We start from the raw sequence: 70,172 nt of genomic DNA on the forward strand, positions 1-70,172 counted from the left end.
GATGGTTCGCATTCTTCTCAAGCCTCAAACAGCCAAGGGACGTCTGCGAAATCATGTGAGTGATTTCTTCCTTCAATTTATAGACATATACGCGCACACATATGAGCTTAGTCTAAAGGTAATTAGGGCCTTGGTGAAGTTCTGTAAATTAGACATGCACCTAATTAGACTATTGTATACCATTGAAATTTGAATGTGGATTGTGAGTGTTTCAAATTATTTCCCTCCGCAAGTATATCTATAACTGCATTTCCTGTGATTTATCTTGTCCTTAAAGAGTGACAACTACTCGCCTCCGAGGTCGGACGAATGGGGCATTGACCCCAGCATTGGTGAACGATGTAATAGGGATTATTGTTATTATTGCATTTGAAACCTTTAGACAAGGTCAAAGCAGTGCTATCAGTGTTTTGTGGTTCGTGATTTCGGTGATAATTCTAGTGGCCTATGGGATTGTTTTCACCCGGAGAGCACTGATTTGGATTGTTGAAAACACCCCAGAAGAGAAACCTGTAAATCAATCATGTAGTTTCCATTCAGTAAGAGTCTCACTCTCGGTCTCATGATGAACTTGAGAGTCACATATGAGCTTATGGTATTTCTAGAATGGCTGAACAAAAGGGTAATTCTCTATGCTCGTGTTTTTTCTCTTCTACATTCTCTTGAAAATGTGCTTACTTTTTGGAAATTGTGAAGGAAAAGAATAAAAAGAATTCAAGTTCGCTAGATATTGGTTGCTAGCAACTTGCTTTCTATATGAACCACTGGATCTTATAGAATAATGCATCCATTCATTTTTGCAGTGTTTCAAAGCTAACAAGGGGGGTACACTGGTAGGCTTTGTTGATTAGGATGTGTGTTTTGGCCTCTTCAAGGTTGTAAAAAGCTTTCAAGGTTGTAAAAAAGCTTTTGTTTTGACTGGGTAGGAGTACAAAATACAGGTTGTGAGGGGTATGGTCCTTGTCTTGTTCGGGGAAGAGATGGGAGAGAAACAAGATCTGCAGCAACATAACCAATTCTTTTCAGGGCTTTTGGAGGAATAAGATCAACAATGTCGTCTGGCCCTTTTTTTTTTTTCCTTCCGGGACTAATAAACCTGTCGGAATTCTTGTCGACAAGGGTCACACTAATGACTCTGCTGCTATGCAATATTACAGTCGGCGCTTCGTTAACAGATATGTTGGCTTCTCATGAGGTGCTTGCCAATGCGGACAGGATGGTCGCTAATCGTGAAGTCTCTCTAACAGTAATAAAGTTTCTTTCATGTAATAATGTTGGAGATAATGTGAGGAGTAGAAACTTGATAAGTGGGTGGTGACATCTTTTTGTGTGAAGAATGTAAGAAACTGGACTGTTGTTTATGTAGAAAATCTTAATTAATTGCATTTTTTAAGTTAAATTTAATTTTGATGAACTAAATATATGGGAATATTATTAATTCATTGCAATAAAGAGTTTAATACAATCAGTCGATAAATTCCATGCAAATTTTAAGATATTTCTATAGAATTCCATGCAAGATAACAAAACTAGAATAAAATTTGAACGAGTAATTAAATTAAATAAAGTTTTTAACACACACTAACACATACCATACTAGAGTATTAAACTTATAGTTTGAAATATTAAACTAAAGTAGTGTAAATAGAAAGCATTGTTGTTAAATATTAAATTCTTTATTCTACATAAAGTCTTTTATGATTCTAATAATTTAACTTTTAAAGATTGCATAATCTTTCAAAGTCTACGAATCAAAGAAATATAAATTGACTTATTTAATTTTTAACGATTGCATAATCTGCTACTCAAAATTCTATAGCTCTAGAATGTGAAAAGCAACTACAATGAAAAATACTCTACTAGAGAGCAAAAAAACTTAATAAAAAAGCAAAAAAATTGAGATAGGTAAAAAAGTAAAAGGATTTTTAGGGATAATTTTTAGCTATGGACAACCCCTAATCCCTATTTATATAGGGAACTAGGGTTGCTAGACTTAATTCTAGCATTTTATATTAAATAATAAAGGTTAAGGAATATTTAAAAAACGTTTAGGAATTTTGATTATCTAGGTATTAAACCTAAGCAAAGAACAGAAGTTTACTTGGTTCTTGTTTCTTGAAGTTCCTTTTCCAAGAATTTCTTATTATCTTCTAGGTTCAAACTCTACGATGATACATATTAAATATTTTTCTTAATTTCCTTTTTGTTGTGCAACGTTCAATTACTTTACCACAGCTCGTTTTATTTGTATCATCCCTACATTTGAAGAATCTAGTTCTTCATACTTTTTAAATTATAATATTTTTTATTAATTTATTATCTTATCAATAAAAGCTTATGTGTTGATTATTTTTTTTATGAATAATTCAAATAGAAAATCTGATCAATATCTTATTCTAATTTTGGTATATTAAATTATAAGTATCCATATTAAATATTAAACTTTAATTTTTTAGATTTAATTTTCAATTTCAACCACCTTGAACAGTGGCGAAATTTCTGTGGTTGCCATGGAATACATGGCAATATGTTGACCGGTAGGCTCGGCAAAAACTCTAAATTCTTTCTTTTATATTTAGATAATGATTAGATTTAGGATTACAGTATGATTGTTTTTTAATTTTTTTTTGTTTTGAAATGTATTAAAATATTTTTATTTTTTTTATTTTTTTTTAACATTGATATATTAAAACAATGCAAAAATATAAAAATATAGTTTGAAATAATAATAATAATAATAAAAAAAAATCTTACACGCACATATAATTCTGTCAGTTCTAACTAAAGAAATAAGAAAAAACAAGAGCATGTTTTATGTTAGCATGATAAGTTGTCCTGTAATATTTTAATGAATGGATGAGATTGGTTTTAGAAATCTAAAGGCATGGTAGACTGAGCTAAGAGAAGATCAGCAAATTGTCAACCCTGACCAAGAACGTAAGCTAGCCACTGCCCCATTTCACGCACGTCCACATCCCTTGAAAAAGAGGAAGTATTTCTCTCTCTTTCTGTGCTTCTATTCTTCATAGCTAGTATTTGCATTTCAGGTAGTCATTATTTGTGATGGTCAGATTTGTCCAATTGTATCATCCCCTCCCTGATCACGCGAGATGGAGACATGCAGAACAATATTCCCGCGATCTTCTTCAAACTACAGAGGAAGTTGATGAGTCCAGTAGTACTACTCCTCATCATGTCTTTATATGTCGAAGAACTCATCCTAGTCACTGCCTGGGCATTTTCCACGGAGAAAACCCTTTGAACTGCTCCTTTAACATCATCTTATTTGATCTTGTTTTGATGATTTTGATTACTACCATGCTCCGTCTTCTTCTCAAGCCTTTAAAACAGCCAAGGATCGTCTCAGAGATTATTGTGAGTAATTTCTGCTTACTTATTTTGATCTGGAAAAATTCACACGGTCATGTATGCAGGTACTTGGTTCAAGTTGCATGTTCCCAGAAATTAGTTGGCCCAAATTAATATAGAATGAATTAGCACTCCTCTTTTCTTAATCATCTTGAGGGGAGCTACCTCTCATTTTCTGTTTAATATTTTGATTTTGATAGTTGATGCATGCATATATGTGTGTGTATGAATGTATTAGTTTGTGATTATTTCAAATTGTTTCCCTACTAAAGTTTTGCAATGCAATGATGATTTTTAAGGCTGCCATATTCGTTGGACCCTCTGTTCTAGGCCAGAGCAAGAAGTTAACCGAGCAGGTGTTACCAGATAATGCCCAGTTTGTGGTGGCGAATCTTGGAGCTATTGGTTTTGCATATTTCCTTTTTGTGACTTCAGTGGAAACGGATTTCAGTGTACTTAGAAAAGTAGGGAAGAAACACGTCTACAGTGCTGTGATAGGAGTCTTTTTTCCAATTACAACAGTGTGTATAGTTGCACACTGTTTTAAATCATCAATTCATGGGAACCTTGCAAAACCTGTTGGGATTGGAAGCGTTGCTTCAAGTGTGTCAGTAACTGTATTTCCTGTGATTTATCTTATACTTAAAGAGTTACGACTACTAAGTTCCGAGGTTGGACGGATGGCAATGGCCACAGCAATGGTAAGTGATGTGATGGGGATTATTCTTGTTTTTGCATTTGTAGCAGTGAAACATGGTCAACATAGTGGTGCCGATGCTTTGTGGTTTATGATTTCTGTGATAGTTCTAATGGCCTTTGCGATTATTGTGATTCGGAGCGTACTGCTCTGGATTGTTGAAAAAACCCCCGAAGGGAAACCTGTAGACCGGTCATATGTGGTTCTCATTTTGTTGGGGGTATTGGTGATGACATTTTTTAGCGACATGTTTGGTCTGGTCTTTCTTCATGCATCGTTGCTGCTGGGGATTGTGATGCCTGATGGGCCTCCGCTAGGGGCAACCATGGTGCAAAGGAGCCGAACAATAGTAATGGAGCTTCTTATGCCATTTACATTTGCAATCTTGGGATTGAATGTGGATGTCTTTGCCATGGCCAATTATGGCTGGTCGAATTTGGAACCGCTATTTGCCATGGTTATTGCAGGGTATCTCTCCAAATTGATTGCAACTTCCGCTGTTGCTCTCTTCTTTGGAGTTCCATTCAAAGAGAGTTTCACTCTCGGTCTCATGATGAACTTGAGAGGTTTATACGAGGTTACAATATTTTTGAAATGGCTGGACGAAGGGGTAAGCTCTCTATGCTCACATATTCTCTTGAAAATGTGATTAATTTTTTGAAATTTTGAAGGGCGAGGGGAAAAGGTTCAAAGTTAATTTCTTAGAAAATGAATATTGAAAGAAACTAGCCAGCGTAACCAAGCTCCTATGTGAATCACTCGACATTGTAGTGTAATCCACCTTTCCTTTTTGATGAACAGACCTGCTTTGATTTTGAGTGCAGTATGCAGGTTTAATTGTAGTTTTAGGGCTATGTTAGTAGCCATCCCCTTGTTAGCTCTATTATCCTCTTATCCATGACTTGTAGCTTCCTTTTTCTAATCTTTTGTCATCTGATAAAATTACGTCGCTCTTCAAGAAAAAATAAATGCCATGAGTAATTTGGGCAGAGGAGGATGAAATGTGATGGGAACTTAGTATAGGTTAGTTGGACTGAAGAGGCCAGCCCTGTACTTGGAAAAAAGCACGTCTTCTTCATTTTCCTTTTCTTTTCCAAGTATATTGTAAGAGACAATTAGAAAACGTTCGTATAATGGCTTTGAAAACATTTCACATTTTGGATTGTTAGGTTTTTACATTTTTTGTTTGCTCGCAGATTTTGGAGACCCCTACCTACACATTGATGCTGCTATTAACAACATTGATGACTGGCACATGTTCAGCTTTGATTTGCTTCATCTACGATCCCACAAAGCAATACATGACAAACAAAAGAAGAACCATACAACACACCCCTCCAGGAACAGAGCTCAGCATATTAGTTGGCATCCACGATGAAGAATGTGTAGCAGGGCTCATTAACCTCCTCGAGACCTCACATCCAACTATGACCAGCCCTTTTGCAGTCTATGCCATCCATCTATTTGAGCTTGTAGGCCGTGCGTTTCCCGTGTTCATAGACCATGATAAACCAGAACGACCACCCAAGTATATAAACTACAAAAAAATTCACAATGCCCTAAAGCTCTATCAAAAACCAAGAAGTGAATATGTCAAGCTACGTTCCTACACTGTTGCGACAGTGAAGCGAACTATGCACCAAGACATTTGCGATTTGGCTTTGACATATAAAGCTACTCTAATCCTCTTACCTTTCTGCAATAAAAGACTTGATAACCTTGCAGGAAGTGAAATTGTCAGGCATGTTTATGGAATGCAATCTATAAACTCTAGAGTCCTAGCCAATTCACCTTGCTCAATTGGAATTCTTGTCGACAAGGGTTACACTCATAACCCTATTGCCATGCAATATTACCATCAGCTCTTCTTTCGCAGATGTGTTGTTCTATTTTTGGGAGGAGCGGATTCTCGAGAGGCACTTGCCTACGCGGACAGGATGGCTACTAATCCTGAAGTTTCTCTCACGGCGATAAGGTTCCTCTCATACAATAATATTGGAGATGATGAGATGGAGAAGAAGCTTGATGACGGGGTGGTGACATGGTTTTGGGTGAAGAATGAAGGGAATAGCAGAGTGGCTTATAGAGAGGTGGTGGTGAGAAATGGAGAAGAAACTCTAGCAGCAATCCAGGCATTGGACAACGATACTAATGAACTTTGGATAGTGGGAAGGAAGCAAGGAATAAACCAGGTGCTCCTTGAGGGATTGTCAAAGTTGAGTGAAAATCCTGAATTGGGAGTGATTGGAGATTATGTTGCATCCACTGATTTTGGTAGCACAGCTTCTGTGTTAGTAGTACATCAGCAAATTATGAGAGGATGAGGGCTGGCTACTGCTGACGTGTTATCAGAGATAGCTTTGGTGGTAGGTTTTCTGAACATCCCTGTGTAAAGACTAATTGAATTTTATTGTTATTTTTTTAAAATACTGGGAATTATATCTTTACCCGATTTGTTGATCAAGTAAATATCAAATGCGATTCAACTGGAATATCACGGGTGCAAATACTGTCTTGTAACGGGTTTTTCCATCAGGTATTTGCCAATTGTAACTTCTGGAGGTTCTTTGCAGCATTAATGCAACGAAGAACTTGAAATCAAATAGCAACTGTTAAGAAATGGAAGCACTAACATGTATCCTCGCCATATAAATTAGTCTTCAGATAAGAACAACGTACATGGAAGCATTATGAAATGCAGTTAAGTTCATTACACACTAAAAATGTAAGATTTTCTATTGACCGATATGCCACGTTAAACAATTCGCGACAAGAGATCTAACTGTTAGAACTTGGAAACTCTCAACCCATAAGTTTCAAATCTTCATCGATGGTGGGCTGGCAGCTTGTTCGATGGATTATGTTTATTCCAGCCCCCAGCTCAGATTCAGAAATGGTCAAATAAGACGATATCACAAGTCTATATGCTTGTCCAGATACTATTTACCATCCAATATTTTTAGTTCTATGACGAGACGGAGAGAACTTCTTCCTTGATGCCAAACAGGACACGATATTACCGGGGAGAAAGAGAAGGCCAGATTGAGATCAAGGCGTATCCTTCGTCTCGCTTGAGCAAACTGCATACATGTTAGAATGATAGTATTTTAGAGAGCATTGATAAACTCCACCCGTTTTTTTATCAAGAAAAGAAAAGAAATGTTGAATAATTGGCTATGTCTTGGTTAATCTGCATATTTAATTCTAAATTAAAAGTGGACTATATAAAAAAATATTTTTTCAATATAAACTCTATAATATAAAATATTAATATATCTAAAAGTCATATTTTATATCGAAAGATTATAAGCTTTATATTTAAAACTCTTTTGTTTTTAGATGAAATATTAACTTTTCTCTTTTTGGTTTTATTGGTTTATACATTTTTTAATTTATTTTATTAAATGTAAACAATAAATTTCTATTAAAAAAATTTAAATATCAAAAAACACATCTACAACATTATCATATTTCTCTCTTGTATTAAAAATCAATTTAAAATCCTACCCTTAAGTAGGGTTACAGCACCAGTCAGAACTAAAAGTCACCGTTAAGACTAACGAACCTTGAGTTTTCTTTTTCTCCAAGAAAAGGATGAAAATACCAGCTTCACAGAATGCTGGCGGAATATTCTGTTATTATTTTTTAAAAACTCAAAATATTGACACCCGTATATATAAAAATTATCAAATCTATATACATAAACAAACAAATAATCATCTGCTCTCTAGCCTAAAACAACTTGTCTGCGCTTCCAAGTTCCAACCAATACTAAATCCAAGTCCCAACAAAACACGCCCTCCTTTATCTCACACCATTAAAATACTGCCACGTGTCCAACCAAATCACCCTAGCCCTACCAAAATAACCAGAGTTAACCCCATATAAAGTCACAAGTTCCACAAAATCATAAACACGCAAAACCCTTTCTCGCCATCTCTCTAGAAGCCTCTCTCGGTCTGTCTAATCGCCGCCTATATCATCATCCATCATGCCTCGCCGAAGCTCTGGAGGTCAGATTTTTACTTATATTTGCTATTTATTTTCTGGGTGTTTATTTCTTGAGTTTGTGTGTTCATTTGTGCAACTTCTTTGCTTTAGATTTTGAGAAAACGTAGGCAAGATTACAAATATAATTCTGTTTCTTTTCTGTTTTTTTTTTTCGTTTTGCGATTAGGGAGGCCGGGTCGTGTTGATTATATTTTTCTAGTCGTTTTTTTCTTAAAAAAAACATTTCGTTTGTGTTTAAGTCTTCTAATTCGTGAAAGTTAATATCCAGCATAGCGTTTGTTCCATTTTATCTGTTTAGATCTTGAAAGATGCCTAATTGGTATGGGTTTCCATGTTTTTGCTGATATAAATAAGTGGGTAGCTTGATTTTCTTGTTTTGTTGTTTAGTTAATATTGAACATCAAAACTTGGGCATTTAGATTCTGGTGTTTTTCAGCTTTTATAATTTTTGGGCTGATTGATTCATTTCTTGAATACCCCTTTCTGATCCTTTTCATTTCACTGTTTGGGATAATCTTCTGAGCCCTTTACGGGTTTCCAATCATTTTGTTTATAGCCGTTTGTTAATCAATTCTGCAACTTGCATGAAATACCGATGACCCAACTTCTTATTTACACATAATCCAATGTTTTGCAGGAAGATCTGCCCGCCCAGCTCCTCGTCCTGCACCAGCACGCAGCCCACCTCCCCAAACAGGTAATGTTTCTCTGCAGAGTCTTGCAGCGTATTTGAAGATCTCAAAACATTTTTTAAATATACTCAAGAACAGATTTAGTTTTCATGCATCACATTTAGTTTTGGATATAGGGTTTGAAATGCAATTTTACGTTGTCATCTTAAATTTGGCGTTGCTTTTTTTAAGCAGAGCTTGGCTTTAATTCATTTATTTTTTTCTTGATGCAGTTAACCATGCTCCTCCACCAGCTCATACTCAGAGTAGTGGTGGTGGATCATTGCTCGGAGGCATTGGCTCAACCATAGCTCAGGGTATGTGAAAAATAGAATGTTGTTGTCTTGGGATTGAAATTGTCACTTTCATGTTGTATCTTGGGCATGCTATATATGATTTGAATCATCATAAGTCTGAATTTTTCTGCTCCTGTTCTCTCTTAATACAGGCATGGCTTTCGGTACTGGAAGTGCAGTGGCACACAGAGCTGTAGATGCTGTGATGGGTCCTCGCACTATTCAACATGAAGCCATGGTCTCTGAGGCTGCTTCTCCCTCAACACCTGCTGCAAGCAGTATGGGTGGTGCTGATGCATGTAATATCCACTCCAAGGCATTCCAAGATGTATGTGAACTTTTCTCATCTGGTTACTTTTTTGCTAAGATTAGCCATCTTAAATTAAGTGATTTTTTTAATGTCTTTTTTCTTATTTCTGGTTGTAAAATTGCTTGGAGAATGCTAGAGAGTGACAGTTTGGCAAATAATTTTCTTCTATACTGTCTTGTTTAATTTGAACTAGTGCTGTGTCCAAATCTCATCCAGAATAGTAAAACAATCTGTTCAGTGGTGTCATTGTGAGAACAAGTTTTTCAAAACATATTTTAGACTCTTCAATATGAGCATGGTAACTTAGAGGCTTTCTCTTGCTAAATACTTGGTTTTTAATTTTGTTTTTCTTTCTGTTCATGCCTGATGCTGCTTGTATTTTTTTTATGTTATACCCAAACTTAGGTTATTAATTGCTCTTGCATTGTTCACTGGTCTTCCTTGTAGTGTGTGAACAACTTTGGAAATGACATCAGCAAGTGCCAGTTCTACATGGACATGCTGGCCGAGTGCAGGAAGAACTCAGGCTCTATGTTGAGTGCCTAAATGTTGCCCCGTTGCTTTGCCATGAAATGGAGTATTGGCTTTGAACTAAATTTCTATTTTGATTTATGTGATGGTGATGAAGCTATAGTCCATCTATGGTACATTTATTAATTTTTGTGGTGAATTACTAGATGCTGAGATTCAAATACTCGACCTTTCCAGGTTATTATTGAAACCTGGTTATCTGTGTTTTGTTCCATCTAGTGCACATTCATCTGATTGAATGCCAATGGTTGGACTTGAATAATTACGATGGACAGTGATTCATTGATGTTATCAGCTTTCCTGATTCTTAATAATTTTGGCATTTCCGAAACATGTTCACTTATTCTGAAATATTAAAATAGTTAATTTGCATGACTTGTGCACGTGTTTTGAGGTATGAAGCTATGTTTTTATGAATAAACCACGACGAGTAATAAGTTTGAAGAATTTTCTCGGAGATAGTATGAATTTGAATCACTATGTTATAGGTGAAAACTCTTCACATCCAATTAAAGAATTTGTTTTACCTAAAGAGGTTGATATAATTTTGGTTGGACAGCAAAAAAGAAAGTGTTGTTGAAATTTACCCCTATTGTTGCAATTTTTACCTTTCCAAAATCTAATGTCTGTGGCACACGCTTGAGAGTTTACATATTAATTAAAAGTCTATAATTAAGAATGTAATAAAATCTCAGATTATAAATTTACGAAGTTACGAAATCTGAATTTTAGAATAAAAATCTCTAGTTTATTGCAAACTAAAATTCCAGGTGTTCATGTGCCTGTTCCTCTCCGCAACTCTTTGCATTCAAGTTACCATTTTCTACTTGATTCTTTTGAATTGCAATGGGAAAGTTTACAGACAGGGAGGAGCTACAGTGTATCTTCTTCCCATAAATCCAACAAGAAAACTGTTGTGCGCAATGCTGTTGAATTTGTCCAATCCCTTGTGATTCTCAGCCTTGGCAAGAGCTTTACCACCAAAAATGCACCGCGTCACTGAACTCTTGCACCGATATAGACTGCACAAGATTGTAGGCATACCGACACCCACCACCCATAAAACCACCAATTTATCATCTGGGCACCCTTTTATCCAATCTAGTTTTACATCGCACCATTGATCTCACAGTCAATGGTGCTCACCGTTGATCAAAGACTATTGTCGTTTTGATTTGTGAGAGAATGACTGAAATTGCTTGCAAGAAGTTTATTGCTGTTGTTAATGAAAGTGTCAGTATTTTTGTTTTTGCATTCAAAAATTATTTTTAATTTTTTTTTTCAAATTAACTTTTTTACATGATTCTGAATTGTGAATCAAAATTCTTAATCAAATAAATATTTAAGGATAAAATTCAAAATAAATAAATAAAACAATACAAAACAAAACAAATAATAATTAAAAAAATATTAGTATTACTTTATATCAAATGTAGCCAAATCTCCCACCTAATTGATAATCGATTGTCGAGTACTAAGCTGAAAAATTAACATCAACCCTATGGGACCAATGCTCAAGACAAGGAATGATGTATAGATAATGTGTGTATTCCATATCCTAATCATCACAAGAACAATATACGAAGATGTGATAACAAATACAAAAGCCACAGCAATCCCTGAAAAAAAAAGACATTTTATAATGTTTGTTATGAAGAATTTCGATTTTGAAAGCAGGACTTAGGATTTGACTCCTCAAAGTTAGCATATATGTAAACTACAATTCCATCACTAGAAAACATAGTTATTAAACCCGGTCTAGGGGTTGACCCGATCAAGAAACCGGGTTTTGGATTTTATGGGTCAACCCGGATCAACTTGGAAATTCACTCATTTTTCTTTCTTTTGAAAGTTGTTGACAACAACTTCAACACCTAAAAATATTAATATTCCCACAACTTTATAATTTACCTTTCCCAGCCAAATGGCTCCAAGAGGCAAAAGCTACGAGGAATGCCCCACATTGCAATTTAATATATTTCCTGGTCAACTAAAATTTTTGAAGGAAAGACACACAAAACCTAAACTTTTCCCTGTCTCTATAAAATAAAACAACAAGCCGCCACTCCCCCTACTTTTAGATTCTCTCCTAAAACCAGCCAATGCTTCCCTTTTTGCTTGGCCAAAATAACTACCATGCGCGACTGACTATAAAAAATTGAAAGATAAAAGACATTCTCTTCCCTTCTTTCTTTACTCTCATTCTAGAAGGCATTCTGTCAAGCAACATGGGATGAAGACCTTGGCCACAACTTCCTTCATCTCTCTCTCAGTCACCCCCTTGGTTTTTTGGCCAAAACTAGAGAGCCCTTCCTTCTTCCCTAGCCGTTTCCGTCTCTTAACCAAACCAGAACCGCCACCCACTGACACAGGAGACTAGCCCGACCAGCCTTTCCTTTGAACAACCTCCAACGGCAGTGTCCCTCACTCTCTTTTCTTCTCTATTGCTGCTAACAACAACTCATTGTAGAGAAGATGATGAAATAAAAAGGGAGGCCGAAGGATAAAAACCACATTTGAAAAGGAAAAAAAAAAACTGGGTCTCGTCCGGGTCATGGATCGATCGGGTTTTATTAGGTTGTTGCACCAGCCGGTCTTTTAACAAACCCGAACCGGGCCAGGTCCCAGGTCGACCGAGTCCCAGGTCCACCCGCCAGGCCGATCCGGGTTTAATAACTATGCTAGAAAGTAATCTTTACCATATGCATTCTCGTCTGTCAAAGTGATTTTGAATCCAAGAGTGACCCTAACACAAGCCAACATAAGAAGGGTGTTGATTTAACCATTTAGTAGGTGACCCGGTGGTAAGAGTTTGGAACCAAGAGGTTTGCTCTCCATGTGATCTCAAGTTCGAGCCCTGTGGTTGTTAATATGATGACTACTTGAAACTTACATGATCATTAACTTTAGAGCCTGTGAAATTAGTCAAAGTATGCGCAAACTGGCCCGGACACCAACGTTAGTAAAAAAAAAGGGGTGTTGATTTAAATTACGAAAGGTATAGCTTAACTGGTTAGGTTTTAAATTTGTTTTATAGAGGTCATCAGTTCGAGTCTCATAAATCTTAGAGCTAATAGAAACTTGTATGGTTGTTAATTTTACGATCCAAATAATTAGTTCAGATATACATAAGCTGACTCGAACATCCACGTTAATAATAAAAAAATAATGATGTTGATTTCTGGCATAAAAACTCGTCCCTCGTATTTTTGCAGATGTGTGCACCACCTTAGCCCGTGGAAAACACCCCAGTGGTACTGGTTAAGCTAGAAATAATGTCTGCTAGAAATTAATGACTGGCTAGAAATAATGTCTGCTAGAAATTAATGACTGGCTAGAAATAATGTCTGCTAGTACTCCCAGAAACAAATGTGGCCTGTATAATGGATCAGTGCCCAGAAAAATCATCAAACAAGCACAAATCAAAACATATCAATGATGATGATGGTGGTGCTGATGATGATGATGATGATGATGTCAAGTTTGTACACTTACTTCGAATTGAGCGATAGAAGGTAGCTGAAACGTCGTCATTGCAGTCGACGATAATGGTTATACACAGTGGACAGCACTTCATCGTGTAGTTATTAATCAGCATGGACTTGACAGGATGCTCTTTGAGACGGTGACTTGGCAAAGGCGACCTGTATTTGGACACTTACATTATCTTCGTCTGGATTTACTAGTGAATGAAAGGGTAATAAACATTAAATATCATTAATACCTTTTTAATTGAATGTAAAAGGAAGACATGATAAATAGGATAAAATTGGATTTTTCAAAAATAAAAATAAAGATGAATAATAAATTAATGTCAAGAAATTATATAGCTATTTCCTCCCCCCTCAATCACTCTCAATTTAAAGGTAAGATTTTAAAGGGAAATAAATTTTCTTTCCAAAATAAAAAGTGTGTTTGGGATACACAGTGTAAGGTGTTTTTAAAAATATTTTTTTTATTTGAAAATATATTAAAATAATTATATATATTTTTTTAAAATTTTGAACACTAATATATTAAAATTATAGAAAACACTTAAAAAATAGTTTTTTTATTTTTTAAGCTAAAAATACTTTTAAAAAATACCAAAAATATCAACAAAAACACTCTCAAACACACCTTTAAAGATACGTTGTAAATTTTAAAATATTTGGAATAATGGAATGAAACAACTATGAGACACCAATTAAAAATTATTAAAAGATTGTGCGGAATGAGATCAATTAAAGTAAGAAATCAGAACATGTAAAAAAAAGAGAGAGAGTTAAAAACCAGATCTTTGTAATGCCACCAAAATGGAAAAAAAAAAAAAAAAAACGTAGAGTGCATTTTCTCGACGGTCTCTTTCCATAAACCATGAACGGCTTCTGTTTTCATGGTTTAAATGTGCGTTCCAATTTTTTAATTTCCATTGACTAAAAAAGAGCTGGATTTGTAAAATAATACCACTGCCTGCCGAGTGACAAACATTTGGCAGTCAGTTTAAGAAAACGAGTAAAAATCAAAGCTTACAAAGAGCCCATGACCCTCAAGATTGAATTAAGAATACTAAAGAATGCTCATGAAAGGTCAAAATTGAAGGCCCCCCTGCATCATCCTCAAAGGCCATGTTAAGAGGGTGATTCGGTTAGCATTTCAATCGGAACTTAAAATTTAAAAAAATTAATTTTGTTTTAAATTAATTTTTTAAATATTTTTTAATTGTTTTGATGTTGATGTTTAAAATAAAAATTAAAAAAATATATCATTTTAATATATTTTAAATATCAAATATTTTAAAAAACAATTACTACTATTTTTTTCCTGTACGCTAACCTAGTCTTCTCTTTGAACGGTGAGGTGCCACCATGACATAAACTCATTTTTTTTATATTCGGGAATAGAAACTAGTGCAAGGCAATAAAAAGTAACGATTGAGAAACTAAGTTTCAACTTTTCTTGCAGAACACTCCTTCCATAAAAAACCACCTGCTTGCATTGTTAGTCATTCCGACCTTGACATTAACTAATTTGACCAAGTACGCAACTTGCGGGTTTGGCATAAATCACAGCAATGCCTAACACGCTTGCCTCGAGGACACAACTAACTAGTCCAAGGCAGGCATGCAAGCTGTGCTTTCCCGTAAATTCCTCACTCCATGCCTAACCAACTTAAACTAAACTTCTTCGAATGTTCCTTCCAAAAATATTTATTATTTACAGGTCAGTCTATTTATTTGTTCTCAATGAAAATAAAAATTATAATCGTAGTCAACCCTTGAGAAAGTTGATGCACAGTTTCTTCCATGCCTCCCTATCTGGTTCGGTTCCCTCCACGTTTGCCTTTATCTTGTCAGCATAGGAGTCCTGATTGATAAATTAATTAGAAAGGGTCAGTCTAAAGGTTTAGAGCTGAGATCAATATTGAAAGTGAAGACGCATACCACTATGAAATCGCGTTGGAGAAGGCGGTTGATCAAGTGGAAGAGAATGTCTTTGGTGTACTCGGGGTGACCTTGGATGCCCATGATGTGGTCCCCACATCGGAACATCTCGACCCCTGTCTTATCAGACCACGCAATCACCTCGGCTCTAGCAGGAAGTTCCTTGACCTGGTATTATTACAAACGGTTGCAAAATATTGGAACGGTATATCCATTAAAACATAAAAATGATTAATTATCCATGGATGGATTGTAAGTTGGTGTTACAAAGTTCATTTTTTAACCGAACAAACCTCGTCTCTGTGACATTCGATCACCGAGAGGACAGCAGGCATTTTCACCGAGGAGGAGAGCTTCGATGGAGCTGAAAAATTGATGGTTCTTATCCCTATATCCCACCCAGAGACGGCGCGTCCAGTCTTCCCCCCCAGAGCACGGCATAGTATCTGATCAAAACCATAAAACGTTCTCTCAGAAGCAATATATAAATTGGGTTATTGGGAACAAAATGTGTACAAAGTTTCAAGCAAATTATTTGCTTTGCCATTTTATAAAGCACCACCCAATAAAACAGCCTTTCATGTGCACTAATATTATGATATGGACTTACATTTAGTTTGTCAACTATGTGCACAGAAAATATACACCTGTCACCCACAATAGCTATCAATCAACAAGTGAATCGAAATTGCCATAGGAAAGCACTACGCCTCAAGAGATAGCCCATCACAAACAGTACTGATCACAGAAAGAACCCAAAAAACAAAATGTCCATAGTTCTCCATTATATATACATATGGGTTTCCATCAAATTTTGTCTACCGACAAATCTTATCTCACAGTCTTGCATTAAGAATGAGACCATTTGGCTTCACATTTGCTTTGTCCACCATAGGGACTCTACAATATATGGATATGACCAGTTTATTTCGCCTCATGGTGATGAGGTTACACAAAATCCACAACATGTGTTCGTGTCCCTTGTATGTGGACGCTAATCCAACAAATATAACTACTTTATGCAATCAACTTTAAAAAAGAAATTTTGCGCACAAGGAGGAAAAAAAAACAGAAGGCAAAAACTGTTGAAATTATATTGTAATGATCGCCAAAAGTTTTCATACATCATAGCGTTACATGTCAATTGTTTTGCACTCTTATAGGCTCAAACCCCAAAAATAACGTAGAGCCAGAAGGATGTTTCTGTCTGGCCACTCTTTTAGCATCCGAAAAATAGTGCATGACACAGACACCGTTTTTTAAATGAAAATTGGTTTTCCATTGTAACTTAGTTTTTTTTTCTCAAGTAAAAACTTTCAGTAAATGAAACTATATATTAAAGCCGAGTAGAACAGGTGCGGAGCCAATTGCACACCATTCCCACACCAGTGGAAAGGATGGCTGAGCGACATGAAGCATAAAAGAATCAGCTGAGATAGCGCTATCATCTAACAACAAGGTCAGAATTAGCGGTGATGGAGCACGCGCACATCAGTTATTTTCAAAGTGAACCACACTGGAAGTGCTACTACGGATTTTTTTCAGCTGCTTGGATTGGATGGATGCCTAATTCACTTTCTACTGCTAGCATAAAATCTGCGCTTTTTTCCAAATTTATTTTATCTCCGAGTCTCGGTACAAATATTTTATTTCATATTTTATTCACTTTGATCGACTTAAAACCTTTTTGACTAGCCTCCACAAACGGAAAACTAAAGATTTAAAACTGGCCACTCTCCCCGAAGCATTCGTATCCAAGCTCAAAATAGATTTTGCCTCTTTCTGTCTAAAAGGATTTTCAAACATCTAAATGCAAATAAAGATTAATCCCGTGATATCTTTTCCTCCAGTATAGGAAGGGAAGATTCGGCCCATCTATTGCCCTTGCTAAGATAAAAACTACTGTTTCGTTAAAAAAGAGAACGGTAATTATTTGAGAAATCAATGCCACTACGACGAAAAAAAAATACTAAAAAAAAACTCAAATACAGTTCAGTTCCATGGGACGACAAGCGTTACAAAGGCATGAAACTATAAGGACGCAAAAAAAATATCATGAATGCGATATTAAAAAAAAGGGGGGGAAACAAAGAACTAAATCAATAATTAAATACCTGGTGGCCGAAGCAAACACCCAGAATTTTTTTCTTTTTCGAATCCAGTTTCTTTAACAGACTCAAAAGCTTGCAGATCCAAACATCATTGCCATGAGCATCATTGCAGCTTCCAGTGATCACAAATCCATCAAAGGTGTCAGTCTCGTCATCTTCAGGGAACTCTCCAGAAGCCACCCTGTAAACATCCCATGCCTCTCCTTCTTCAGCCAACATTCTCACAAACACCCCAAAATACCCTCCGTACATCTTTATCACGTATTCTGAGTCCTCTGCGCATAACAAAACCGCAAACCTCTTGCCACCCATTTGTTTTTTAGCAGCAAAAGAACTCAGTTGTTTTTACACTTGATGTGAAAAAAATGTGACTTCCTCTCTCTAAAAATGAAGGTTTTTAGAGAGAGAGAGGGAGATAGAATAGGAGGAGGGTTTTCTCTAAGAGACAGCCCGAGATAATTAAGGGGATTTTGTTTTCTATGTTTGTTATCGTGAAAATAAAGGATTGTGTGTTTCGTCAGAGAAAACTAGCTTGTATATAACAAGAATGGGTTTGTAACTAGGTCATGTTTTTTGGTCTAATTTACAATTGTGTCCTGATTTATTTGTTTACCAAATTAGCCTTGATTTTTGTGATTGGTTTCTCTTTTTAGGTTTTTAGGAGGTGGGATTCATTTTCGTGGATCTGACTAAAATTATGGCAAAGATTTTTTGACAAGTAAAGTATTTTCTTTAAGGGGCTTTTTTTCTTGGTTAGAAAATGTTTTTATAAAAAATTAAATTTTTATTTTAAATTAATTTTTAATGTTTTTTTATTATTTTTATATGATAATATGAAATTACTTTTTCTAACATGTAAGTAACTGTTTTGTGAACTTATATTAATGAAGTACATTTACTGTATATATATTATTGTGGTGTATGTTACTTTTAAAAATTGATATTTATTTGAAAAATATATTACAATAATGCTGATTTTATAATTTTTTTATTTTTTATATCAATATATCAAAATAATTTAAAAATATCTGAAAACATATAAATTTAATATTTTCTTCATCATTATCTACCAGTAAAGCAATGTTTGCAATAACTTTGTTATTTTTGTTGTCACTGCTGCAATATTGAAATTGTATATCTTGAAGAGACAACACTTTCTCTATATTTTGCCTCCTTGTTATCTGAAAAGGTTGAACATAGATAACAATATGATTGTTTAATCTTAATATAAAGTTTATTCATAATCCTCTTGTACAAGTCTTTATTTCCTTAATTATTTCTTGAAAAAATAGCCTACAAGGCTATTCAAATATAAAAAAATATCTTGATTACTAAAATATTAATTAAATCGAAAATTCAAATCTCAATAGGGGAAAAAAAATATGAAAACAACAAGGAAACAAAATTACGAGCAGCAACATCAAGGTCAAATTAGCATGTCGATGAACTTGGATGAAGCTATCTTCCTAGTTGTGTAAGTGTGTGTGACTTTGTAAGATTATCTACTATTGATCTCGTGTGTGAGAGTGTGTGTGTGTGTGTGTGTGTGTGTCCTTTACTGTAAGGTAATTATTCTAAAGTCAAATGATTCAACGCTAGCTGAAAAATGACAAATAATCGTATACATCAAGGGAAAACAGACTTCACCAAAAAAAAAAAAAAAAAAGGGGGAGGGAAGAGAAGAAAAAGGGCATTCAAATCAATACCACTGTTATCCAGTGATAAAACAGAAGGGAGATGGTACGGATAGTAACAAGTTAATTTGCAAGAAACATAAAGTGCAACCACATTCAAAGGATTTTTAAAAATTTATTAGTTGTTATTTTTTGAAGTATTTTTTATTTAAAATATACTAAAATAATTTTATTTTTATTTGTTAAAAATTATTTTTAAAATCAATATATTTTAAAAAATTAATTTTAAACAAAATAAAAAAATTCAAATTTTGCACAAACCCCTTTTTTTCTGGGACGGAACAGCAAATGGAGGCTTGGCCGTCTTTTTCGCAACGTGGAAAGGTATCAGAAAAAGGCAGATTTATTATCATCGAGTTTTTAATTGAGATCAGGAAAGCTTCTCCATGAGGCCTTAATGGACCGCAGACTCGGAAATCATTCATCAAACATGTGGGCCAGATTATAAAAGAAACGAGCATAGTTATAGATTATTTATATAAAAAAATATATATATAAATTGAGGCATATTAAAAAAGAAGTTAGAAATTGATTGTTTTATTGCTTATCACGCAAAACATAAAATTATTTGCGAGCTCACTTCTATGATACGATTGACCTATGCACAAATAACATTAACATCATTAATTCTACCATATGAATCATAGAGTCTTAATCTAGATTACACCAACTATTATCAGCGGCTATAAAGCCAGAAGACAATCACATTAGAAACCTGAAGTAATCAAGTACCGTTCATTATTTGTTTTGTCTTAACAATGTGAGTAATTGCCGTTTTACATGAATCATAGGCGACCAGTGATGGATTTCCAATTATGCACGCATTAAGGAAAATGCAGAGACAATGAAGAGACCAATAACAAGATGTGATGTGGTCCATGCGGACAACCATGTGTATTCTTAAAAGCAAAGTACTGTGGTAACGTTGCGATATGTCTTCTCTTTTTTAAAAAAAAAGTTTAATATGAGTATCGGGTTAGTTTGCGCGCACTTCGACTAATCCTACGGGTTCTGAAGTTAACGACCATGTAAGTTTCCAATAACTATTATATGAGTAACTACAGGGCTCAAACCTAAGATCATAAAAAAAATAAATCTTTTAATCTGAAATTTTTACTACTAGACCATTACCTAGACAATTAATATTGCATATGTCTTAATCACTTGATGCATGGTTATAGCTTTTCGCACATCCCATTTCAAACGGCACCTTGATTACTAGACCCCGGTTCAAGCCGCGTGAAATGCTTTGACCCATGTTAAACAAATTGAGGATATCTGGGGTGTAAAAAAAGGTTTGTATACCATGTTATTAAACATAGAGAGTTTTTTTATTCTTATTTTATTTTGTTAAATCTTCAAATTTTTAAGTGGCTTCTGTAATTTCTAAATATGATATTAAAAAATTAAAACAAAAGTAAAAGAGTTTTGAAGTTGATCGAGGATCTCTAAGAGGAAGATGCTATTTTAAAAAAGTTAAATTAATAAATAATATAAATATAGCTATCTTTTAGAACATGTAAAATAAATATAGAATAGCCGAAATAATATTTTTAATTTATTTTTAGCTTTCCATTATTCACACCCCCCTTGGAGATGCTCTTATGGGGAAGAAATGAAACAACTTTATATTTTTATTTGAATTGATAGAAGCATTACTGACTCGTCGGAGTGATGCCTGACCGCATGCGTGACACAAGCAATCATGACATTCTATTTTTTCAACCGCAACTTTGATATATAATAATGGTTATATTTTGCTCCTGGACGCATATGGTTCGAAAGTGGTGATTTTATACAACGAGACATGTCTTTTCATGAATTCATTGGATCTTTTCATAAATTCAGGTTTTTCTCTTTTTTTGACGTGGTGTTTCTTATATTGCTGTCGAATTGATTTTTAGTGACTTTATATGATTCCGAAGGTATGTTTATTTCAGTAACAAGAACAGTAACAATTTAAATACAAGATTCTTCAAATCACAAAGACATTAATTAAACATAAATCCTTTAAAATAATTTATTTTCTCAATGAAATAAAAATGTTATGCTTCCTCGACAGTAATCGCTGGGGAAATTAACACCTGTCATGACACCCGATACAATTAATATCATTTTAGTCCTTTTTGTTCAAGCCTGACGATGTTGTCTTTGCAATTCCTTGTAATTTGTGTGCATAAATATATATAATAACTCTGATATTTAGGCTCAAGTTAGTGCAATTAGCCATATAAAGCGTGTGTTCTTTTATTAAAATTTTTTTAAAAAAATTTATGTTTTCAAGTTGTTTTGATATAATAATATATAAAATAAATTATATGTATATATATATATATTATTTTAATGTATTTTTAATTGATAATACTTTTAAAAATAATCATTATTACACTTTTAAATATTTATAACTCAACTAATGTTATTGTCTTTTTTTTAAGAAAAATATTTTGAATTCAAACAATTGTTTTATAATAATAATAAAAAATTCTTTTAATAGTTTCTCAAACTGTCATTGATAAGCAATCCATTGAAAAAAAGGAACAAGAACAGTAATCAAACATAAGTTGATTATATATCCTGTCTTGATAACTTTATGGTAAATGCCCTTTAACATAAAGCTAAAGTTGATGTTGATATTATTTATTATACATTATACTATTTATTTTAATAGTATAATTACTATATTATTCATTAGTTGTTTTCTTTTTAATCTTTGCTTTCCTCGTGACGTAAATATTCTTTAAGAATTTAAGAATTCAGCTGGATTTATTATGGTTATTGCATTTTTAAATGCATAGAGTAAAATAATTTAATGCTTTCTGTACAAGGATGTTTTTATATTTTTATGTTTAGTCGAAATGTGGAATTGTCATTTTACTTATGCCACTCCATTTTCTAGCATTGCATTCATGTGCTATGTAGTAATTTTTTTTATGGTCTATTATGGGTATTTTCAGTTTTGTGCATTTAAAAAAAAATAAAAAAGTTGTCATTGCATATAAAGCATTTACTGGCGCGTTAGCCGCTCTGCCAACTTCAAGCGATTGATCTGATGGTTGTACTGGCACTTCTGTTGCATCATTAGATTTATCTCGACGTCCTCTTTTATACTAGATGATGTGTATATTGCAATTCAACACGGTTTGGCTAAAAATGATTTTTTTTTTCTTCTTCTCTTTCTTCCTTGTTTTGCATACAAGCCATGTAGAAAATCAAACCAACCCTTCAGTAGATTTTTTCTCTCAATTTCATCTCTCTTAATTGTTTTTAATTGAATTTTATTTTTGATTTCATCCATGGTCACTTGATTTTTTAAATCTAGTTATAATTTTCTTAATTGATTTTTTTTGTTTTGCATGGTTTTTTTTATTGACTTTTCTTTTTAATTTCACCCTTAGATGAAAATTTTAGTCCTAATCATTTTTCTCAATTTTTTTGGGATAATTTGAATTTTAAAAAAATCATCTTTATATAGTTTTTTCCTATTAGATTTTAAACCCATTTTTTGTTGCTTCTTTTCTTTTACAAGTTTTTTTATTAATAGTTTTTTCAACGATTCTGCCATTTAAAATTAAATTGGATGGCATTTAAGTTTTTTATTTGAACTCGGATCCATAATCCAACAAGTTGTGGATTTTTTAAATTAAATAAAGTTTAAGAGGTTGACCTATGATTGCTTTGTTTCCCCCTTTTTTTTAAAACTAATGCTTTTTTATATATATATTTTTAAAGTTTGACTCATTTTGTTCTAGTTTTCTTTCATTTATATTAGCATTAGGTTGTTTGATAATTCAAACAGGCTTTGATGTGGTTATTTCTATCCATTTCTCATTATTTTTGGTAAATTTTTTTTATTGTTGCTATGTTTTGTTTTTTCATATTATTTAAATTGTCATTTTAATTAATGATCTTGGACTTGATTTTTTTTTACCTGTTATTTTTTACATAAAAAATTATTATTTCACCCGTTGCAAAACGAGGGCAACATGCCTAATAATTTTTTTTTATGGTGAAAATGTTCCTATTATAAAATACCAGAACAACTTTTGAGAATAAAATGTGCATCATTGATGAAAGCACTATAGGGTAACTTATAAATAAGGAAGAAGAAACTAAAGTGCATAGTATGGCCGTGGAGGGACTAAATTATAATTATTTGATCAAAAAAAATGTAATGGAGGGTATTATAGTAAATTAACATGGGAATTTGAGTTTGTTTCGACGTGTCGGGGTTGACATACGTGGAGGTTACCACGTGATATTCTATCACACTGTCGCAGTCACGTGCACTTATGAGCAAATGGTGCTGATACACGTGTATGGACAGAATTTGTTCACTATCAATCAAGACAATTAATAAATCAATTGAATGAGCTCAAACTTGTTTTCTTTTTTTAAAAAAAAAAACTCAAGTGAATCACCTTTGAATATACGCCAGCTTGGACTCTCTATTGGTTCATATCCTATAACCAACATCATAACCGAGTAATTTTGTTTTTAATTAAAATTAGTAGTGGAAAATTGTCAGAATTTTTGGTCCGAAACATGGAATCGAGAGTTGCTTCTGGCTTGCTCAATGTATTGCGTTTTTAAAACCATGGTTTACATTTAAAATCATATCGTAGATTTGAAAACATATTAAATTTCAACTTTATGGATTTTAAGTGTATTGAGTTTTTAAAGTTACAATTTTAAAAAAGCTATCAACCACCTACTTTTGATTCAACTTATTTTTTTAATAACTCAATTACAACATGGACTTTTTTGTATTATAATATATTTTATTTTTTTACCCAATCATATAGTAAAAAATATTTACCTAGCTAAACAGCTTATGTGTTTTAAAATTTAATGTTGTAAAAGTTAAAATAATGTATTTTTTATTTATAAAGACATGTTATTTATTTATTTTATATATAAAAATTTATCCAACAATAATTTTAACTAAAAATACATAACTTTTTAAAATCATAATCAAAAATATCTTTTTAAAAACTCACAATTATAAAAGCCATTTGAACTCATAGCTGGCTCCCAATGAATACGATTTTTAAGGGTTTTTCACTGCCGTAGCTGCAAGATTGTGGGCATCGATATCCCATGCCCACTTATGCCTGAATGACATGTACTGTCTCTCACGTGTGTAAATGACACGAATGATTATAATCTTATAATTCTTCTTTTATAAATAGAGAATGCATTTTACGTTTGGAAAAAAAGAGAGAAGGAAATCCAAATTCTCGAGACCTAAAAAATGTGGCATTTACGGACACGGTCGCTCTCTCCTTTCGTGCAGGGCTGCGATATATTTTGTGGATAGTGACGTGAGGTGTCCCATTGTCTTTTTCTTCTTCTGGTGACGGTGTTCCCCTTCCGTTAGTTGTATATGGAATCCCGTGGATGGATAAATTAATTGGCTATCAGTATGATTTATTTTAAAGATCGTACCGTGTCTGGATTCCGTTATCTTCCAATCGATACGTGCCGTGTGCCGTGGTCCACGTAACAATACAAGCAACAGAATTTTTAGGCATCGCTGCCTGGACTCCTTACACATAAGCATTCCCTTTCATTTTAAACTAGAAGCACTTCTCCTTCTCCTTCTCCTTCTCCTTCTCCTTTATGTGTGTGTATATGAAAGCATAATGATATTCAAACACGTTTTTATGCTGTTGAATAAATAAATAAATAAATAAATAAATAAATAACAGGAGCACCAAATATGCATTGCCCAGATTGCTCAAGGGTGGTTGAAGATGATAAAATCTTCCACCTGCGTTGTTCATGTTTCCGGCTTCCTAACTGGAGATAGCTAGTGGCGGCAATAGGCAGGAACTGGCATGGGGTGTTTTCGTCTTCGTCCCATTAATGTAATTTTATATCATATTTCTCTTTTATTGATTTTGAAGTTGCAGGCAGTGCACACCAGATACGATATTTCTCGTATTTTTGGGAACCTAAAGTTCTTGGCAAACGAGATTTTGAGTTTTAGAAAACTGGCTTGATAGTTCAGTGTTACATTTCTATACAGGGATTTATAATTTTAATTGTTAAAGAAAATAAAAATGCAAGGGTTTATTTTAAGAAGGAATGGCTGGTTGAGGCTGAGGTGATGTGCATTTAGAAAACATGCACAACAGTACACGTGTCTGGTTAATTTAATGTCCCATCATGTCACGTGTGCTGTTTGAGAGTGCGTTATTAGTCAGTTCTCTTGCTTGTAAATTAATTAAAATAATTTTTTTATTTTTTATTTTTTAAAAACTGTTTTCAAAATGATTTAAAAATATTAAAAAAAACTATTTTTTAATGTGAAACATTGTTTATCCGCGTTACCAAAGTACCCATGAGGTAAAGCAATTCTCTAACAGGTTTTCACGATAAAATGTGTGTTTAATGTGAAACATTGTTTATCCGCGTTACCAAAGTACCCATGAGGTAAAGCAATTCTCTAACAGGTTTTCACGATAAAATGTGCGTGTTTGGTATTGCATAGCTGTTGTGGTTGTAGTTTGAAAAAAATTATTTTATAAAAAATATTTTTAATTGAGGTTGGTTTGAAAAAATAGGTGTTTGGTTAAAACTGTGGTTGAAATTGAGGTTGAAAAAAAATAATTTAGTGTGTTTGGTTAAAAATATTTTTAAAATTGAGATTATATATATATATATATATATATATATATATATATATATATTAATGATTTTAAAATTAAATATTGTGGATTTAACTATTGCAATTACATCATGGAATAAAACATACTTTATATAAAAATATTTTTTATTATTCTATGAAACCATCTACAATTTCATTACGTACGAAATATATCCGACAAAAACTACAGTTTCTATAATTTTTTTAGCATGTAATAAAATTAGATAAAATATTATCATGTATAAAATTCACTTTTTTTAAATGTTAAAAAATTAGAACACTAAAAAAAAAAAAAACTCACGCAGTGCAAGTGAACAGTGCAAGAGACTTGCACTGTTCACTATTTTTAAGTGAATAGTGCAATTTTCTTGCACTGTTCGCATGAACAGTGCATCACTATGCACTATTCATGTTAATTGCACTGTTCATTGAACAGTTCAATTAACGTGAATAGTAAAAAAAACAACGAATTCTTGCTTTTTAATTACTGCGTTTTCAATGCAGAAAAGAGATAAAATCCAATAAATAATATCTTTTTCTTTTTTTTAACTAAATAACTACTGGTTATGTTTTAATTAAAACACAGCCGCAGCCGGTAAGTAAACAAACAGAGCCAAAAGCGAGCACTGCCTGCGGTCTGCTTTCCCATGCCTGTATATTCTTTAGAAAGAGAGAGAGAGAGAGAGAGAGAGAGAGAGAGAAACGAGTAAATGGAAAACATGGGGCGACTGTAGAATCGTAGATAAGACAAATCATTGTCATCAAGATGTTCAAATGAGCCGTCCATCCTCTCTAGATAAAAAGAAAAAGAAAAAAGAAAGGCATTGATAAGCCCTTCGTTATTTGGTAATTGGTGGTTTTAAATGCTGTATTAATTATATAAGTTTGAAATTCTTTCTTTTTATGGGGTCTAATTAAATTCCATTATGTATATTTATGAATAGTGAGCAGCTAAGAATGAAAGGAGATGCATGCACAAGTAACGTCACTAATATTAGTGGAGAAGGAACAACTTTCATATGCATGGAAGCCAGAGAGGCAGTTAACAGAAGATCTTGTTTTAGTCCTTATATATGGTATTTTAATTTTTCACTACAAACAGGCCCTCATTTGCAAGTTTTTTTTATCCTCGTAGTTTTTAAAGCTACATTTTAGTTCCTCTATCAACAAATAATTATACAATTAACTCCATGCATGTCAAAAGTTCATTTTAATTGAAATTTAGGTAAAGTTTGTTAAACTTAATCCAAAAATATTTTTAAATTAATAGATATATACTATAAATTGAGCTAGTTAAGTGGTTACGAGTATCCATTTAAAAAATATCATCCATGGATAAAAACAGTGACAAGGATGGATGCCATGGAAGGGGACGATTTTCCCTTGAGATTTTATACTTTCCTCCCATTTGTTTGTTGAAAAATAGTTTTTTTTGAAAAGTAAATTCTGTTAAAGTAAATTATTTTCTAATATTTAGTAATATAATGAAAAAAAAGTTAGAAAATACTTTTCAGTGTCTGGTTATGTCATGGAAAATGAGCTGGAAAATAACTTATTAATGTTTTATTTTTTTCAAGTTTATTAAAATAATGAGGAACAAATCTTACAAATTAAAAAGTTGAATGAGAATGAAATTGAAAAAAATATAATTTCATAAATTATCTCAAATAAAATAAATAATAATCAAAATAATAGATATCAAATCTAAAAAAAATAAAAGATGAAGAATTAAAATAATAATAATTAACATTTCATAAATCATTTCAAATAAAATAAGTAACAATCAAAAGAATGAGGACTAAATTTGACACATAAAAAATTTCAATAAAAAAATGATAAGGGAAAAGCAAATAACAATTATAAAAATGAGGACCAAAATTAATATAAAAATTAAATTTTAAGAGATGAAATTGAAAAATAAATATTCAAAACAAAATATATATAGCAATCAAAAGTTTGAGGACCAAATTTGACATAATCAGTAAATAATATGACATTTTTAAATTTTTCACAACTTCTGGAAAGTGTTTTCCGCCTAAATTTCTCAGGAAAACACTTTTCTGAAAACTAAGCCATAATTTTCTTTAACTGAAAAGTGTTTTCCGTTAATCAACTTTTCTAATGGCAAACAAACACATGAAAGTTTGGAAAGTGGTTTCTCGAAAAGTGAATTCCGGGAAACAAACATAGCCAGTTTTTACAGGATAATTATTTTGAGTTATTTTACGAGTCAGATCAATTTTTTTATATACAAATAAAATGTTTAGAAATTGCTATATAAATCTACAATATTGCTTACGAGATCATGATAAATTATAAAAAACAAATTAAAATAAATTTTAAAATTCAATTCTCAATAAATTCAATATTAAAAGTTAAAATTAAAAAAAATCTAAAAAACAACCCGAATAAACTCGGTTTAACTTGCCAAATCCACAACTCGAGTCATAAGATGGAGATAATCTCATAAAAAACAAATCAAAATAAATTATAAAACTCAATTTTTAATTAATTCAATACTGAATAATAAAATTAAAAAAATATCAATTAAACAAATAACACAAAAAAATAACATGAATTGACAGAGGTTAGACTGGTCATCGGGCACAAGGCAGTTTCAAGAGAGATTGTATACAGTATATGTTATTGGGTTGATACAAGTTCTTATGGTGTGATTTACAAAACAAAATATTTCAATCACTGGAAAGTAAAAGAAAAATAGCTCCAGATTTACTGCTTGATTTAGCTGCTAGGAAGTTAATAAGGATTTGATCACGTAACAGCCCTAAAAATATAAACACAGTAAAGTTGCGAGAGGAATCTGCTAAATTTTATCGATGGGAATTAAAAAACTAAATGTCCATAATTAAAGTAAACAAATATCGACGAAGGAGAATGAATAAAGATAGAGCTTGAAATTCGAAATAGGCACCATCGATCCTCGAGGCATTCTTAGGCTTCGAATAACATGAAAGTGGGAAAACATTATTAAAAGCAGTAGCTTTCCATGAGACGCCAAATATCTTTTGTCGACGTCTCTCGACTGTAGACCGACCGTGAAGCTTCAAATGAGCCACAAACAAACAATTGGATGAGTGATTGTGGCCGGTAAAAGCTAGAATGGCAACCTTACAAAGAGATGTTCATCATGCGGGGGAAAGCAGCCTCGCCACTGGCTTGCAGCAAATAGCTGAACCCCTCGGTATCTGTTATTACAGCTCCACGAGTCTTGGGTGCGGGCCAGGTATAACAAAATCAATTAAAAGTCATGCCAATATCGCAGTAGTGAGACGCACGCCAGTGCAATTGCAAAGTGAAAGGTTCACCTCCTTTTTTTCCCCTCTTATTTGGATAATTATCTATTTTTTTTTTAATTTAATGTAGGTATTTGAAGTAACTTTCACGTACCTCGACTAATCATACGAGTCTTAAAGTTAATGACCATGTAAGCCTCCAATAACTATCGTATGAACAATCACAAAACTCGAACCTGAAATCACAGAGGAAGCAAACCTCTTAATCCCAAACTCTTATTACTGGACCACCACCTAGATGGTTACTCTTTTAAACTATTGTGTTTTAGTTGAAAAGGATCATGGAAGCTTTATTGATTTCAACTATAGTTGTGGACATAGATATAGCCGAATCACTTCTAAGTTAACGTGTTGTGTGATTTTTGTTCTTTGATTTATCATTATATATATACTCTCTGTATTAATTACGTGTATGATACTTAACATATATAAGAAAAATCAATTTTTTTCTTAGATCAACATATCAATATCTATCCGGTGTTTGTAATTTAATGGTTATAATAGAATTGATATAAATAATTGACCTAATTAATTTTGCTAATTTATAAAAATGATAAATTAACAAGGCGAAACTCTAATTTCTTAAAATTGAGTATTAAAGAAACGTTAATTCAGTGAAGAATATATTTGTTTTCCAGCTGAAGAAACGGAGAGGCCATGAAAGCTAGCCCTGCTACCAGCACCAAATTCCCTGGTCAAATTAATCACTGCTCGTATTTGAAGAATTTATTTCCAAAGCTCTAGGATCGTGCTCCATCAACGTTTATCGAGAGTCAATTAGCATGCCAACCATGTCAAATATTCTAACCCACTACACTAATTCACTCATAATTAATTAACGTGCTTCTCTAGAATTCCATTAATGTGATGGAAATTTTGAAAGTTTTATAAATAGGGTCAATCCAATCATGATACGTCAAGGATAAATTACAATAACTTGGAAAAGATAGTACTGATTATAAAAACCATTTGAAAGTTTGAACACTGGACAAATTAAAAACCTCCTTCGTGTTTTGAAAAAAATATCATAAAGAACTCTTTCTGAGCTTTATTACATCCAAAGTGCCCTTAATTATTATTATTAGGAAACAAATAATTAAATTAAAAAAATATATTAAAAAGGAAACTCAAAACAACTTTGAATTATGATTAAATAATGCATCTAATATTGTTCATGTACTACAAAAAGTCATTTCTTATTTTTTTTATATTCTTTATCTAATTTCTTGAGATTTTAATTCAATCATTTTTTTTTACAGTAATTAAACACATTTTAAGCATAACAGGACTCGAGAAGTGGTCTGTACAATTTTTTTTTTAAAACGTGAAGGAAGATTTTTGTTGAATATTCAAATGTATAATAATTTTTGTGATATTTACAATGTCTCATTGGAGTTATTGTTATAATTATCGCCCGATTTGAAAACTGACATGAAAAAAAATTCAAGTTATCAAATTCAGTAGCCGAGATAGGAGGCTGGTATGGGCCTCAGCCCCTACAATAAAATTTTTTTTTCCAGCTTTTTTTTAATAATATTTATAGTTTTAGATTAAATAATAAAATAATTAATTGGGTTTTTTTAATTTTATTTTCCAGTTTCACCCTGATTAGATTATTGAGTTAACATGTAAATCACTATATTCATTTTCAGGTCATCAGTCAATCTTGAATTTTTTTATTAAAATAATATTATTTTATAATAATTATTTTTGTAAATTTATTTTTCTAATATTAACCTAGTCAAATTTAAAATGAATATAGCCAAGTAAACTGAAATCACTTTTTTTTCTATTTCAATTTAGAACCCAACCTGAATCAAGTTATAATTTTCTCCGGAGTTAAATTTCAATTCAAAAGGGTTCTTACACGGTATCCTCAAAAAAACATCTCAAAAGAGAAGGCCGTCAAAGTGTCCTTCAATGGTGCCAGTACTGTACTGTAGGCTATTTTCATGACCGACGATTCCTATTTCCTAGCAATAAACCTCATCCGGTTTCCACTAAAGTTTCAATTTTTTTTTTATCTGATGTTTGTAGTATGCGAAATCGACAAAAATCTGGCTGCATTTTTTTTAATGGTTACAAGTAGATATTTTCTAAACCTCTTCCTGGGCAAGGCAGGTCATTTCATAGCAAGATTCAAACATTCATGAGACTTTTTTTCCCCTCCCTTGTAGCATATCCTCAATCTTGAGTTTTTTACCATTAGAAGAAAAAAAAAAAAACGCTTGCTCGGACAGCTGACTCCAAACTAATGAAAAGAGAAAAGAATAGCTAATCAACGAGCTTGCTGCTCGTCAACGATTGTCCTTACCGAATTGACGGTGGGCTGGAGGCCATATAATAAGGGGCGGCCCCTGATTTATTCAAGTCATCTCTTATTCTATATTAGGGTTTGAATTATGACTCGAATGTCGTATCTCTAACCTCTTTTACCGGTGCCTAATTCTGCTAAACTAACCTTGAAGCTCACCTTTTTGTGCGTGTGTGAGCCTATTTCGAGGGGAAAACGAATCCAGCACACATATTTGATATAATTATATATAAATAAAAATGAGAATTAAATCAACTTTAATGCAATATATATCATTACATGGACCGGTGTGAGAGATGATGATAGACAGACGGATTCATGGAATTTGTTTTTTCAAATGTGAGGTGGAAAGCATAACCGGTAACGTACCTTAACAAGAGTGTTTAGGTTTATTTTTTTTGGGCTGGACTGTATGTTTGTTGGGCTCTTGCAAGCTTGAAGCAGCGAGGGTTTTTTTATGGGCTGTATCTCTTTGTTCGACGATTTGGAGGCTGGTCCTTCGTTATCTCTCTCCTTTTTTCCACGATGTGGGGCTTCCAACACGAAGTGCCCATAAGCACTTAGCAAAACCTAGGCATAGATGCGTCCAAACAGTTACTTTCATCTCTTGGAAACTCTCCTCTTTAATGGAGAAGTTTTTCTAATATTCATTTAATGCTATTTATGCGAAACCAACATCCTCATCGAATCAATTTTATCCATGGTTTTCCAACCAACACCCTCGACTTTAATGCGGTGTGTGTGTGTGTGTATAATTTGATCTCCATTTCCTATCCATAGATGATCGTTTGACACAAATAATCTACAACCTATCACAGAAATCTTTTGTGATTTCTCCGTTCTTAATTAGTCTCAACTGAAGTTGATCAAATGCTGTAATACCAACTAAACACAGTGAGAAAACATGCATGTTGCCGTCTTTGCATTCCCATTTGGTTGCCATGCTCTTTCTCTAATTAATCTAGTGCAGAAGTTAGCAAGGGCTGCGCAGGAAACACAATTTTCCTTTCTTAACACAGAAGAATCCAATAATTCAATCTTCTTAGCATCAAGAACCAACCTGCCTGATAACATAAAAACCTACAATGTAGCGGATGGCGTGCCGCTGAATCATGTATTTTCAGGAGATCCAATAGAAAGAGTTGAGCTATTCATAAAAGAAACGCCAAAAAACTTTAAGATGGCACTGGACATGGCGGTGGCAGAAACTGGCCAAAAAATAAGCTGCTTGATAGCAGATGCGTTCTTGTCCTTTTCCGGATCAGTCGCTGAGGATTTGAGCATTCCTTGGGTCCCAGTTTGGATCCCAGTGCCCCATTCCCTCTCTACACACATTTATACTGATATGATTCGCCAACACTACGCCAATTCTCTTAGTTATGGTTGCAGCAATAGTTGCAGAGATGGCAACGATGTAGAGCTTGAAGAAAAAACCTTGGAAATCCCAGGATTATCTGAATTGCACATTGCGGATTTACCTGTAGAAGTGTTACCAAGAGATGCACAAGAAACACCCTTTTCTTGCTTGTTAGGTCAAATTGGAAACATGGTGCTAAAAGTAGATACTCTAGTTGTGAACTTTTACCAAGAGCTCTACCCTAAACCCCTCTTAAATGATCTCAAATCCAAGTTTTCGAACTTGCTAAATGTCGGCTTTATTAGCTTGTCTATGCCTCCACCATCGTTGCCACCGTCAACTGAAGATACCACAGGCTGTCTATCATGGTTGGATAGCCAGAAATCTAAGACGGTGGCGTATATCAGCTTTGGAACTGTAGCGAATATTCCTCAAAGTGAGATAGAAGAACTAGCAGAAGCTCTTGAAGTGAGCAGAATTCCATTCCTATGGTCTCTTAGGGACAATATAAAGGATTGCTTGCCAAATGGGTTCCTAGAAAGGACTATAATGCACGGAAAGGTGGTTCCATGGGCACCTCAGACCCAAGTATTGGCACATAGCTCAACAGGTGTCTTTATGACACATTGTGGAGCTAATTCTGTGTATGAGAGTATTGCAAATGGGGTTCCAATGATCTGTAGACCATTTTTTGCGGACAACAAACTGAATGCACGATTAATAGTGGACGTTTGGAGAATTGGTGAGAGAATTGATGGAGGTGTTTTTACGAAGACCGGAGTTGCCAAGAGCTTGGACCTCATTTTGCAACATGAACAGGGGAGAAGAATTCGGAGCAGAGTCCAAGCCGTTAAAGAGCTTGTATTGAAGGCATCTGCGCCTGGCGGCCATGCTACACAAGCTCTCAAAGCTTTGGTGGAAAAGATCACATTGGTGTAACGTGTCCTTGTATAGTTAATTTGGAGACATTATAAAAAAGGCATTTGCATGTTCTAGCTTTTCGATTGAGAATAAGTTTAAAAGTGTTTTTGGAAAAAAAAATTGTTTTATTTTGATTTACTAGTGGAAAAATAAATTATAAAAAATAAAAATAATATTATTTTAATATAATTCTAAATAAAAAATATTCTAAATACTAAACATACTGTAAACAATATCCTTCCTGTGCTTCAACAACACCCAAATTTCTAGTGGCAAGAAAATAAAAAGAAGAAGACGAATCGGGATGAATGGAAGAGGGATAATTTTCCAGGGAATTAATTTCAAGCTACTGTCATGGTATTTTCCTGCCCCCACAGAAATAGATGCTATTTACTCTATTGTTCTAGAAGTATTTATTTAAACAAAAGAATTGAACTAACAAGAAAACTCAATCGAATTGAATCCCCTTCCCTTTCTTGTCCAAACAGGGTGCAGCCGGGTCTTGTTCGCGTACACATCTGTACTCCAGTAACTTATGCTGTCTTATGTTTACGCTGCCAGTAATCATATACAAGTACTCGCCAAATTCAACGAGAATATTAATATTTTATCAAAGGACACGTTTTAGTTACAGAAGGCGAGTACTCAAGCGAGTAACTATATCACAGCACCCAAAATTAGGACATATTTGTCATTTCGTAAACCAACTGCTACAAAAGCGACTTCTTCGTTTCACACCTTCACTCTCCTAGGAAAATCTTTCTACCCTCGCTTTCCTCAAGAATGGTTCCTTATTAGTTAAGATCTGAACTGAAGTCTTGCGAAGATTAAGTAAGCTGAGAAAAACTTCTCGAAGAGGCCTGCGTTCATGATGAGTTTTGTAGGGCTTTTGAAATTTGCTGTGAAATGCCTTGATATTGTTGCATGGTATGCATATGTATGTGTATCTTTACTTTGGCAATACGTACAAATGTACTGAAAATTCATACTTATAATATGGTCTTGATACTTGATTCTAAATTCTTACATCTCTTTGTTACTTCTAGCTAACTGAAGTCTCAATTTCATATTTTATGATTGATTATTAGCAATGCTTGATTTTAAGCACCTTTTTTTTTGCTCCAACAATTAATTAGGAACGTCTTGTTTTCCTTTGCTTTGTGTTTTCATGACTGTGATGATCACTTGTTTCCGTTATGTGGTTGCAGGCCTGTTTTTGGTTTGGGTTATCCTTTGTAAGTCTCCCCTCTTTGTTTGACTTTGTGTGTATGTGTTCATGTTATTGACGATACAATTTCTAATGATGTTTCAATTATGTTATTCAGATAAGTCGGTATTTATTTATCGAAGAAGTGATTAAACATTACTAATTACCCGTACATGAACAGATGTGCTTCCATTCTAGCGATCGAGACTAATTCAAACTCAGACACCCAGAAGCTGATCACATATTGGGTATCCATTTCTGTGGTTTTGCTCTTTGAGCATACCTTTCAGCTTCAGTGGTAATTTATTTTATTTTCTGTGTTTTACATTATGCAGCTCTGTTTTTGTAGCCAATTGAAACAAATAAAAACATGATCTCTTGCAAGTCGAAACAATTTCAGTATAGTTTCCGATCTAGGGGGATTTTTTTTTGTTCTGTAATTACTCTTGACTACGATCAATTAATGGAGGTTTATGTGTTCAACATGATTTTGGACATCGGTTCAAATTGTTGGAACAGGGAAATATGTTGTGTTATACTTGATTAGGACAAGAGGCAGTACATTACAGCTGAATCTCCTAACTCAGTTTCTATTTTTGTATCTCTTTATGCAGGCTAGCCTTCTGGCCATACATCAAGCTAATGATTGTCGGCTGCTTGGTTCTGCCTTACTTTCATGGTTCCCTTTATGTCTATAAACACCTTGTTCTTCCATGTCTATCCATGGGCCCTAGAATTATCGCCTGCCAGTTCAACAAACTGAAGTTATTTTTCAAGAAAGATGATTTTCTTGTTGAGGTGAAGAGGTATATGAGGGAAAATGGCTCTGATGCTTTGGAGGATCTCATTGCTTCCACGGTATACATCCTTCTTCATGGCAACAAGACATATTGAAATCTTTTGATTTGTACCTGGAATCAATTGGATCAATTTAATTTTACTTTCTTATCACGTGCATAAAATTGCATGCATGTTATGGTTGGATTGAATCAGGGTGATAATAAAATTAGTTTAATACATGCTGTCTATACTTGATGTAATAAGTGTGTCTTTCTCATCATTGCTGCCCTCCCAAAAACTGTCTCTTTCTTCCAGAAAAAGAGTGCAAAGCCTAATGTCGCTGTGAACGGGATCAAGGCAGTTGCAGCAGAGGATTGGGTAAGGCCACAAATTTCACTTGCATATTGTTTTTGTCTCTTTTCGTGACTTCCTCGATCCAGATGTATGTAGAAACACACCTCAGCTAATGGTGTTGTAGGAACGGTATTTATAATGAGAGCTCGATCAAAGCAGCAACCACATAATTCATGTTTCCTTATTATCCATTTGTTATTATTTATTTTTGAAAAGAAGTCTGTACTTATAAACTAATTCAATGTTCTTGTAGAAGAGTGGTTGTTAAGTGTGATGCTGTGGTAAGTACAGGGCTTTATTTCCGAGCAATCAAATTAGCTGTTTTCAACCATCTGAAAAGAAAGAAAAAAAAAGGAGCTGATCAAGAGTTTGATTCATGCAGCCAAAGTCCGAACAACCAAAACTTCCAGTTCAATATAAAGACAGTAATGCTGTCAAGATAACAGAGAAGATAGAAGTTGCATCAACCAAGCAGGTAATTTTGTTCAACTGTTGGGATTTTGGGCGCTTTTAAAGGAAAAGTCAACCTGTGCTTTTGGAAATAATATTATGAACTGCGAAATCTTACTACCTAATAAGAAATTTGAACATCTTCTGATTCATGCAGCTTAAGTTGGAACAACCTAAACTTCCAGTTCGACTTGAAGACAGTAACGCTGTGGAAGTAACAGAGAAAAAAGAAGTAAAAGAAGTTGCATCAACTGCGCAGGTTATTTTATTCAACAGTTGAAAAATTCAGCACTTTTTATAGAAAAAGTCCACTTGTGCTTTTGGGATAACATGATGAACTGTGAACGAAATGTTGCTTCCTAGTGCAAAATTTGAATATCTTTTGATTCATGCAGCTGAAGTTTGAACAGCCTAAACTTCCAGTTCTATTCAAAGACAGTAATGCTGCGGAAATAACAGAGAAAAGGGAAGTCACATCAACCAAGCAGGTAACTAACTTCATTCAACAGTTGGATAGTATTATGAACTGTGAAATGTCAGTGCCTATTAGAAATTTGAATATCCAAAAATATGTAGGAAAGAACAAAAAATTTTGTGGAAAATAATCCAGGAATGTTGGCAAGGCCCAATGAACTAAAACAAGTATTGGCCACCTATACGTCCCAACAAAAGTAAATGGATGTAACAAAAATTAAAATATATAATATTTGTACTTCAATCCAAACAATCTAAAACTTCTTTGGAACTTGTGTTATTTGATAAAATTTTCAAAAATTCCCTTTCTGGGTATCACAAATTTCCTTCCCCTCTATGATTTGAAATTTTACCTTTCTTTATTGGTTTCTTATTAGTCAATGTTCTCGTAAACATTGTATATTTACCATGTGCATTTTTTTTGACATCCTCTAAGCATCTATATTTACCGCATTTGCAGGTTAGACAAGTAGAATCTAACATCAGTCAGACAGAAAACAGTACATTTCCACCTGTGGAGTTCATAAACACAATTAAAACAACAGAAGTAGGCAGAGATCTTTGCGAGATACTACCTCCCGAGAAAGTCCTAAATGTATGGACTTGTGCTATATGTCAAATGACAGTCCAAAGTGAGACAGTTCTTAATTCACACCTCCAAGGGAACCGACACAAGGCTGCTTGTGAACGGCTAAAATTCAAGAATCAGATACCAAAAAGCGAGGTTCCCCCTGTTTCAGAGGGAAAGAAATTTAATGTTACCACAGCAACCACAGGGATTGATGTTACTTGTGTTGTATGTCAGTTAACACTTAAAAATCAGATAGATCTTAGCTCACATCTTCAAGGAAAAAGACACAAGAAAGCTTGTGAGCTGCTGAACTCCAAGAACCAGTCATCAAACAGCAATGTTTCCCCTGCTTCAGCGGGAAAGAACGCTAATTTTCCTGAAAGCAAGCCAGAGAAGTGTACAGTCAACAATAGTACTCCACCTGAAAATAGAATACATGAAGCGAAGAAGCTAGAGAACCTGATGAAGAGCCGATTTGTAGAGATTAGAGATTCTAAGTGGTGGTGTACAATCTGCAATATAAGTTGCACCGGTGAAGGAAACATGCGAAGTCATCTTAATGCAAAGAAGCACTTGGCTAGGATGCGAGCATTGGATGGTCCTGGAAGCGGTGTCCATGCCTGAGGCACTAAATATGCTCATACCATTATTGCAGAAGACGCTCTAATCTGGAGGTCAAGGTGGCTGTGAGCATCCAAGGTACCTGTAGATTAATTAATCACTTAGATCTTAGCCCCCAATTACTTTCTGTATTCCTGAATCCATCTTTTGGTTTCTAGTTACACAAGTTAACTTTTCAAGGCAAGCGTGTCATGGTGTAAAAGATGAAAGCATATTTTCCCTCGGTCCATGGTATACACGACTCAGGGTCGCCGGACAAATAAAAATTAAACAACCACTGAAGGCAAAAACTTAGAAGGCATATGTAGGCTAGCATTTGAAATTGAAGGCATTTATTAATGAAAGAAGTTTCATTGGTCCAAAGGAAACAAGGAGGAGCTTATACTGAAAAAAGCAAGAATCCAAATAGGATTACAAGAGAAATAATCAGAGAACTAGCCAATGATTCCAAAGAACAGAAATTGAGCTTCTAAATAAGGTCCATTTGCATATTGCATGTGAATAACGGACCTCTATGGACTGCTCGTTGAAACTGACCGACCCAATGATTTTCAAAACTGAAAATGAGGTTTCAGATAAAAGAGAAGGCTTAAAAAAGAGAGGGGGGGGATCTGTCACGCAAAACCCTCTTTTATTGGCATAGGCGTTGACTTCATCAACTGTTGGGGTGCGAGCATCTCAAATGGATTGATGATTTTGACAATGGAATCTGAACCCGTCCATGATAAAGAACCAGGAAAGTGTTGGATAGGAGAGCTCTGTCCATATTTGCAAGGGTTTATGTCAACAGAGAACCTCTCAAGTTACTCTTTCGTCAAAAGTTCACATACATTCCTGTAGTAGACTTCATGCTTCTTCCGTTCATACTGGGTCCAAATTCTCTAACTTCAGAGTGTTTGGGAAGACGAGAAAAACTAGCAGATAATAGACGGCGATATATAAAGGAAGTCAAAGAGTCCCATGTGCAAGGATAAATCTGCTGTTGCATGTATTAGGCAACTGTCTTTCTCTCGGCTCAATGGTGCATGAGAATCGAATATTTCAATATTCTTATTAGGTCTAACTAAGATGAATTGATCAGTAATCTCAATGGAGCCTAAGACCAATATGGGCCAGTTACTTGTGAAAAAAAGCGACCTTTTTATGATTTTCGTGCAGTATCTGAACTCGTTGATTAGGATTGGTAAAAATTAATCTCCCCTAACATTCAGCAACAGAGAGTCAGTTAAATATTTCAAAGCCTAACTACTCTCGATTTAATTAGCTACATAATTGGGAATTAGCCATGGAATTAGCAACTACTTGAACCAAATTAAAATGTGGTCACCAAATTTGCCATCCTCGTGTCATTGAAATCACATGAAGAAATGGCAGTTATACCTGAAGGCTGATTACCATTTTTATGCAGGATAGATTTAAAGGTCATGATTCTTTTCCCGGAAAAACTGAGCAAAAAGCTCATGAAGCAAGTGCACTGTGCATTTGGATATCTTTGCAACCATGATGAGAATATATTCCAATATGGGCAGCTAGCTCTATGAGAAATGATCATGTGGTTGAGGCAAATTGATCATGGTGAAGCCAAATAATGTAGCAAATCTGAATCAGATTTTTATTCTTTCGTTGGTTATAAATAGGATGTCAAAACCATCACATTTCCAGCGTGAATACAAGAGGAAGAGAAGCCTAACATCAAAACAAGAGTTGTTGGCTATCCAAGGACGGCTTGCCTGGTCCTAGCAATTTAGGTTATGTCCTGGACAAAGTAGGCAGAAACCCGCATTACGGGTTTCAGGCAGTCTCCTTGGCTAGGTTGACAAGCTCTTCTTTGTTATGCCAGGCCTTCTCTTCTAATTACGGCCACCATGCCATTCACTCCATCTTTGTGTCATTTCATTGGAGGATGAATTTTTGAGAGGAAGTCAAGTCTTGCATGAAGATAAGAGTCGTGTTTGGTAGCCAAGGATGACTTGCCCACTCCATTGAAAGAGTTTTTCAAGCATATGGTGGTGTAGACCTTTTCTTTGATTCTGGGCAGTCATCTTGGCTATGCTGACGGACTCTTCTTTCTCATGCTAGACTCTCTTCTTACCTGGTAACCGGCAAGTCCTCAGCATCAACTTGGAGCTCCAACTGAGTTCATGCAGCTATTCCATAACATGATGGAATTAATTGTGCTCTGAAAATCAGCAGTTAAAAAATTGCTAAGGACACGTATTGTTTATAATGGCATCTGACTAATTCTTCAGTTCAACAATTAAAATTGATATTAAGAGACTTGATCACGGATTTTGGCACTTTTAAGGGTTTTTTTTTTTCATCAAAAGATTTGTTGGACTTTTAGAGGATAAATAACTAAATAAATTGAGGTCGTAAAAACTCGAATTTACTTCACTAAAAAAACTATCGAACATGCAACCATTAGCCTATATTTATCTATGTTTCACACACTTAGTTTTACTATAATGTATTTTACCTATTTCTTTATCTTCTATTTAAAAATGATGTATTTATGTTCTATCAATGGGGATCCTATAGTTAAGGGAAGCGATTTTGTCATTTGTCGAAACCTCGGATCATTAAAACACAACCAGAGCTATTAACTTGATAACTTTATGGTGGAATGTAGATCACAAAAAGGAAATTAGACGACACGGGTAACAAAATAAAAATCTCATTAACAACTAGTAACAAGATAAAGGGGAAGCAAAGCCTCTTATTTAGTGTTTGTTTTTAAGCTTAAATTGTGCTTTTTATTTTTTATTTTAATATTTTTAATATGCTAATATGAAAAATAAATTTTAAAAAATAAAGAATATATTATTTCATATTATTTTTAAATAAATTTTTTTTTTAAATAACCATCACTATATTATTAAACATTAAATAATTTTTATTTTATTTCTTTAGCAGGGCATGCCCTGATGAAAAGCGCCTGAACCTATCGTGCCTACGGGCTTGCTGCGCGGTATAAATGTGATTTAGATTCCAGTCCTCGTGTTCATGCATGGTTAGACTTTAGTCCTTGAGCTTTCAAAACCTACTCTTTAAACACGTAGCTATCTTTCAATCAAATAAGAACCTCATTTTCATGGTTATTCCAAGTCACTGTATACTAGTTATTAATATTATTATATTTAAAACCTACTTAACGGCTTGGTTCGTGATCCAAGACTTAATGAGGTTAAATACCAATAAAAATAAGAATAGAATTGATGAAATATGATCCGGTCAAAAACTTGAATTGATTTCATAAACTAACCAGGCCAGGTAAAAATCATAAAAAATCTTTGATTTATTTTTTTATTTTTTTATAAAATAAAAAAATTAGGTTGGCCTGAGTTGATCAAGATTAACGGACCTAACTCAATGTTTATCCTGAATTGGTTTTAAAAACTATGAATATACAATCACAACACAAAATATATATTATAATTTTTTTAAGAAAATAAATATTATTCACTTCAAAATAAATAATAAGTTAATATAAACCATAAAGAACCATCTGATCTTTTTATAATTTAGCTAATTCTTCCATAATTATGATAGTTTAAACAGTTAATTATTATTTCAACGGAAAATATTTTTTGTTATCTCGGAGAAGAATAAATATTATTTAAATCATTTTTAATTGACCATGAATTAATAAATATTTAATCTTATTACATTGTAAATGTTATTTTATTATTTCATAAACTTAAAAACACAATAGTTATAACGCCATAAAGGTGTAGTAACAAAAGCCCCTTTAGAAAACGGGGTGAAAGTTATTTTTAAAGTATTTTTTTATATAAAAATATTTTTTATTATTTTTAATATCAATATATATATATATATATAAAATTTAAAATTAATCAAATTTAATTTAATTTAAAAAAAATTATTTTTTTTTAAAAATATATTGAAGGTGAGTTTCAGAAGTTCGGGAGCGAGAGTGGCTTTCACATCGCCCACCCCTTTTTGCCTTTACAGGAATTTGTCTCACAAATTGAAGTCAAAGTCACTGGTAATGTCGTTACTGGATATCGGAATTCAGCGCGGGTTTTTACGAAATTCAGTAAATATAAATTATCAAAACACACTAGATTTAAGAAAATAGTACTTTTAGAATTTTTCACAAGACCAGTTTGTCATTTCATTAGGAGTGTTTGGTATTAAAATACATGATATTTTTTTCAATTAATTTTTTGCTTATAAAAGTATAAAATAATTTTTTTTATTAACATATTAAAATTATAAAAAAGACATCTAAAAACAAAACAAAAGCTGAAGTTGAAGCCAACACGTAATAAAACCTCAGACTTTAAATAATTTACTCCATAGAAATACCATACTGGCCTTTCCTTTTTCACTTTCCTTTCGTGTTGGTGTCGATATCTTACTTCCGTACCAACAAGAATTTTGCTTCACGTCAGTAGTTTTTAGACATTTAACTAAAAAACTGTCAACACCAATACCCAGTCAAAGGACCGAACAAAAAATAATTAACCAAAAACTAATTAATTCAAGAAACCTAAAAAAAAAAAACTAAAAATACCAAACTATAAAAAACACTAATTAAACCGATTAGAATTTTAAAAAATCAACCAATTCTATTTTGATTTTATAAAAAAAACCCCGGAAAAAACCAAGCCAAACCAGTTTGAGTTAGTTTTTTCTTTAAAATAACCGAACCAAAACCAATCAATTTAAACCAGTTTTAGTTTTTTTAAAAAACTAATTTTAATTATTTTTTTAATAAAAACCAAATCGAATTGAAGATGATCTCCGATGCTATCTCCGATGCTATAGAACGGAAAGGGGAGAAGGCTGGAAGCGAGTGAAAGTTTCCTCGCTTTTCTGTCACCTAAAATTTGTGCCCATAATTTGTTATTGACACGATGAGGATTTTGGTAGCCCGCCAGAGACGAGAGGGATACATGTGCTTAAAAACGACAAGGAAGGGGGAGCAGAAGACCTCGAATTACTTTATTTACGGTTTAAAAAAGCATTGTAGATGATAATTGGTAGAGACATGGCATCGTTATAGTTTCTGTGAAGTCGGCATTGCTAGAGAAACTCCACCACCACCTGGTAGATCCTTCCATTGCTGAGTTATTGTTTTGATCTGGGTGTAGAAATTAACCCCAGCCTTGCCTGCAATTATTTATAAAAAGAAAAAGAAAATTAACCATCTCAAGGATGTTTACATGGCCGCCAGCTTTATACAACCAGTATGTTGGTGAAGAAAATAGGAATGGTAACAGTTTCAAAACGCAAGAGAAAGGCTTTAGAGGATGTATGCATTACCATAGAAATTGAGATCGCCAGCAAAAGATGCCTTGGAGCCAGTAAAAGAGAAAAATGGCAGGGGAACTGGTATAGGAACATTGATGCCAACCTGTACAATAGCGAATTATGTTAAGCATGCATGCATTTCCCAAGGTGCCTATTTCAACAAAATATGAACGTTAAATTATCCTGGAAGTAATTTTCAAAGTTCCTCTTATGTGGTTTGAGCTATCAAATCTTGCCATAGAAAGAATGATCAGTAAAGTGGGGAGCTAAAATTGTTGCCCTTAACAGATAAATTATGCAGTTGTATCCCTCAAATATTCTTTGATGATTGTGCAGTGTTTCTTCGTTTCTTTACCTGCCCAGCCTCTATCTCAGTTTGGAATTTCCTTGCAGCAGCACCAGATGTAGTGAATATGGCAGCTCCATTGCCATATCTGTGACAAAAATATTACAAACATGTAAACCAGATACGATTCATTGAAGGAAAAACACGATAACACAAGCAAATGAGAAGTCATAACAAAAAAGTACTTATTTCTGTTCACGAAGTGGATGGCTTCTTCAAAGCTGTCAGCCTAAAGTTAAGAGAAAGTTAATTCATTTCCATGCTAATCGATCAGAGGCCTAATTATCACAGAAACACAAAAGGAGTATTTAACCCACCTCCATGCAAAGAAGAACTGGGCCAAAAATTTCCTCCTGCAAAGGAAATGTATGGAGAGTAGATCAGTCAATTTTTCACCAAAATTTGAAGTCTACATCTTCATACACTTAGGAATTTAATAAATTATAGATTTCTTGGAGTATGATCTACAAAGTAACTTAAAAAAAAACCTTGTAGCAATCCATATCAGCTGTGACACCAGATAAGATGGTGGGACCAATAAAATTGCCATCCTCGTATCCTGGAACCTGTTTATCACCAGAAACAAAATGGTAAGCAGAACAGTCTCTTTTCGGTTATAGCTTAATTGAGAATAAAGGATATAAAAGGCGCAAAAGCACCCTTGCAAGAAGGAGGAAAGAAAAAAGCACAAAGCTAATTTAAAACTGATGGATGTTTGAGATTAACAAATGCTGGACTCAAACTCAGTACCTTATCCATCTTGCTTTACAAGAGAGCCAATGGTACAAGACTACTGGTCCTAATGTATTTCAGTTCGTTACTGCAAAGAGAAATGCTATTTGCTCTTCCAGCAATTACTAAATTAATCCATCATTTCCACTATATTCCATGCTTCTGGTCTGACATGCATATTTAGGTGGGTTTACTCAACATTATATAAAAAAGAAGTATTGGGTCCCATCAACAAAAGAAAGATGCAATAAAATACCACTATATTTCTTCCATCAAGCAGAAGTCTGGCACCACTTTCGACACCACTTTCAATTAATTTGCATACTCGTTCCTTGGCCTGCAAAAACAGAGAAAATTTCCAAGTAAAAGTTTGATCATGGTGGTGCAGAACAGGTTACGAATAATTCTTAAAGATACCTGTTTGCTGATCACTGGACCAAGGTCTGCATCAGGTTCTGTTCCTGCATTTACTTTTAGAGACTTTGCACATTCCACCAGTTTATTCTCCCTAGAAAAGTTTGAAAAGGTTCTGTGTTATACAGTTATGTCTCGGCCAATCACCAAGTTACTCTTATTTTCTAATTTTATAAAACAACATGGTAAAAGTTTGCAAGGGGATGTGATCTATGTACAACTGTGCAAACAGTGATAAAGGCTATATCTTGTGTGCGGCCTCAGAACCCACCTACACAGACAAATGCCTCCCTAAGTAACATGATGACATGCGTGTGCCAACTCTCAACAAAGGAGCTGTATCCTATTTTGGCTACTAAAACTGATCCAGATTCCTTGTCATGGCTGAAAAATCATTCTCTCAACAGCATTTTCCTTTGCAGCTAGCTAACTGACAGCAGATTATTTGAAAAATCCAGCTAGAAGTTATTAAGTCAACGAGTTGTGGATTTTAATTGGAAACAAACTTACCATGACTGTGAGTCTCCAACAAAAACTACGGTGCTCAGTGCCATACATCTCTGTCCCGCTGCACCAAAACCAGCAGCAACCAAGGCATTCAAAGTGGCATCAGTGTTGGCATCGGGTAAGACAATTGCATGGTTTTTAGCTCCCATGTTGGACTGCACAAAAGAATCCAGATAGCCAGTTAATTCCAACTTCCAACCATTGTGGAGAAATCATATTGATCCCAAGAGACTGAATAGTTATTACTAAAGAAATGATGTGAACTCACTTGTACACGTTTTCCTTTAGCTGATGCCCTTGAATATATGTGCATTCCAGCCTGTGAATATGATAACAAAACATCAAGTACTAATGTGACTATCACGTAGATAATAACATATCAATTTTGCAGAAAAATGCAATATCTCCAGAACATTGCCCACCCAAAAATAGCAAGAGAGTAATTTAAAGGTTATCCACCTAAAAACTGATCTTGTTCAGGATCTTCATTTTTCTCAGAATGCTTGAGGAGTGAAATGTAAGACAATAAAACATTAATTAGGAAAACCTGGATATCGTGCCGAGTAACTTACAGTATTAGAACCCACAAATGATATAGCTCTAATGTCGTCGTCATCACAGATAGCATTAACAATATCCTGCCACAAATAGAAACAAGTTATAAAAACAATGCTGTAAAAGACAAATCAATTAATAAAAGCCACAAGTCCGTATCATAGGTATAAATAACTACAGGAAATATAATTGTTTTTCCACTATGTCACAGCCCTTTAATTATGTAGATTTACTAAAAACTCTGCAAATGAAACTCCAAATCTTACTAATTTAGAATCAATTAAACAAAATCCTATTTTTCAAGATTATTTTCTTAGGAAGCTATAGCTAATAAATCACAATAGAGATTAATTAGCTAAAAAGAGCTTATTGTTGAGCAAAATCATACATTGGTGCCATGAACAATATTTAAGACACCATTAGGTAAACCAGCCTCCATTGCCAATTCCGCAAGTATTATAGAAGCACCTGTTTCACCACCGAAGAACAAAGTTACTGCTATGGATAGAAGTATGATGATTGATTCTTTTGTGCAGAATATGCCTGGATTTGGAACTATGATAGTGAACATCTAGGCAGAGACTGCCTTTGTCCCAGACCAATGCTGTTTGCCCAAATTTTCCAGGACTTTCAAAACTACATTTCTTCACATTACTAAAAAATGCAAGAGAAAGCATCCTATGGATATGCCAGGTGCAATTTTCAAATCTTTGAACAATTTCCATTAACTATTCAAAGTGGAAAGCAATTTTTAATAAGAGGAAAAAGAAAGGCAAACACCATTTATGACAGGAGCAGAAAATCTGACACAAGATTCAAGCTTCCAAACACTTTTCTTGTTGGATAAAAGAGGTCACCTGATGGAAAGTCCCACAATTCTTGGCCAAAGGTGCTTCCAATACCCATAGGAAGCTATTGCATTATCAGTGTAACCAACTTCTAAAAGCTTTTAAACCACATATCTATGACCAGAGAAGATAGGAAATATCTCTCTTGCCTGAATATAGCACAACTTGGTACCATGAAGAGGTGCTCCAAACCTTATACACAAAGCATGGACAAGTAAATTCTCACCAGGATCTTTCTCCGATGGCTTCAAGACAAAGGTATTGCCACATGTAACTGCAACAGGGAACATCTGCAGCAAAAAAGGTAGCGTACATGTTTTTAAATTACTTTTTTTCTTTGAGAACTCAAGATTTGTTCACAACAAGAGAATCCTTTAAATGTTAGTACAGTTGTGAAACATGATCAACTTCAAGATGAAGCTAGAAGCTAGAAGGTGGCCTGGTTAACTGCACGTTTTCATCTTAACAGCAAAATTTAAGTTCCACCTTTGTGATAATGAAATATGCAGGCATCGTAAATGCATGGAAAAAACAAATTGTGAAGAAGAATGCTGAAGGCTTACCCATAAAGGAATCATTGCCGGAAAGTTGAAAGGGCAAATCCCAGCACATACACCAAGTGGCTCTCTGATGCTAAAGGTATCAATTCCATTTGCCACATTTGGGACATACTCTCCCATCTGCAAAGTTGCCATTCCACAAGCATGTTCCACCACCTCTGTATGAGAAAACAATCAAAATTGAGAAAGTATAGAAGTAATCAATTGCAATCTTTTCACCGAAAGAGATTTTAGGAAAGGGAATAAAAGATAGACTAACCTAGCCCACGGAAAACATCTCCATGAGCATCCTTCAAGGTCTTCCCCTGTTCAGTAGTAATATTCATCGCAAGCTTATCCTACAACAAGATCAAAGTGATTCTAATCATCAAACAAAAGCCAATAAAAAATAATACGAATAAAACGCAACAACATACGACAGAACAAATTCTAGTATGCTTACAGTGTCTCTACGAATAAGCTCTTGAAGCTTGAGCATGACACGCTGACGGGTAGTAATTGGCGTGTTACGCCACGCCGGAAAAGCATGCTTTGCTGCAGAGACTGCAGCTTTGAACTCTTCATTCGTCGTCAAAGGAATTTGTGATACAACTTCTTGTGTTGCCTATCCTCAAATGTCAATCCATTAAACCCAAAACCACAATCCACAACAACTTCCAATAAACGAGAGAGAGAACATTATAAGTTCATATACTCACGGGATTTATCACATCAATGGTTGAAGATGATTGCGAATCAACGAACTTTCCTCCAATAAGATTCGGGACTCTCTGATACAACAAAAAAAATCATAAAAACGAGAAGAAGAAAGCAATAATAATCTTGTATAAATTAGATAAGTGAAGTAGAGTTTCTCAAGCTTTTGAAGAACTTTCTAAGAGACCAAACAGACCATAAAGCATCGTATATGCACTATATGTATGTATGTATAGATTTAAACAGAGTGTATTACCGGAGGGCTACGGAGGCTTGAAGAAGGCTCAACAACACCAGTGGAAAAATAATAAGAGCTTCTTAAAGCAAAGATCGAAGGCTTCAAGGCCTTTAGATTTCTCGCTGAAAAAACAAAACAAAAGGATCAAAATAAATCAGGATTACCTTGTAACACGGCTTAAATAACTGATTGATGATTAGTTATGAAATCATCTTGCGCAAGTTTCTTACCTCGTTGAATCGAGATTTTAAGAGGCAACATAGTTTTTATTTTGGGGGGGTTTTCTTCCTTGTTTCAACGATTTTTATGTTTTTAGGATAAATGGTTTTTTTTTTATAAGATATATATCCGTGTTTTGCATGCTAGTAAAGAGTGATTAGTGTTGTGACCAGCAGACGGGTTGAGATCCGAAGACAATGATTTGTTGGGATGTGAGCCGATGGATTGGAGTTACGTGCTATCTGACGGTGGAGATTCAAAAGTTATTTTATAACGTGGCAGTCATATTAGAAAAAGTTTTCCTAATTTGCCTTGTTTTAAAAAAAAGGAAAATGTTAACATACAAATAAATTCACTTGAGCAAAGATTCTTAGAATGAAAATTTGATTTTATCAAATGCAGAATTGTTAATATAGGAAGAAAAAGGTCTTATTTAATTGCTATTCTTCAACGCCTTGTCTATACCCATTACTAGTGTACTCAAGAAGAGAAATAAATTATATATATATATATATATATATATATATATGGGTGATTAAGAGTATTTAATTATTTTTTAAAGCATTTTTTTGTTTGAAAATATATTTAAATAATATTTTTTATTTTTTTAAAATTATTTTTAATATTAAAATATTAAAATAATTAAAAAAACTAAAAATAATATTAATTTAAAAATAAAAATAAAAATACTTTTTTCAAAAATACTTTTCAAACATACTAAACGGATATACATTGTCCTAATCCGCAGGGAAAGTTAGCAACCAGCAGGAAGAGGAGAAGGAAAGGAACAAATTTTACTCCCTACCATCAGCGATGTTGGTCCCGCTTTCTATTTTTATTTGTCTCATTGGGAACTTTTATTAGGCCGTCCTAAAAGCATGTTTAGAAAAATTATATAAATAAGAGTTTTTATTATAATTTATACAAATCTATAATATATATTAATTAATAAAAAAAATTAAAATAAATCATAGTTAAGGTAAACTGTAATTTCAAACGCACCACACTCCCAAATAAATACTTAATTAACATTTAAAAAATATATTTTACTACAATATTTTTAATTAAAGTTCATTTATAAATAACAGACAATTAAAAATTATTCTTAAAAATAATAATATTGATTATTAAATAATAACGTCATTAAATATGTGTTAAAAATAAATTAAAAATTTTTTTTGAGATAAGGGAGGAGTGAATCTTGTTTTTTGTTTCTGTTTGGTCAAAATAATATATCATTTCAAGAAGAAGTTGATTTGACAGAAAAAGCCTCCCCTTAAACGCCTCTTAACAAAGCGTACGTGCACGCAACTACCAAGTCAATAAACAGTAGCTCAGCTACATCGATTTTTATAAATCTCATTATCACTATTAATTTTAAAATTCGTAAAATTAATAAAAATAATAAAAATACGAATAAACTAATCCAACACCCATATTAAAAAAAAAAAAAAAAAGTTAGAAACACTGCTGCGTTTCGTACTCAGCAGTTGGCAAATTAATCCAGGAATCCACACTGAAGAGCTGGTAGGGAGAATTAATGCCCCTTGTGGTAAAATTCGGTTTGAAATTATTTATTTTTTTAAGAAAAAAGAAGGAGAGCTGACCTCCTTAAAATCCGAGGAAAGGTGATCCAAAACTACTCTAACCATAGAACCCCAAGAAAGAAAAGCTTCATCTCCCTTTATATCATCCAACCATGGAGTACGCTAGTGACAGAAACCGTAATCATGCCCATGGCCGTCCCCACCGGACTCCGTAAAAAACTAGATTCATATTTGTCAAAGAGGAAGGTATAATCTGAAATCTATCTGTTTGCTGTCATGGTCTTGTCATGAAGACACAGATCGAAGGAAGGAAGGAAGCATTAATTGCTTTAAAAAACGTCACCGTTCTAAAAGGCCACACAATCGAACACTGCAGAAGAGAGAGAACCATGGCCATCACTTTATAGCATTTGATTGAAAATAACCTCATCACCACCTATAGCTCCACACTGGGTCGTCATTATCCAGGAACCATAGCATTTTTGCTGTCGCATGGAAGAAACAACCAGGCAAACAAAGAGAATGAAACCACTCTGTGCCAGGACCCAAAGGCGAGATTGATTATAAACAAAAGGTACAATCTCGCCCTAGTCCAGGAAGGTAAATAATAATAATTTAGCAATTTCTGTCTCTTCTCCCTGCTATTTCTGGAGCAGTCTCTATGTAGGATGGTATCTAGGAGCTTGGCAACTGGTGAGATGACGAATCGTCACTCACTAAATCTCTCCATTGTTGAGTCACTGTTTTAACTTGGGTGTAAAACTGAATTCCAGCTTTTCCTGCGGCAGTTTATGAAACTCTGCTTTAAAACTTCAGAAACTATGATCCCCTAATGTGAAAGCTTTTCAAACAGGAGGCAATTCACATAGAAATCATCCAAACCACACATATTTACCGTCAAAGCTGACATCTCCAGCAAAAGATGGTTTTGCGCTAATAAACGAGGAGAATGGCAGCGGAACCGAGATAGGAACATTTATCCCAACCTACAAAAATTCCAGTTCATGTCAAACATAAAAAATTTAATGAATAAAGGGAATTGTCACAAACAAATGTTACACATGGGCAACAATACTGCAGAAACTAAAGCTTTGCAGATTGGGGTAATCTTATTTCAAAAAAATTAAAAAAAGGACAGCAACATGCGAGGCCATGATAGTGAAACACAAGTCATTCAGATGAAGGTTTCACTGTCTCTTCATCTTTTACCATTAAAAGCAGACCCATGACAGGCTGCACAGGACTATCTTACCTGCCCAACCTCAACCTCAGTCTGGAATTTCCTTGCAGCGACGCCAGATGTTGTAAATATAGAAGCTCCATTGCTATATCTAAAAGAAGGAATCAGGCATAGACCATGAGACAAGTATTCAATACATTCCAATTCTATGCATGTACTGGGAGAAAGTAATAGTTGAGATTACTTATTTCCATTAACAATGTTTATGGCTTCTTCGATGCTATCAGCCTGAGACAAGAAAAACACGTGTTAATGTCCTGGACTAAATAGCTGGTGAGACAAATAGGAGGATGGATGGGTAGCGCAAACCTGCATACAAAGAAGAACTGGGCCAAAAATATCCTCCTGCACAAGCAATAAGCCTCATTTAGTTTATGATGCAGTCAAGCTTGCTGGAAACCATCCAAGGTCACTTCTGTAAATATCACATAAACTACCTTGTAACATTCCATGTTGACTGTGACATCCGATAAGATGGTAGGACCAATGAAGTTCCCATTTTCATATCCTGCAACCTAGCATTAATAAATGAACTGAATTATAAAAAAATGATCGGCTTGATCATTTAAAAACTCCGGAGCAGAAACACAATTACTGGCAAGCTTCTCAGTATTGCTTAAAGCACATCACAGCTTTCATTTAAAATTCAAAACATTTATGCAGGATTCATTATAAATAATTTAACTATTTAAACTGTGAAAATCATGTGCAGATGTAAATTAAACCAAATTATCTTATCTTACTGTTGATAAAAAGAACACATACTATAAATTTGAGCAAAAGCTTATCAAGAAAACTGTTGAGATCATAGAAGACAACATAAAACTAGATACCACAATATTTCTTCCATCAAGAACTAGCTTTGCACCACTTTCAACACCTGTTTGAATCAATGTGATTATCCGTTCCTTTTCCTGCTGAGTAAAAAACAATATTGATAAATAACAAAAGTCACTAGTTGGAAATATACATGAAGAAAGTGAATTTCTCATATACACAGCAGAAGCTGCAAACTCTCTCAAATATCGCATAGATGATGGGGCATTTCTCATGGTCAAAATTATTATATATCAGTAACTTAAAATTACTCTCTCTAGAATGGAAAACTTGATAGGTCAGGAATCTGACTCTACTATGCACCTGCTTACTAATAACTGGACCAAGCTCTGCATCCGGTTCTGTTCCAGAGGTTACTTTAAGTGCCTTGGCATGCTCTACTAACTTCTCTTCCCTGGCAAAAAAGGTCTAGCAAACTCAGTGAAGGAAATGCCAGTATTCTCTACTGAATCATAATTGGGAAAAAATAAAGGAATAAATTTACAAAAGAACGGAACATTGTAACATATATCTGATATCTATGGTTTCATTCACTGCCTTCGTTTGAGATAATTCACCCCATACCTTTCAAACATTTTGCTTTGGCAAAAGTTCTTTTTTAAGAAATGTAACCTCAAAATTCAAACAAGGTTTTATTAAACTTAAAGGATATTGCTATTGTTTTCACGATAGGGGTGCACCTGGACCAGCACTTAAGCAGCCAATAAATCACTTCCTAGACATTCCATTGAAGGAAGGGGGTAAACAAAGACATGATCAACTACCAACCACTAAGGGGGGTCTAGGACCACTGACTTCCATAAAGAATCGCTGCGACAAATTATATAAGATGGTAGGTCTAAACAAAAAATTCTCCACAAATGCTTACAACTTTTACCTCCAACAACTTTGATTCAGTTTTACCAGATTAAAATCCAAGGTATTTTTTTTTAGATAAAAAAATCCAAAGAAATTAAAACAAGTATAAAAAAAATACCATGGGCCTAGGCCTCCAACAAAGACAGCCATGTTCAGGGCCATGCACTTTTGTCCTGCACCACCAAAGCCAGCAGCAACTAGAGCATTTATGGTAGCACCCACACTTGCATCGGGCATGACAACTGCATGATTTTTGGCTCCACTATTGGACTGAAGTAAAAAGGTCAGCCACCAGTTAATGTCCAATAACGATTCATGTCATCCATATAGCCTCATAAAATGAACTGCACACTTACTAAAAGCATTATTTGGAGTTACCTGTGTACGTTTTCCTTTAGCTGATGCTCTTGCATACACATAAGCACCAACCTATGAGAACATAATGACAAGATTAAAATACTCTTCAACAATACATTCAAACAAGGCAAATAGAACCGTACTTCTTGTAAGTTACACTGCTGAGTCTAGCTCCCACCCAAGGAGCAAACCGTCAAATAATAAATCCACAACCTTGAACTTGACTTAATAATACAAATTAAGGTGATGTTGATGCAGGGCTTCAAATTACCCCTGCAACCATTATCCTCTTTCTCTGGTACAATTTAGAGATGGGCATTTAAAGAGGGTAACAATTAAGGGTAACAATTAACCCCCCACGCCCCCCCCCCCAGTGGAAAGATGTGTAAAGGTTACCATGAATCCAACTACACACAAACACACATGTATTCCTTTCTTTCTGTTTTCTCATCCCTAATGTTTTTATCTCTTTCCACTAAAAACTTATCCTTCCATCTAATAGCAAACCAAATATCCTTGTAACTTTCACACAGTTGCGGCATTACAGTTACTCCTATAGCAATTCGCCTACACTATTTTAGCTCAGAACCAAAAGCAGCTTAAGCGGGAAGTCATTAATTTTTACCAAAGTAAACCAACAAAAATCAGTGAATCCATCCACACAACTTGAGGGAAAATAGCAAATTCTGTGATAATATACACCTAAAAGATGTGGATTCAGCAACTTACTGCAAAAACTTGACAGGTTGAAATTACTTACCGCATTTGGACCGACAAATGAAATAGCTTTAATATCATCGTCATCGCAAATACCATTAATAATTTCCTGCCCATATCAAATTTAGAAAATGAGAATTAAAAAAATAAGAAAAGTCACTGCAATCAAAATAACAGCGCTCATGGCAGTGACGTAAACACATAGCAAGCTCAGTTTAGTTAAAAGTTCATATGAAACCAAGGACGCATTGCAAACAAGTCATGTGTGGTAGACATAAAAGAAAAGGTCTTGTTTGTCACGCCTTCAATTGAAAAAGACTGAGTAGTTAAAAGCAAATGTCTTGTATTTGTTTCAGCATATGTAATTCGATCCTCTTATGCTATTCATATGGTCCACAAAGGCATGTGATGATGCAAGCAATAACCTGCATGCAATTCTTAAACTGGAAGTAAAAGTGCAAAACCAAAATTGTAATATTTAAAGTGAAACCTTACATTAGTGCCATGGACAATATTTAAGACACCATTAGGCAAACCAGCCTCCATAGCTAACTCTGCAAGCATCACAGAAGCCCCTGAAATAACACCAACCAACATTTTGCTTGTAACCTGCAAATGTCTAGTAAAAAATCTTTCAAGTCGTATTAAAAGCAGATACAGAAACTCTAATTGACCTACAATCTTGGGAGCGGAGCTGCAAATAGCATAACACTTTGGAAGGCAGAACTATCTTATTTCTTGGGGGTGTCATGGGCTCATGGTGCCCCAAAACTTTAAAAATTTCTTTATGCAAGTCCTAAAAGTTATTGACACTTTTCAAATTTACCATTATTTCATAGGAAATAAACATTTTGCACTGCCAGATATTACTACCATTCTATAAACATCATTAGTTTATTTTATTTATTAAACGTACCCCTATACCATTACATTTAGGCACCCTCGTTTTTTAAATCCTGGCAGATTTGCAATCCAACAGTTTACATCTGTAATGTGCTTCATGCACCAATAAAGATAGTGAAAAGGCTTTAAATGAAATTAAAATGCGTGTTTCAGCTACCATGATCTAATACACCATATCAGGAAAATGGAGACATAACCACCAGGAATCATTTGGCAATCACCTGGGTCCTTCTCCGATGGCTTTAGAATAAAGGTATTACCACATGTGACAGCAATTGGAAATATCTGCAAACAAAAAATTTAAAAACAAAGAGCAAAACCATCAGTGGTCATATCTAAACCATGTAATTTCCCTAGTCAATGTTCCTGGAGAGCTTTGAAGCAGGAATGGTTTCTTTTAAATAAGCAGATAATAATAAAATGTGAAAAAATAAGTTTATCTCATTTTTTATTTCTCAAGCACATAAGTTGCAGATACAATAGTGATCTGACATCAGATACTTGAAATGAACCTGAAGTCCATATCAGAAGGGCAGGTAATAACAAATGATAGTTCAACTAGCTTACCCATAGTGGGATCATTGCTGGAAACTCAAAAGGGCATATCCCAGCACAGACACCAAGTGGTTCTCTAATGCTATAGGTATCAATTCCACTCGATATGTTGGAAACAAACTCCCCAATCTGCAGAGATGCCAATCCACAAGCATGTTCCACCACCTCTACGAGGGAACATCCAAGACTTTGTAGAGCAAAGTGTCAACAAATGAGATTTCTCACAGATAACAGACAAGACACTAACCTAATCCTCGTAATACATCACCATGTGCATCCTTCAAAGTCTTTCCATGTTCAGTAGTAATGCTCATGGCTAGTTTATCCTGCAAAAAAGTAGTAATTCACATCAATTGGACAGATATGCCGGCTAGAAGTTTATAAATCCAAAAATTTACAATATCTCTCCGAATAAGCTCTTGGAACTTGAACATGATGCGTTGACGGGTGGTAATAGGTGTGTCTCTCCACTGTGGAAAAGCTCGCTTTGCTGCAAAAACTGCAGCTCTGAACTCCTCATTTGTAGTTAGAGGAACTTGAGAAACAACTTGCTGTGTTGCCTGTCATGTTTGGATAGCATAATCATAACAAATAACTTGATAATTATTGACTAAATAATTTTGGATACATAAATCCAAAATGATCTTTTAATGGAACTAAACTCACAGGATTTATGACATCGATGGATGCAAATGACTGTGAATTAACAAGTCTACCGCCAATAAAATTAGGAACCCTCTGGCAAACAATACTTAGTAGGTTAAAATCCAGCATGAATATAGTGAAAAGTCCCCCCAAATAGGAGCAGAACAAAAAGCATAACTCAAAAGGTAGAAATTTCTTTTTGCCTCTCATCCAAGTAGCTGGGATGACTTCTGTAGGTCTAAGTTACTTCTACTTATGTCTGGGCTTACCATGGGGTAGCGCTGCCTCCAAGAAGGCTCAGCAATTGAGAGATGTTTGTCCCTTCCAGCAGATTTCTCAGGTCTCAATGACTTGAAATTTCTCACTGCACCAAAAAAAAAATCAATCACCCAATGTAAGGAAATGGGCGCTTAAATAAAGGCCACCTGCCAGTAGATAACTGTATACAATGTTCTTCTACAAGATCAAAAGATGCTGTGATGTTGTATAAATTAAGGTGGTGAGATATACATCATGAAAATGTGCTCCCAGGTACCACCAAAGAAGGGGGCTCTGAGCAAAGAACTAATGCACAGATTGGGTTCATCCCTGTAGTAATAGGATGAATTAAGTTAAAGACATGAAAGAGTAAGAAGTCAGCAGCTCCCCACACTTTCAGGTCTCAATTTAAGAGTTTTCATGGTGTGGGAACCATAATTAATCATTAATAGTTACTTAATTCATTGTAGCAGCAGCCTTGGTACAAGTCAATGGGGGAGCAAATAGAGTCTGACAAGGTTCAAAAAAAAATTATCAAACCTAAAACAGCCGAGTGACGATAATATGTTCAAGCAGCCAAAGTCACAGTGCATGAAGTTCATAAAGGTCAAACTTAATCATCTGAACATTGACATTCTTCATCAAATACCTGGAAAATGTAGAGAGTCCAACTTCATTGGATCATGAAATGAAGGTTTCACAATGACAGATTGCACACATTTAATATGTTCAAAGCAGAATTAAAGGGGTTATAGTAAGGGAAAAAGGAAAGGAAAATAGAAAAAGAGTGCTTGATTATAAAATATTTGCAAAGTAACCTGCCTGTCATATTTCCTTGTCGAAGTTTGGCTTTAACATTGTAAACATGCTTTGGAGTGGACAAAAGCTCTGGATTGCTTTGTCTCAGTCGCTTCAGAATCTGGCGAGGTTTTAATCCAGCTTCTGTCATCTCCTTAATCAACACAATCTCACTCTCAGAAAAGCGACGAGCAGAAGGATGTTCTGTAATGTCCTTCAGTGGCTCATGGTTGTGTGTTCCGTTTTTAATAGTAAGCACCCACAACCCATCATCCTTCTTACCCACAGCTTCAAAGGGACAGTTAGTAAGTCGTGAACCAGATCTTTTTCTGCGCTTCCGTTCAGCCGAAGTCTCTTCATCTGCTTTCTTCCTGTTACGGTAAACACCTCCCCTATCACAGCCAAGTACCACTACTCTTTCTCTCTTGGACTGCTTGATGGTTACAACATATCCTTGAGATACAGCAAAGTCCCCAACATGTTGTATAAGTTCTTCACGATCTACAAAAGTTCCAGGAGGAGGTGGTTGCATCTGCATTTGAGCTTCATCCAATCCACTTCCACTACTACTCTGAATATCCGTCATTAATATACAAACAAAACGACCTGCAACGAAGCATAATATTTATCGCATAAACATATCTTCAAATTTGGATGAATTATCTTCCACAATTGCCAAGATAATCCTCTGACTTCTCCTACAACAAAACTAGAAAATAAAATGACGACTTGAATTCACTTTCTTTTTTTACAAAGGGATCCATTGCATGGTCTCTAGAATCACAATTTTTGTTAGTTCCAGTTCCTGTATTTTCACAGTAACCAAACAGGTAGCAAGTAGAGAAAAAAGTCACGTACAAACAGTGCCAAGTAAAACAATCACAAATTTGAAAACTTAATTAGCATTTCAAGAATCAATTGTTTATCAAAGTGTCAGCACAACTCAACATATATTCTCCTTTAATTTTTTTCTTGTTTTCTCGGTAACCAAACCGCACAGATAAAAGTGACGGAAACTTACAGGAGAAATTGATCGAACGGTAATCGAAGGAGAAGGACGTCCGGCGAATCTAGGGAATTTGAATTTTTTATATTGCATAGATCAGTGTCGCAGAAGAATCACGAACCGTTTGCAGAGGGGACGAGTTAGGAACTGTAATTAGCTAGTTTTGGGCAAAACCAGAGTCTAGTGTTTGGCTTGAGTAAATTGAGGTGGGGTACTTGAGGAGCGTGCAGCGGATTTATCGGGCATTTTTTTTTGTTCCAAACAAACAGCACTTTGGAAGGAATATTGGATGAGGCGATTTGTAAAATTACTTGGAGTGCATTTTGGTCTGTATTTGCCTTGTAATATTGTTTTTTTTAATTATTAAATATATTTTTTTATGTATTTTTTATGATTTTAATATTTTGATATTAAAAATTTAAAAATAAATTATTTTGATATATTTTTTTATTAAGATAATATTTAGGAGTGTGACATTAAAATAATTTAAATAAATAATTTTAAATAAAAAGAATATTGAAACTCAACGTATAAAGTATAAACATCGCTAAAACTAATTCTACATCGCATTTCGAATCACAGTTTTGGTTTACTTGTTGCTGATAATAACATCAACCACAAAAAATCTTGAAATTTAAGGGTTTGTCATTATAATCGATCTAGTACCTAAAATACCCTTATAAGAAAGAACAAGAGGGACAAAACAAGAGGACAAAAAAAAACAGAAGGAAACGACACTATAGAAAAATCAGCAACGCCACCAATGGTAACCTCGCCACCACCGCCAGAGCCACCTCACTCTCTCAAACCATCAGCCCCCTTCCTCCCTCACCCACCAAAAAAATCTTCATTTGTCCTCTCTCACCCACTAAAGCAACCTTCCCTCTCCTACAAGCACAACCACCTCTCTAGTCACAACTATTGTTCTTCCACAACTACACATCAACCCACTCCACCACCATCGTCATCGATCAACACTACCCAGCCTTGCCAGCATCATCTTCCCACACACATTTTAACTGAAGACAGTCGCCAGCCAACCCATCTCCCCACATCATCACCAGCGCCAATTATTCATTTTCTTGTTGCATTAGTGATGACCCATGAATGATAGAGTGCGGTTGTGAATCAAAAAGAAGAAGAGAGGTGTTTTCCATCATGTAATAAGTTACTGCAATTAATTACGAATGGTTAATTACTTAGTTACACTTTCTTGCTACACTGAAATTTTGTCCAATCATGTTGTAATTTTACTAATTACCATGTAATATTTATAGTTACAAATGATGAAGTGCAATTTTTTTTTACTTTATAAAAGAAAAAAACTGTTACTTCATTTTTACTTTCTAAAAGAGATTATTGACTAAATTTTTGTGTAAGTTACTGCAATTAATTACTAAATTTTTTTGACTAACTTATACATTAACTTGGACTAAATTCTAAGGATAAGATGAATATAATTAGTGTTTAATCATCACAATAGTCGGCTTTCAGTTGGATGAACGGTTAAAATGCATGGATCGTGTGAATCTTGTAATGTGCAAGATACAAATACTGTACCATATCAATTTACCAGCAACCATTGTTGAAAAAGAAAAAAAAAATTTATATAATTTTAATGTGTTAATATTAAAAATAATTTTTAAAAATAAAAAAATATTTTTTTAATATATTTTTTTTAAAAAAACTTCAAATTACAAACACAACGATAGTTCAAAAATTCAAAGACATCATCGTTCTGCATTAGAAGAACGTTGGCCCATACAGTTTGTTTCTTCCCTTAAATGCTGTCACTGTGTCACATATAGTTGAAAGAAAATGAAATATCACAAGCATTAAGAACCGAAAGAGAGCTAATTTTGTCAGGAATCACTGGCATCATACCACTGTAAACGATGTAAAGCTTCAGTATCTGCTAAACCAGGATACAAGCTAAGATGCAAATGAAAAATCTTGCAGTAATGGAGTTTAGCCGTGCATCTTCTTAAAGACGAAAGAAAATCAAGAACCAAAAAAAAATGGCTTTCACTTCCCTGCCCCAGGTGCCGTTGGCGTGACAATTTTTTACCTCTCTTGCACACCATTCTAGTCGTATCCACACACATTCTGCAAAGCAGCCATTGCTTCACAGGTTGAGATTATAATGCGTAATTGAGTTTTCCGAGCATTATAAGTTAAATATATACTAGTACTTGTAAGGAATTGCGGTCCAGGGTCAATGCCAGTGGGTATAGACAGTTGATTATTAAGGAAGAATCAGAGTTGGACTTGAGGGTCTAGCCGCTGTGGTCAATTGAGTGACTTATTCCGTCTCCGTCCCGGGTTCGATCTTCTATGTGCACGCCTGTCACCCCCGCGGTGTTTTACCTGCTTCTGGGCTTGCAGGATGTCCAGTGAACCGTGGAGAATAGTCGTGGTGCGCGCAAGCTGGCCAGACACCCCCACACAAATAAAAAAAAAAAAAAATCAGAGTTGGAGCTATAACTGGGGACGCAACATTCACTTTCATGGCCATTCAAAAAACTAGCAGCCCGAGATTGATTGCAGTACCAATGATATCAAAAAATGAGCAGCCTAAGATTTATTGTAGTTCCAATGATACACAAGTTACGAAAAAGGATCTCTTATACGTAGGACGAAAGCACGAAGCACATGATCCATGAACAGGGCATGTTATTCTACTACAGAGGATTTCTGGACACTTTTAGTACTGCGGTTTAATAGCATTTAAAAAAAAATTAATTTAAATTATTTTTTTACATTTTTAGATTATTTTAATTTATTAATATCAAAAATAAATTTTAAAAATATATATATATTATTTTAATACATCAACATCTACCAAGAAATAAATCGTTGCAGATTAAATTAGAATTAGGAAACAACATGACATCAACAGTAGCTGAAAAGACAGTGAAATGCATTTACCCCAGGTTGTCTAACACTATCAAGAAAATTAATCCATGCAGATTAAATTAGAATTATGAAACAACATGACATCAACAGTAGATGAAAAGACAGTGAAATGTATTTACCCCAGATTGTCTAACACGATCGAGTGCTTCCATGAAATGCATTTACAGAATTACACGAATACATTGAATCCAAAGACAATAAGAAAATACAGATGTAATAGAAGTGTATTGTAAATGCTTTCCAGTACATGTACCATTTCTACAAAAGGGCTTATTTCACCCTGATCAACTCAATACAAGTCAGTGAAAACCTGCACTAACCAATTATTCAAGGTGCCATCAAGAACTCAGAGAACTGAAGAGTCCATGTTGTCAAGAGATAGATTCGGCACATCTTCAATACCATCTTCCATGGCGGAACGAAGATAGTTCATCCTTGCACCAGACGCTTCAAATTGATCCACTTCATCACTCTTCACATACTGCCTCAGCTTTTCTCTGTACAGTCTCAAATTCTCCTCCATTTCACTCCTTTCATGCTCGAGATTGATTATGTCCCATTGCAATGATTCAATCACTTCTTGAAGAAATTCTTGTTTCTGTTCTGCCAATTGGCGATACTGTTTGGCTTCGATCTCCGTTGAACTCTTTTCATTCTGAAGCCTTAAAATCATTGCCATAGCCTCATTAGCAGCTGATGCAGAAGCCATTCTCTCCTTTTCAAGTTCTGCATGAGCCAGTTCTGCTCTCAGTCTCTCAATCTTGACCAATCTCCTCAGTGCCGTCACATCATATTCCTCATCTTCAACACTATAATCTCTTTCACAATCATCATCGTCAAGAACACCATCGTTCACAACTTCTTTTCTCATCATTGAACTGTCCTCATTTTTTGCTTTTGAATTCTCCAAGCAAGACGGAATCTTTGTATCACACAGTTGATCAAAATCCAATTTTGAACAAAATCCATTTTTAGGATCACTCGATTCCCCCCTAAAACCACATAGAAACTGAACCAGAGACTTACCATGCCAGGTAAACTGCAAAAACCTCAACCCTAAACAAAACATAAAAAACAGCCACAAAAAATTGAAAACCGACGAGAAATACCTAAACACAAAAAACCCACCTTTGAATCCACCGTTTTGAGTCAGAACCTTCAAGTATGATACGCAATCCATCATAAACAGCCCCAAAAAAGCCAGCAAGATTCCCTTGTACAATTCAAGAACAGAGCAAGTGACAATCAACTAACAAACACAACCCAGAATCCGCATGTGGGTCCAATACTAGTAAAATCCTCTCGTTCTATATCCTTCAATTAAATGTCGAAACCTCCCAAAACTTATGACCATGACCATTTAACCAGTGAATGCCCATCAAATATGGAAATCCTTTTTGTATGATAAACAGGAAAGAGACGGAGGATATGCCAAATTGTAATTAAGGCGTTAATGTTTTGAGGAGTAAAATTACCACGTTCATTAGGCAAGTAGAAGTTTTGTTGTTGGTGACCTTCGTCTATATTAGAGAGAGCCTTGATACAGAGACAGCTAAGGGAGAAATTGGTGTGCTGGGGTAAGTGAGGGGAGTGTCCGTGTGTGTGACTACGCGCGAAAGGAGGGGTATATATCAGGAACCGAACTATAAGCGATAAAATCGAGGGATTTGCTTTTTGAAGAAAACAATTATTGAAGTTATTAAAATTTCCACATGCTTGATTTTTTTTTCTTTGTTTTGCTTCGAGAAAAAAATTACCATTTCTAACATGTCCAATAATCTAAAAACAGAAACTTATTAGATCATTCTACTCGGATGAATGAATATTTATATCCAAGTTTTATTAATATGTTTTTCATAAAAAAATTAAATCATATTAAAATTAATTTAATATAACATGATTGATTTAACTGATCAAAAAATAATTAGAATAATTAATAAAAATATAGTTTAACTAATAAAATTAAGATGATATTTTAAAAAAAATATTTAAACAATAAAATATTAAATTGGCTCAGATTAAGGTTAATTCAACAAATATGTTACTCAGACAATGAGACTCTAATAAATCTGTAAAAAGCAAATAAAAAAATATTAAACTAAATTTTCAATTAACCTATTATTAAATAATTAAATTGAAATCAAAATTCAACTAAAAAATAAATTGAATCAACCTGAATTAATCTCCTAAACCTATATCAGGAGACTAAGATAGCTTTATAGACCCATCATTGTAAAATTTTTTATTAATTATCTTGCCATGATAGTATATATTGATCCTGATTTTTTATTACTAGATTTATTGGGTATATATCTTCATAAATCATGTTGACTTGAATTTTTTTTGTTTATTTTTTAAATTTATTTATTAAACGCTAAGTTAATTGAGAATCTATTTTTTAAAAAAATCGCTTTTTATGTGGCTATCTTAATCTTTTGATCTTAGTTTGACAGGTTAACTCAAACCAATGCGAGTTATTTTTTGTATATTTTTTTTCAATCCAATCATTTATAAATAGTTTGGCTGAGAATTGAGATTTATATATTTTTTATTTTTTTTAATATAATTATAATAATTTCATGATCCAGTCATGAGTTAGACCAGTTAACTTAGGGTTTTTGTCCTTTTTTTTTCAGTTTCATCATTAAAAATTGGTTGATTGAGATCTAGACTTCGTAATTTATCTCGGATTGTATTTTATGAGGTTATCGTAGTTTCATGACCTGGGTCACGAATTTGTTTTGTTGACTTCAGTGATTTTTTATTTCCTTTTTTAAATTCCTTTTGTTTTAATCACTCTTTGTTATTGGTTGATTGTGAATTTAGTTTAATAAATTGTTTTGATTTGCTTTTTGTGTAATAAATTTTTAAAATAAAAAATTATTATTTTAATATATTTTTAACAATAACTGTTATTGCTATTACTCGTGACTGTCTTTATTATTTAAAAGGTGTTTAAGAGTATGGTAGCAGTTGCTTTTTAAAGTGATTTTTATTTTAAAACATATTAAAATAATATTTTTTTATTTTTTAAAAATTATTTTTAACTTTAATACATCAAAATAATATAAAAATATAAAAATAAATAAATATATTTTTTAATTATTTTAAAAGTATTTTCTCCGTAGTGCCAAACATGTGATTGCATAGATAAGCCGTACACTCCCTGCCCATCAACCCGAGCAACTTTTTTTTATGTAGGGCGAGACCTTCAATTGAAATCATATGACATGGATCAACTTTTAACTTCAATTCATGGTATTGAAGTTATCTGTTATAAATAACTCATAATAAAAACAAGTTAAATTAAAAACGAGTTTCATAAGACAATTCAAAATAATTTTTTTCTTAAAATAAGACAGTATATATTAGAATCCCGTTAAAAAATTAACTTTTAATAAATTAAATAAATAATTTTATTCAAGTTTGTAACAGATTTTTATTACAAGTCTAAAATTATATATAAAACTCTAACCAATTTGTATAAATCATACCAAACAGAACTTATAATCTCACAATTCTCATAATATTTTGAAATGAACTATAAAATAGTCTCTTTAATTTTATAAAATAAATAAAATAATTCTTCTAGTTTTAAAAGCTATTCAATCCAAATTCAACTAAAATCTGATCTTCACCACCCCATCGAAACGATCTCAACTCGGCATCAAAATCCTCATGATCGGTGGTTAACAATTTGTGTCCGCAATCATCTTCAAATTGGTTGGACAATGGAGCTCGGAGTATCGTTGCCCATGTTAGTAACGAGTCCTTTATTTCACTGTTCATCAGGCTAGGTAGGAGTTCAGCAGAAAAGAAAGGTTTTTCTGGTCACTTGAAAAAATTGCCGTGACAAAAGCCAATCCTTTTTTTAAAATCAATTTCTTTTATTTTAGCCAAGTAATTAATTTTTAAAATCTTTACTAAACACTTTTAATTACCTTGCTTTAAAGCAGAGCAGTAAAAGTAAGAACACGTAAAAGGCCAGCCGGACTCTTTAACTTTGTTTTTTCTTCTGTTCAGGTTTTAAAGAGTTTTTAAGATATGTTATATACTATACATGGGGATTTGAGAAGAAAAATGAGCAGGGAAGCATGAAAAAAATAAAAAAAAATATGAAAAATCAATATTATTGCCAGTTACTTAGCAGTAAAAGGCAAGATTGATGTTTTTTAAAACTACACATGATATGGAGAATTTTGTATATCTAGATTGATGCTTCATAAAAAAAATGTTACATTGTTTTAATTTTTAAATAAAATAATGTTGTTTTTTTTAATCATTGAAATTGATTTGGGTGGATGGAATAGATATGATGGGGTTAGCATTTAAAATAATTTAAAATAACTTAACCCAAACTAACCTATAAAATTAATCTTTATAGCTGAAATTATTAGCATCATTTGATTTTATTTAGTGATGTGTTGTAGATGTGAATGAGTGTTATTCATTTTAAAATTAAAAATATTTTTAAAATATTTTTTTAATATTATATTAAAATAATAAAAAAAATCAGAAAATATTAATTTAATGTTTTTCTTTTAAATATTAAAAAGAACATTTTAAAAGGATTTGAAACCACAAAACACAAACACTCCCCAAACATTGGAAAACCTTGGATTTTTTGACAGGAGGGGAGACATGGTGATGATCCATTTAGCAAATTCTATGAATTATTCTGTTTACTCGGAGGCCACGCAATACATTAGTGCGGTTATTAATTTTCTGATCGAGATATCGAGTGTCACGCTCCTCTCTATCCCCACTTTCTTTCCACACACAAATTGGATTTTTTTAATATATTAATTTTTAAAAAATATTTTTTTAAAATAAAAAAATATTTTTTTAATATATTTTTAAATAAAAAATATTTTAATAATTCTGAGATGCAAACTAAGCTACTTCATTTGTAATTCCATATAGAGCCAGCATGGATGATTAAACCAGACTAGAATGCTCTACATCAGATGCTATCAAATTTATAATCCTTTACTCTATTATTCATAGTTTTGCCTAAAATTTCTTAACAGCATGGTAATGGCAGTGCAGTACACTGATTAATGACATGAATTCATGGTGATAACTACTTGGGTTGAATCCAGTCTGTTTTAGTTGATGTTCGTGGGCTCAATTTCTTGTGTCCTTTTTTTTTTATTTTTTGCATCGAATTGCTGACTCTCCTAAACTTATTGTAAATATATAGACGCTGTTCTTCAAGATATTCTTCTTGTTATTGTTCGGGAATTTGGAGTTTAATTATGTCGTGTGGCATGTTTGTAGATCATAGTACCGATCGAGCTTCTCATCTAACATATATGTTCTTTCTGGTCAGTATGTTCTTCGGAATATATATATATATATATATATATATATATATATCTGTCTATCGCCTTTATCACTGATATTTTGGCTCCCTTCCTTGGCTTCATGTTGTCGTGTCCCGAAATTGGTTCTATAATTAATGCACTGATTTTATCAGCTAGAGAATTTCTTTCTATTGGTTTTTAATTCTGTAAATTCTGTCAATGTGTGTTGCTATATGAATAGCAATTATTACATATTTGGTATGCTTTTTTTTAGAAAAAATTATTTGGATGGGTCAATTTTTAATTTTTTTTTCTAATATAGCGTGTTTGTGAAAATCCATTAAATTATTGATGACGTGTCCCCTAAACTAAAAAATTACGGGCCCTTGTGGCTTGCATTAAACACGTTGAGAACATAATACATGTAAAAAAATAGATTTATATCTACATACATAAAGAGAGAGAGAAATAGCATATAAAAAGAATTATAAATCAAAAATAGTTTTGGAGGGGTAATTCCCGAAACTTTTTTTTTTTAGGTATTTAGAAAAGTGATAACAAATGTTTTTTAAAGTATTTTTTGTTTGAAATATTTTTTGTATTTTTTAAAATTTATTTTTAATATCAACACATCAAAACCATTTAAAAAAATATTAATTTTTTTTTAAATAAAATATTTCAAAACTCTAATTCAATCACACGAATCCACCCCTTATATAATTGAAACTAGAAAGCCATGCAAGTGAGTTTCAACTGACAAAATCAGATAACCGCTAGAAAATCTTAGACAGATATCAACCCAGGAGGAAGGGAGCTAACTTATCCAGATCGAAGGAGATGGTTTCGGGAAAATAAACCTTGCCCATGGGTTAAGGACAGGGCTCAGGTTCCCCACCCTCGAGCACACTCTATGAGACAAGACCCAATACTATTGCCCCGGTTTAATTTTGGCGATCAATGTTTGCATGATATATTGGTCTGGATATTTAACACTGAGATGACATCTCACCATTATGTTTATTTGAAAAATGCATCAGGTTCCCCTTCCCCACATGTCTCGCTACTTCAGAAAAGTGGATATGGCCATAGGTATAATTGGACACAATCGCATTCTGCCCTTCAGAAATTTCTCCAGCTGGGGATCATCCACGATCCTGAAAAAATAAATCTCATATGCTGCAGTTGCAAAGTTGTTAAATTGATTAAGATTGGTTACTCCTGTCATTAATCCCAGCGAAAGATCAATTGAAATTCCCAGGGATAAATCCTCTAAGCATTTCTCCAAGTTTCACGTATGGTTTTATGAAATTCTGAACCAGATTTAGTCATCCAGTGCAGCCAGATAATGAAAAGTGTTTTTTATTCTTTATCCCATGTGAATGCAACTATCAGTTTGAGAAAAAAAACCATTATTATCTCAGTGTTAAATACAATCTTGAATGAAATAAATCTTACATCAAGAATTTAACTTGGAAATTATGATACGTTTGCATTAAATTCAAATCTCATAAAAATGGAGATAAGGTGTCTTGTGGATTGACAAAAGGTTCCATAAATCAGCTTCACGGGAAAATAATATTTCCATTCAATTTAATTTTAATAGCTGGTATTTCATTTCCATTAAATAATCAGACCAGAATGTTATCTATCAGATGTTTTACATCATCTAACCCGTAGATTCTTTACTAAATTTATAACTCGTTATTCTACTATTCACGAGTTTACCTGAAATGTCCTAACAAGTAATTAATCACAGTGCTGTACAAACTTGAAATCATGTTAGATATTGCCTGTATTGAAATGCATTCTGTTGGAATTGATGTTAATGGCCTCAATTTCTACTGTCCTGTTTTTGTTTCGAATCTTTGCGAACTCTCGTTGAAGTAGAGGCTCTTCTTCAGGACACCCCTTACTGCTCAGGAATTTGGAGTTTTTGTTTGTAGTGTCTTCTTTTCTTTTTTATGGCCTTTTGTTTTTTTATTAGAGATTGGGGGCAAGGAAGTGGAAGGGTTTTGGGTGGGTAAACTTGTTGACCAAGGGTCATCAGAGAGCTTGGAGGCCACGTAAAATACATGTTTATCAAGACTTTTTTCAGAGCATGAATCTCATGAGATCATTCTCTTTCTCCCTCTGTCAAACACATTTGTCCGCAGCAATGGGACTCAAGGAAAACAAGGAGAGCAAGATCAAACAAGTTCCATTGTCCAACAAAGAAGCCAATAGCCAGAATTTATGGCCAGATCTTCCACAGCAACTTCTCCACTTAATAGCACGTGAGTCGACTTCATTCCGCAACATTTGTTACAAGGGTGTGACGAAGTCATGGAGAGCAGAATCTTACAGGTGCAGTTCAAGAAATCCTACTCCACCATGGCTTCAAGTTTTTTTAAATGACAACAAAGGTGCTGCAAAGCAGCCTCACATCTTCAACATTGCATTTAAGCAGTTGGGATTTTGGTATTGGAAAAGGTGCTGGGATTTTGATCGATATCCCAAGTTACATTTTCTGGGATCTTCCCATGGTATATTAGTGGCTAAAGGTCATGATGTGTGGAATCCAGTTGACGGTTCACGGTGGCGTCTCCCACCATGGGATTCCAGGAATCCATTTCTATGTGCGTTTTTGTCTGCATCACCATGGCAATATACTCTGAAGATGGAATGTTTTGTTCTAGTTTTGACAGGAATCAGTCATCCAGCTTTTGTTTTCTACCAAATCTGTGGGGGCTGGAAAAGTCCGAACGACGTCATTTTATGCGATTTACGAATGCCATTGGGTTCAAGGGAAAGTTCTACGCTTTGAGTTTACAAGGAACTCTTGCAGTTATAGAAAATATTGATTCTCATTTGAGGATTACAACTTTGGGTAAGAAAAGAGCCATCCCTTCTGACTCATCATTGCATTTTCGAGAATTAATGGTCGAATCCGGTGAAGAAGTCTTGCTAGTTTTTCTTATCTCCAAAGCATCTTCCAACATTGTGGATTCGGTAGAAGTTTACCAGCTTGATGTTGACAAACTCACGTGGAATAAAATGGAGAGCCTCAGAGATCGAACATTGTTTTTGGGCTCTAACTGCTGTATGTCTGTGTCCGCAAGCAAAGTCGGATGCAAGAGAAATTGTGTCTACTATACTCATCGCTCTGGTGATTATGGCTGGTGGGTGTATGACTTGGACAAGGCAACCATCTCTCCCAGTTAGGATGATTCCAGTCCTACCCAAAAATCTCCTGTTTGTGTTCAGCCATTATAGCACCAAAGAACGAATTTTTATTTCGCAAATGCTAAAAGCCTCAAACTGATGTAATACGTAGTTGACTTCAGGTGCATTTGACTTTCAAAGCTGCTATTTGAATGAATGCAATAGGAGGAACTGTGGGCACCAGGCTGCCATGACTTGGAATAATCCATTTCATGTTTTTTTCCTTTTTGATATTTTGCCAACCCTTTGAAATAGCATGAGTTTTAAGGTTATGTAATAAATAAAACTTTTACATGTTATTCGGAAGTAATTTTTATTGTAATTGAATTCAATAATAATATTTAATTTAAATTTAATTGATAATACATTGAATTTATATATTTAAAAAATATAAAATTCAATTCATTTTATATTTTATATTATCCTTATCACTATCATCTTATTTCTTAAAAAATTTCTTAAAAGAAGATATGGGTAAATAGATATTTTACAAAAGCTAATTTTAACATTA

The 70,172-nt window shown here is 34.0% G+C and overlaps 8 protein-coding genes across 14 annotated transcripts; 4 read left to right on the forward strand and 4 right to left on the reverse strand.

Annotated features, from left to right (window-relative positions):
* The first annotated feature begins 3,063 nt into the window (after window positions 1–3,063).
* Window positions 3,064–6,558, forward strand: LOC133680162 (cation/H(+) antiporter 24). The gene is made up of 3 exons (XM_062102979.1): window positions 3,064–3,375; window positions 3,669–4,676; window positions 5,263–6,558. Exons 1-3 carry the CDS (start codon window positions 3,064–3,066, stop codon window positions 6,388–6,390), a joined length of 2,448 nt encoding a protein of 815 aa, XP_061958963.1. The 3' UTR covers window positions 6,391–6,558.
* Window positions 6,559–7,924: 1,366 nt separating this feature from the next.
* LOC133679302 (uncharacterized) lies at window positions 7,925–10,176 on the forward strand. The gene is made up of 5 exons (XM_062101847.1): window positions 7,925–8,079; window positions 8,715–8,774; window positions 8,982–9,065; window positions 9,197–9,372; window positions 9,802–10,176. The coding sequence occupies exons 1-5, from the start codon at window positions 8,058–8,060 to the stop codon at window positions 9,898–9,900; spliced, it is 441 nt and encodes a 146-aa protein (XP_061957831.1). The 5' UTR covers window positions 7,925–8,057; the 3' UTR covers window positions 9,901–10,176.
* A 4,666-nt stretch (window positions 10,177–14,842) lies between these two features.
* LOC133679321 (gamma-glutamyl peptidase 5-like) lies at window positions 14,843–17,932 on the reverse strand. Its single transcript, XM_062101871.1, has 4 exons — window positions 17,423–17,932; window positions 15,602–15,754; window positions 15,309–15,476; window positions 14,843–15,231 (listed from the first exon to the last, which is right to left on the reverse strand). Exons 1-4 carry the CDS (start codon window positions 17,729–17,731, stop codon window positions 15,136–15,138), a joined length of 726 nt encoding a protein of 241 aa, XP_061957855.1. The 5' UTR covers window positions 17,732–17,932; the 3' UTR covers window positions 14,843–15,135.
* Window positions 17,933–32,294: 14,362 nt separating this feature from the next.
* LOC133679975 (kaempferol 3-O-beta-D-galactosyltransferase-like) lies at window positions 32,295–33,686 on the forward strand. The gene has a single exon (XM_062102731.1). It carries the CDS (start codon window positions 32,295–32,297, stop codon window positions 33,684–33,686), a length of 1,392 nt encoding a protein of 463 aa, XP_061958715.1.
* Window positions 33,687–34,401: 715 nt separating this feature from the next.
* On the forward strand, window positions 34,402–38,304 carry LOC133679636 (uncharacterized). 3 transcript variants are annotated; one of them, XM_062102292.1, is made up of 9 exons: window positions 34,402–34,595; window positions 34,877–34,903; window positions 35,057–35,173; window positions 35,490–35,733; window positions 35,971–36,033; window positions 36,392–36,484; window positions 36,617–36,718; window positions 36,855–36,947; window positions 37,394–38,304. In XM_062102292.1, the coding sequence occupies exons 1-9, from the start codon at window positions 34,537–34,539 to the stop codon at window positions 38,126–38,128; spliced, it is 1,533 nt and encodes a 510-aa protein (XP_061958276.1). In that variant the 5' UTR covers window positions 34,402–34,536; the 3' UTR covers window positions 38,129–38,304. The 3 variants fall into 3 exon arrangements, with proteins under 3 accessions (XP_061958276.1, XP_061958278.1, XP_061958277.1); XM_062102294.1 differs by having other exon boundaries at window positions 34,414–34,499; XM_062102293.1 differs by having other exon boundaries at window positions 34,456–34,605.
* A 4,766-nt stretch (window positions 38,305–43,070) lies between these two features.
* Window positions 43,071–48,681, reverse strand: LOC133680591 (methylmalonate-semialdehyde dehydrogenase [acylating], mitochondrial-like). Its single transcript, XM_062103613.1, has 19 exons — window positions 48,529–48,681; window positions 48,317–48,420; window positions 48,063–48,134; window positions 47,807–47,968; window positions 47,624–47,702; window positions 47,368–47,522; window positions 47,031–47,094; window positions 46,345–46,424; window positions 45,974–46,039; window positions 45,670–45,720; window positions 45,405–45,556; window positions 44,898–44,988; window positions 44,737–44,817; window positions 44,237–44,314; window positions 44,066–44,101; window positions 43,934–43,977; window positions 43,758–43,836; window positions 43,415–43,505; window positions 43,071–43,261 (listed from the first exon to the last, which is right to left on the reverse strand). The coding sequence occupies exons 1-19, from the start codon at window positions 48,557–48,559 to the stop codon at window positions 43,149–43,151; spliced, it is 1,629 nt and encodes a 542-aa protein (XP_061959597.1). The 5' UTR covers window positions 48,560–48,681; the 3' UTR covers window positions 43,071–43,148.
* A 1,567-nt stretch (window positions 48,682–50,248) lies between these two features.
* LOC133680070 (methylmalonate-semialdehyde dehydrogenase [acylating], mitochondrial-like) lies at window positions 50,249–58,540 on the reverse strand. 5 transcript variants are annotated; one of them, XM_062102879.1, is made up of 20 exons: window positions 58,254–58,537; window positions 57,257–57,838; window positions 56,446–56,540; window positions 56,198–56,269; window positions 55,930–56,091; window positions 55,779–55,857; window positions 55,544–55,698; window positions 55,198–55,261; window positions 54,569–54,648; window positions 54,117–54,182; window positions 53,378–53,428; window positions 53,118–53,269; window positions 52,445–52,535; window positions 52,138–52,218; window positions 51,742–51,819; window positions 51,614–51,649; window positions 51,489–51,532; window positions 51,317–51,395; window positions 50,960–51,050; window positions 50,249–50,843 (listed from the first exon to the last, which is right to left on the reverse strand). In XM_062102879.1, exons 2-20 carry the CDS (start codon window positions 57,816–57,818, stop codon window positions 50,740–50,742), a joined length of 2,142 nt encoding a protein of 713 aa, XP_061958863.1. In that variant the 5' UTR covers window positions 57,819–57,838; window positions 58,254–58,537; the 3' UTR covers window positions 50,249–50,739. The 5 variants fall into 5 exon arrangements, 4 of the variants coding, with proteins under 4 accessions (XP_061958863.1, XP_061958864.1, XP_061958865.1 ...); XM_062102880.1 differs by having other exon boundaries at window positions 56,446–56,536; window positions 57,253–57,838; XM_062102881.1 differs by lacking the exon at window positions 56,198–56,269.
* A 2,704-nt stretch (window positions 58,541–61,244) lies between these two features.
* Window positions 61,245–62,755, reverse strand: LOC133679714 (protein FLOURY 1-like). Its single transcript, XM_062102391.1, has 2 exons — window positions 62,283–62,755; window positions 61,245–62,210 (listed from the first exon to the last, which is right to left on the reverse strand). The coding sequence occupies exons 1-2, from the start codon at window positions 62,335–62,337 to the stop codon at window positions 61,501–61,503; spliced, it is 765 nt and encodes a 254-aa protein (XP_061958375.1). The 5' UTR covers window positions 62,338–62,755; the 3' UTR covers window positions 61,245–61,500.
* Between the last annotated feature and the right edge of the window lie 7,417 nt (window positions 62,756–70,172).

The sequence above is a fragment of the Populus nigra genome, chromosome 19, assembly GCF_951802175.1.
Source record: "Populus nigra chromosome 19, ddPopNigr1.1, whole genome shotgun sequence".
Classification (NCBI taxonomy): Eukaryota; Viridiplantae; Streptophyta; class Magnoliopsida; order Malpighiales; family Salicaceae; genus Populus; species Populus nigra.

Coding starts and splice junctions, on each gene's coding strand:
- LOC133679975 (XM_062102731.1), top strand. CDS start 32,295: ATGCATGTTGCCGTCTTTGCATTCCCATTTGGTTGCCATGCTCTTTCT.
- LOC133679714 (XM_062102391.1), bottom strand. CDS start 62,337: ATGATGGATTGCGTATCATACTTGAAGGTTCTGACTCAAAACGGTGGA. Junction 62,211..62,282: donor TCAAAACGGTGGATTCAAAG/GTGGGTTTTTTG, acceptor TGTTTTGTTTAG/GGTTGAGGTTTTTGCAGTTT.
- LOC133679321 (XM_062101871.1), bottom strand. CDS start 17,731: ATGGGTGGCAAGAGGTTTGCGGTTTTGTTATGCGCAGAGGACTCAGAA. Junction 15,755..17,422: donor GTGTTTGCTTCGGCCACCAG/GTATTTAATTAT, acceptor GGTTTTGATCAG/ATACTATGCCGTGCTCTGGG. Junction 15,232..15,308: donor TCCAACGCGATTTCATAGTG/GTATGCGTCTTC, acceptor TTTATCAATCAG/GACTCCTATGCTGACAAGAT.
- LOC133680591 (XM_062103613.1), bottom strand. CDS start 48,559: ATGTTGCCTCTTAAAATCTCGATTCAACGAG. Junction 47,969..48,062: donor CCATTGATGTGATAAATCCC/GTGAGTATATGA, acceptor ATTTGAGGATAG/GCAACACAAGAAGTTGTATC. Junction 43,506..43,757: donor CTGAGATAGAGGCTGGGCAG/GTAAAGAAACGA, acceptor GCTATTGTACAG/GTTGGCATCAATGTTCCTAT.
- LOC133679636 (XM_062102292.1), top strand. CDS start 34,537: ATGATGAGTTTTGTAGGGCTTTTGAAATTTGCTGTGAAATGCCTTGAT. Junction 34,904..35,056: donor TTTGGTTTGGGTTATCCTTT/GTAAGTCTCCCC, acceptor GTACATGAACAG/ATGTGCTTCCATTCTAGCGA. Junction 36,948..37,393: donor AAGTCACATCAACCAAGCAG/GTAACTAACTTC, acceptor CCGCATTTGCAG/GTTAGACAAGTAGAATCTAA.
- LOC133679302 (XM_062101847.1), top strand. CDS start 8,058: ATGCCTCGCCGAAGCTCTGGAG. Junction 8,775..8,981: donor CAGCCCACCTCCCCAAACAG/GTAATGTTTCTC, acceptor TTCTTGATGCAG/TTAACCATGCTCCTCCACCA. Junction 9,373..9,801: donor ACTCCAAGGCATTCCAAGAT/GTATGTGAACTT, acceptor TCTTCCTTGTAG/TGTGTGAACAACTTTGGAAA.
- LOC133680162 (XM_062102979.1), top strand. CDS start 3,064: ATGGTCAGATTTGTCCAATTGTATCATCCCCTCCCTGATCACGCGAGA. Junction 3,376..3,668: donor GGATCGTCTCAGAGATTATT/GTGAGTAATTTC, acceptor ATGATTTTTAAG/GCTGCCATATTCGTTGGACC. Junction 4,677..5,262: donor TGAAATGGCTGGACGAAGGG/GTAAGCTCTCTA, acceptor GTTTGCTCGCAG/ATTTTGGAGACCCCTACCTA.
- LOC133680070 (XM_062102879.1), bottom strand. CDS start 57,818: ATGACGGATATTCAGAGTAGTAGTGGAAGTGGATTGGATGAAGCTCAA. Junction 55,699..55,778: donor TGATGTATTACGAGGATTAG/GTTAGTGTCTTG, acceptor GTTCCCTCGTAG/AGGTGGTGGAACATGCTTGT. Junction 54,649..55,197: donor GCCATCGGAGAAGGACCCAG/GTGATTGCCAAA, acceptor GTGTTATTTCAG/GGGCTTCTGTGATGCTTGCA.